The sequence below is a fragment of the Anopheles bellator genome, chromosome 2, assembly GCF_943735745.2.
Source record: "Anopheles bellator chromosome 2, idAnoBellAS_SP24_06.2, whole genome shotgun sequence".
Taxonomy (NCBI): Eukaryota; Metazoa; Arthropoda; class Insecta; order Diptera; family Culicidae; genus Anopheles; species Anopheles bellator.
Genome location: NC_071286.1, coordinates 57,014,702 through 57,084,663, shown reverse-complemented (window position 1 = coordinate 57,084,663; position 69,962 = coordinate 57,014,702). Strand labels below are relative to the sequence as shown.

Genomic DNA, 69,962 nt, shown 5'->3' with positions numbered 1-69,962 from the left:
TCGATTGTAGCTTTTACAACATAGTTTGCTGATGGCATCGAAAAAATCACAAAAGTTTAGAACCTACAATGGATCTCTTCCTGATCCATTTCTTTTCCATACATATTTGTTTTGCTATACACTTGTAAAGCATCTGCATTGCACAAATGTCACTTGTTGCACAAATTTTCTGGACAGCAGTTTCGCTTGTTTCTTCATTTTTAATCGAAACGGTTTGTAAAGAATGGCTGCAATGATTATTTGAGGAACTATTGAGTTGAATTAGTCAACAAGTAAACTCCTTTTGTACAGATATCAATGCTCACTGCCAAGGACGCAGCAGTTCATAAACGGACAAACAACAATTTAAAACAATAGGTTGAGAAGACGTATCCTCTGTGTTACTTAAAATGGCCCAGATTGTTCGCTAGATCCGTGCTGCCAATAGTTTGTTGTAACCCGGGTTGTTGTAAATTAGTTCGGTTATAAAACTACGGCAACTAAGGAAGAACAACTCAATTCACCCTAATGCTAATCCTTGTAGACAAATATACTCGTACACCTAGTATCAGTAGCTTATCAATATTTAAAAAAAAGTTTGATACGTAATCAACCGCTGTTTATCGCGCAGTATGGTTCCTATGGTGCGAAGGGACACAGGGTGGAAAAAGACTTTATGCTGGGAAGCATTTACACATGTTCGCTTAGCTCCCATCTGCTCCTTACGCATTCTCCTTATATTTGCCAGCGACCGCCCTGAACACTATTAGCGGAGGATCATTTTCAATTGAAATCTGTAAGAATGATAATATCCGATTCGGTTTCAATCAGCTTTCTATGGATAATCACACTTCACGTCCCTCTCCCAAGTACGAGCGATACAGCGTGAAGCTCGGCCTGACCGTCCGTGCAAGAGAGTAGTCTTCTTAGAAACCTCTTAACATATCTAACGAAAAGAAGTTCAATCGTCCCTTTCATCCTTTCTTTTACGACACTGAGCTGATCGCATTGTGAGGCGATCCCATCTGCATCAGAACCTTATCCAGCCACTGAAGGGGTCCGTGAAGGTGAATCTCGATCCAGCACGGTGTCGAGGTGACGTCCTGTCGGTGATACTCCGCTCCCCAACCCTTCACGAAACTCAACCGTATCGTGCACATTTTGGTCAGCTCGTATACCGCCTCGAACCCATGGTTGACCGACTGAGATAGTAGCTGAGCAAATTCTTGATTATTGAAGACCTTCAGCGAACATCCAGGCGGTATCTTGCACACCGTGCTCGGATGAAACCCATGGTGATGGTTGCAGTTGCGGCTCTGCACGAAAATAGCCGAATCGGATAGACACTCCGCGTACACCACGCCTCCAACGTAGTATAGGTGCACACCCTTTCCGATATGGCGTCGCGTGTTCTCGATCGTACTGTTTCGATTCACGTTGCTCAGCTGTCCGAGGCAGAAACGGTCCGAGTTGTTGGACGGATTGGTAAATCCGTCAACGACGATGGATGTGTTGGTGCAGTGAAACACTTCGCCGACGCGACAGTTCAGCTCGTAGTACGCTATACTCGCCCAGTAGGGTTGTTCCTGATAGCTTATAGGAGCCACCTCGCCATGTATCTGATTCGAGGTGTCCATCTGGTTTCCGTCCTGGTTGCCCGTGTTCCCTTCTTCCGGCGGACTGTACGCTGGCGGTGGAGTTTCAGGCAACGCTCCGTACGGGCTCTGAGGATTGGAATTGATAGGCCCCGGGCTCGAAACCGACGACATCGGACTGTTTGGTCCCATGTGCGAAGAGATGGGTGAATTCGGCCCGGCACCACCGCCGCCACCGTTGCCGCCGGTTCCATTACCACCTCCTCCTCCGCCACCGACGCTGCCGCCACTACCGGCACCCCCAGCACCGCCTCCTCCCATGTGCGAATTGTTGAAGCCTGTGCTCGAGTAGTTGACGTTATGCGGCATATTCGGTTCGTTCATTTGATGGAATGGTAGCAGAGAGTGTCCTGGCGCAAACTCGGAATGACGTGGTACCAACACCGGCGGTAGTACCGGACTTTCGACACGCTTGTAGTGGTATGGATTAATACATACTTCCTTTTGTTTCGCACTAAACGGATACTGGCACGATTCGAGTGGTTTCAGCTCGTGATGGCTTTGCAGATCGGGCCAGCGCCACACACGACAATAGATGACATGCGGCAAGCCTTTCCGGTGTGATACCTACGGAAAAGAAGGGCGAACAAAATTTAGAGGTGCCCAAAAAGCCACTGTGCCGAAGCAAACAACTCACCTGTAGTCGACCGTCGAGTGACCGCGGGATAGTGACGCACTTCGAGGGCTGACCGGGACAGGAAAGGGCCCGTTCCAGTTCCTCGATGGCACCCTTGCGTTTCTTGAGCTTTTTAACCAAACTGTCGACCGCCTTCTCAGCCCATTTTTCCTCTTCGTCGCCCTGCTTCCAGCCGAGCAGCTTCTTCACCGCTGGGCTGGTGAACGAAAATAAACTGTTCAAGCTCGACATCGTGCTACTGCTCGAGGATTCCACATCGTCGGTGTCCATCGTGTAGTAGTAATCTGCAAAAACGAGAGAATAGAACTTCAACGGTTAGTTCTCTGTAGATCAAGGACAATAGAAAAAGAATCAATTGTAATATTGAAATAATGATAGAACCACCAACGAGTAGATCCCAAGTATTGTTTATAAAATAAAGTTTCTCGCGACTTAGCGACGTCAGAGTTGTTTTAACCGTTGACTGACACTAAATCGTTGTATGTCACTTTGTTTTGGTGTGACACGGTTTTGCAGTTGGTCGGAGGTAATACCTAAACAAGGGCACGGCGATTTAAGAGACACAACGTTTTAAGTTCACCGCTGACTAACAACTGAACGAGCTCAATAACGGACAATCTTCCAATGGTTCAGGTCAAACCCAAAACGAAACGGACCATACACGATCTGGCCCCTACCTGTCTGGACCGAAAAACTTCACCATCGGAACAACAAGTTAATACGATGTGCAGAATAACAAAGCTACCTGTACTCAAACGTGGAACCGTTTGTTGGAGGAAGCACAGCACTTGCACGCGACAGTACCTGTAATCATTGATATATCTCACGGACGGTATGTATCCAGGATCGTTATATAGAAACATTTTCTACCATCTGTACCCGTCGGCTACGTGTCAAAAGGTTCCATCATGTGCATAGCAATTTACACATCTTCAAAGTAGAAGGTAACATCAAGTCATCGACAGACGGCTCTCATATGTTAGTCAAACCGACTGGCGATCTGGCACGTCCTTCGTGATCTTTTCCATCGTTTCAACGATCCAAACAAAGTTTGGCTATTGCCTACTGACTTTTGTGAGGGTACCTGTTTGCATACCTAGAGAGTTTCTAGAGACTTCGCGCATAAGGAAGCACTACGCCTTACGGACGGGATAAAAAAATATGGGGACGTTCGTTTTCTTTGGTCATTTACTTTGAAGATGCATATAACAATTAACTTGTTTTCGGGATAATAATGCGCGCGCGACTTTAGCCAAGTTCCATACGCCAGTGCTTTTGCCTTCTTGACAAGCTGCATCGAAGTTGTTGTGTCCCATGTTACGCATACCCGGATCATTTTATGACATGGTAAGTGTGGCTACGTATCGAACTGATGTAACCGAAACATGACCACTCGGCTATTCCATTTCCGATCACTAGCATCTATGCAGCGGTTATACTTTGTAGTAACTAATTGGGGGCGTTTGGAATGCAAACACGAAAACCGTTGACAAATGCAACGTTTGAGATATGAGCAACCAGCTTCTGGTATTGGCCACAGACGCCCTGGATGAGTTTATGCATAGAAGAGACAAGGAGCAAAACCACGAAGCGGAGTGAAATCGCTTAAATAAATGAAACTCAGAAAAGGCAAATGATAATCGCCAAACAGCATCTCGTGCATTCATTTTGCATCGCTACAGATCCAATAGCCAATCAATATGCACATTATCCTTCATGCATGCATGACAAGCATGATGATGATGATGGCGATGATACGGCATATGGAGGGAACTCTGTTGATTCGCTTGCAACCACAACAACCGATAGTGCCCGCAGCGCGTGCCTTCCGAGAGCAGGAGCGAATATGATGATCAGGCGGATGTCGTGGGCTCGTTTGTTTGCTAGAGGAATTACGGGCGGTTATTTCCAAACAAACAAATCACGGCTTTCCCACTAACTTTCTGCAACTGTTGCTTCGCATCGAGATAAGTTCAAAATCATGCCTTTTTCAGTTGACGCCAAAAGTGAGGTAGTGCGAAAGTTAGTGAACCAATGCTCCTTTTTTGTGTTGATATAGTCTCTAACTTAAGATGAATAACTAATTTCATTTTCGTGTATTATTCGGACTAGAGTTTAAGGCTTGAATGTCTATCATTTGTTCTCAAATCAAGAGCAAAAAGTTACACGCCCGGTGTGCCGTGTAACACTTCCAAATGTTCAGCCCAAACATCGCCACAGAAACATGTACCAGTGGGAAACATTCATCAACAACGAACAAACACACAAATTGTACTGGGTTGAACCGATACTAGGCTGGCGCAGCGGTGCTATCGATCGGCAAGATCGTCTGCTAAGCGACGAACCAATCGAACTTCCTTTTTCGCGAACAAACAGCAACCTCATTGGTGTGTGGTGCGTTGTGGTCGTGGTTGCCCAAAATAGCTGCGATTTATTGCCCCCCGCAGCAAGACATTCGTTAACTAGCGTCAGCATCAATCAAGCGACCCTCCATTCTTTTTCGCTTTATCGCGCGCAGCTTTACAATTTTCTACTTGGGTTGGCTTGGATCTCTGTCTGCTTCTTTATCTTTCTCTCTCTCTCTCCCTGTCTTGCTATTTAAAAAAAAACGGCAGAAAACTCAAGAATTAGGTCGCAGGAGGTGTTCCACTCACGGGGTTACATAATACACGGGGTCATAAAACTGCAGAAGAAAGCGACCCGTTTATCTTATCGCGAAACGTGCCTTCCATCAGGTGTGTGCCGTTTTTATTCATTCCTTCTTCAGTTCTTTGTATGGATGAACCACTGATGGAATATAGAGTTTTAACACGGCAGGAGTTTTTTAACAGCCGATCAAATTCTTCCTATCACCTATCAGTTCGATTTACGTCATACTGTTGACTAAGCCAACAAATGGGCGGCTAAGGTATTGGGGTTACAGTGCTCGACTCCAATGCGCCATCTCGCTGAGGGCCACGGACAATGTTCCTGCCCCCCCCCCGTAACAAAACATTGCGTGCACAACAGATGCCTAAACCTTCCTTCTCTTCGGCACACAGTTATGATTAACTAATTACGAATAGAATGTAATTAGTGTTATTGCTACCGCTTCAAATCGTGCAATCGCTCTTCGCCAACCTGGACAACCTTCATCAAGGGACCGCCGCGATCGCGGAGTGGACCGGTAGGTGACAAAAATTACTCTCAACCAGCGGTTTACGGTTGCTCTCCGTAGTTTACCGGATCATAAAGTGATCCCGCAGCCCCCAGCATCTGGCGGGGGTCGATAACGGAGTTTCATTAATTGGTGAACTTTGAGTAGTGGTCCCCGCCGCCACTCGTAGCTCTTTCTGCTGCTGATAAATTGCATTACATGTTGTCACGTTATGGGCGGTGATTAAACAATTTATTACTCCCATAACCACCGGTCACCGGGTGCTGAAGTTCTAATGTGCGTGCATATTAGGCTTTTGAGGTCACCAATCGAATCACGCCAACGGCCACATTAGAACAGCAACATGCAGCTGTGTTTTTTTTTTCTCAAAGCAGGAAAACAAGTTGCACTCAGTTTGATGAATGAAGGTGATGATTTGAGCCCCAGAGAAATGTATATTTTAATTGTCAAAAGTATCATTCGGTCGTTATTTGGAAAAAAATAATTTATTACAAAACACATAGACATATAAAATAAGAAACTTTTAATAATCTTAAATATTACCACGTGACACTTTACAAGCGAAGTTGTCAAAAGAGCTTGAAGGATAACTCGAGAGTGCTCGCTCATTACCGACCATTGCATGTTTAATGAAACATTCGATCGTTTTTTAACAATGTCACTTATGGCAAGTGTCGCGTTACAAGTTGAAGCTCGAATAAAAATCACTAAAGACGTCGTTCGTACCTTCATTCTCCTATTCATTCAAATCGTTTTTCCCCCCACATTCACGAGAGGTGGTAATCAGAGTGGACTGCAGTGTGGTGTGCGGCGGACCCGGACCGGTTTTTGTGGGGGTAGCCCCGTTAAAGGTTTTTAGCGCAACTTAGCGGACACCCGAACCGCAATCTGTGCGCGTGTGAACAATTGTAAAGTATCGAGTAATAAACTGTGAGGTGCCAGAAAGAGCGGGCCTGACCCTAGGCAGCAGAGCAGCAGTAGGTCCGAAAACAGGTGTGCGGAACTTGGCAACTTGGCCCTGCACAGCCGGCGAGAGAGTGCACAACCATTAATTCATGTTTATTGCTCCCGGGGCGGACAGATTAAATCCTCAACCCTGTACTACCGTAACAGCAAGCAGCAACAGCGGCAATAATAAACCTGCTGAACGCTAATCTGCGATCGGCCATTAAAAAAATCGCAGAAATGCATCAGTAGGGAAGAATTGAAGCGTTGACCAGAGGAGCGCACACAGCCGCCAGTCACAACCCAACCAGACTGGGGCGGTTAGAGGTGTGTTAGATGCAGCACAGATAACCACCGACGACTTATCGAATTTATAGGCATTACCCGGGGCGGGAGGGGATCTCTCTGCTCCTCGCCCAAGGTGGCCAATAAACTCCCGGATGGCGAGGGAAAAATTACTGGCAATTTGTCACGCGGGCCAAGATGATCGACGTCGAGTGAAATTCCCCATTTGTTGTTTTCTTATCAGATTCGAATGTGGGTCTCCTTGGAGTCGCGGAGTCGCGAAACGTGAACTAGATAAATACGCAACATAATTGCGTTCCACAGCAAAATTAAAACGTTTTGATGAGCTTCGGGATGCCTATCAGTTATTCCATTAAATGAGGTAGGAAATACATAATCGTTGGACTCCTGAATACTCATACACATTTTATACATTTCATTTTTTAATCATATAAAAGTCCTGCGCTCATCGCCGTTTCTTGGACCATTGATCTGGCCTACGTAAACCTTTCATTAAAGAGCAAGAGCAATTCCTGATAGTGCCACTTCCTAACTACATTTGACGAAATTTATGCATTGTGACTGCAGCATAAACAACATATGGTGCTTTGGTACATCTCCTCCCGGGAACTCATACGAATTTTGGGTCGACTTGAATGCCGACGACAACAACGCTGCACTATTTTTGGTTCCATTTTCGTTGTTTTCAATCCCTGCACCTATCTGATACACGGATACCATAAATATTAACGTGCAGAGGATATGCAGTGGCAAAGAGGTTCGCCCGAGCCAAACCTGGCACTATCGAGTCACACTGCAGATATTGAATAACAGGCTAGTCGGAGGCTCATGCAACTGAACTGTGCACACCATCTTATGCTCTATTTGCTGCCAAAAATGAACATAATCTTTGATCTTCAGTCACGAGCATAGATATGTCCACCCCAGGATCAATATTAATATGTATCAACTTCGAACGGGTATTGACTAACATGACGGCTCCTTTCAGGGCATATGAATGGGGAAGTTCTGTTGGGGATAAAAACGATTTTTTAATTTAAAAAAATACTAACACCCAGAGCAACACTAACTGATCGACTAAGAACAACCATTTAAAATCGTATTTTGATCAATAAATTATTCGGTGAACTTGTCGCGTTCCCCACCAAACTAACCGTTTCCGTAACCGCTCGCCATCTCTGCCCCAGACGGTGCGTTGTAGTCGAGTGAGTGCAGCATTAGTTCTAAGTTTCGGCTCTCGGGTGCGGGGATTGAACGGTGAGTTGAACTACGAAACTGCACTGCAAATCAAGTCACGATCGGAACGGTGGTTGCCTTGTGCCGTGCCGTACATAAACTCATTAAACTCACAGGAAACTAATTTCAATCGATCACTTTCGTTCACGCTTTATGCTAATTCACTCTTTTCGGTACAATTGTCTTATGGCCGGGGCGCTCCTGATCTAATGGTTGGCCGCTTCACTCAGAATGCTCCACTTCAATATTATCGTGTTTCGAATGAAGCAAACAACTGAAGAAAAAAACACACAGACACATAAAAACACCCCGTTTGGGAGAAGGTTGGAGAGCACGGCTCTGTCGGCATCAAAGGAATGAAAATGTATTAAAGCGGCTTTGATTTTCCATCTTCATAGCTATTATCACTTTAGTTCGCCCAGACCGGCTTCTAGCCCGTTCGCTGGTGGTGATCGTCGGTTGCTACCGAAGCATACACCCATCGGTCCCGAGCGCTTCGCGGTCTTTTCTCCAGTCGCTAGCAGAAAATGCTACGAAGACGAAAAATAATAATTGGATTTCACTCACTTCCATTCGCGCTTCCACACGCTCTTCACGAATTTGTTTATGATGAAGATGATGATGATGATGTTCTAGAATCTAGAAGATCATATCAAACGCCGGTTAATGATGGACTCTACTTAAGCCGGGTAGCTGTTAAAAGTTTGGGAAGCGCTGCTATTAACAAATTTACTTCCCGATCTTTCTCAAGCAATCGAGTGTTGAACAGTGGCGTGCTCATCCGTAGAGTGCTAGCGTACAAAATACGGTACACAATCGCTAAGTAGTTCATTATTTCCTAACCATCATCAACTAGAACCGGGGATATATTTACATCCGGTCAATCCACTTCGTCGAGAGAGAGAGGTTGAGGAGGTAAAGGTTGACACATTTTTCTAGAAACCTGTTGGACGTATAATAAATCCAACATAGCTCTCGGCCGAGCACAGAACGCCGGTCGCGTGTTGTTGACGGAGCCGAACGATAGAACTGTGTCGATTAGGAATATTTATTAGTTGTCTAAATCTGCCTCCATTAGTTGAAAACCGACTGTTGCGACGAAAAGTTTGAGCTCCGTCGTCGTCGGCCAACATCCTCCCAGTGAGGCTTCCCGGTTCTGTTTTTAGATATACCCTTGTTTATACCCTAACCTATCTTATATTCCCCACCCGTTGTCAGCCTCGCTTTCTCTTGCGCTATTGGTTTGCTTCATAATGCTAAAGGTGAAATCGTTTGAGCCCGTTCATAAAAATGATATAAAATCGAAACCAGCACATCATGACGGGACACCAAAAAAAATCAGCTGGAGCTGGAAAAAACCATTTGCAAAGATTTGAGAAATCCCCAAAAAACAGCATCGACAAAATACTCCGCGCGAATGAAGCAAATCCAATTGATCGTGAGTGAAAAAGCCAAGAAATTGATAAAAACGCCTCGAACACAGTGGTTTGAAGGGGGAGAAAAACAACCCTGTAACGGACGAAGATAAAGTTATAAAATGACATGTTGGGAAGATTTGACCAAAAAGTTTCACCTGAACGCCGCCGAGGCGGCAGATGGTGAACTTTCGTCGTCGACAGCGACTGCGCGACCAGTTCGGGACATAAAAATCGTCAATAAATTTCGTCCAACATCGCGCGCGAAGCACCAACGAACTGAGAGATGGTCAGTTCGTTCAAGTAACCGTAGACACACCGAAAAAAAATGTCAGCTTTATCTCGTCGAAACTCTTCGCTAAACGGTGTTTTGGGGAGTCGTTTCGAGGTCACCCTCCAAAGCGAAAATTGTTTCCATCTCTAATCAGTCGCGGCTGGCATAATTATTGGCAAAGCCAAACACGACCCAAACGCACAATCTTTTCGCTGTTTGCAATTTGTTTTTAATTGTATTCATCATTAACCTAGGCCGCGCTAGGCCCATCGTTAGCAGCTCGCTACTCAGATGTAACACAAAACTAATCACAGAGTGTAGAAGCAACGCGTGGACCCAACGCGTGGATGGTCTAAGGAAGACTCCTCTTCGCTAGATAAGCTGACGAGAAACATGAACTCAAATCCTGGTGGCTTTGAAGGTTATCGTCAAAAAAGCGTAATGGCTTGATTGTTGTGGGGGGAAAAGCCATCGAATAAAACATTTAGGTCAACAGCAACAAGTGAAATGCTGTATGCTGTTCAAATTATCGCAATTTCTAATCAGCATCCGCGTTGTAATTAGCTTAATGATGTTCGGGATCCCGCGGCCAGGCCCGGGGTTCGATTACAAAAGTATTCAGTTACACACCCGCGGCGTCTTTTCGCTCTCCATCTATCTAAAACTTTAATCGACAGTCTGGTGGCGGTTATTCGAATTCTGGCTATTTCCAAATGTAACGCCCAGCCAATGTATAGTCGAGAACGTGCAACCCTATCTTCTCCGCGCGCGATAAAACAGTCATAGGTTTCCTCCCCTTTTGCGGCACATAGAAACGGATGCTTTTATGGCATTCTAAACGTCCTACACTTGTTGGATGGGTGAGCCTAATATTTCATCCCTATCAACACCTTGGCGATTATTCGCGAACATTTTGAAAATCGACAAAACAAACAATGGAGCACTCCAAACCGAAGTCCGGACTCGTGGGGCGGTTCGTGAATCATGCTCGATTACCGCACGATAAACATATGATCAATCGTCTCGTGAGTGAGCAAGCAAAAAACGAAAAGGAAGGCTCAGCAAATTTGTCACGAAATAAGTCCAAATAAGGAGCTGCTTCGATGATCGATCGAAGAGGTGCTTAAGAATGATTTCGCGGGTCATCGACATATAAGACGAATGGCAAAGGCGTTTGGGGGCCTAGAAAAGGCAAAAAAAGCACTCGATAGTCGAAGATGCCGGGGCAAATAGGTTCCACGCCAGTATCCAGTTTGGGGTGGATGTATTTTTTTTGGTTCTTCCACCAAGACCAACACACGCCCTGCTGGCTCACATTTTTATGCACTTTCCACAGCACCGCCGCCGGCCCGTCGTGACTCCTTTTTTTTGGTTTCGATATCTAATGTCAATATTAGAAACTCAATCAAAATAAACATTCCCCCACTAGGCGCGCGCTGTTGCGTGCTCTCTCGTTCCGGCACACATTCGCCGAAAGGAAGCCGTTATCCCTTTCGTTCACCAGCACCACACTGTGGGTCGATGCTGCGGTTTACGGTTGAAAATAAACAAATATCACGCAATGGCCGGGTGGTGGTGATGGCCGAACGATGGCCGTGCTCCGTGTCCGATCGAACAGAACACACTGGCTACTAGTGTTCTCTCGGCGCAACACAGCGACGCCGAAGAGCAATCGAATATCTGTTCTAAATCACGCGCTTCGCTTTTGGGGGCCCGCTCCGGTGGGAGGACAGAGGATCGCCAAACATCGATGATCGATACAACATGACGCCGTTCCGTTGTAGGGTGGTGGCGCCAGCCGATCACACCGTCCCCACACACAGCGCGCCGAGCCTCTGAGATATGGCGCAAGGCATCCAGCACTGACGCCACCGAGAGAATCTCTACTTTTTGTGCGACTCATGCTTTTCTACTTTTCCACCGATCGACACCCATCACCAATCACCAGCAGCAGCAGGCCGGCCACAGAGTGGCATATCTTCTTTTCCGAGCCGAGCAACCCGAGAAGGGGGCGTCAATAAGCCGCAAAACAGCGCCACAACAACAACAACGCCGTCGACGTAATCGAAGATCGTACTTTATCGATTGGAGCGCGCAGCACCAGAGCACAAATCACATGTGGCGGGTTTTTCTTGATTGATTCGTGCGCACTGCGAGCATCGCAGGAATTTGTGAGCGGCCGGTGATCGATTGCGGCCGTTTCGCGAAAGATAATCCTCATCCCCACGGTCACACAGCACAGGCATTCCAGCATTCCAGTTCCAGCTTACGACATGTGTGCTCTAATTGCGATAATGTTCGCGAACGACGGACCCTAACGCGGTTGTCGATTGTTACAGTTTCTGCCTCGTCATTCGCTTCGCACAATAACCATTAGACACATCCCCTATCGGCCCCTTGCGTACACTGAGGGCGTAACTTCGAATCCGGAGACCAACTCTCAACTCTGTTCCGGAAACCAAAAAAGAACTGATGAAACAGTGTATACAGTCAGAACGACTGACTGTGTCCGTTGTTTATAAATCCGGAAAAGCAAAACGGCGGCCGAACCCAAACTGTACTATCCGAAACGCGGACGACGACGAACGAGTTTCCGCCTCGAGCTTGAATCGAGAACTGATTGGCGTGGTTAAAAGGCGCGCGCACGCAACATACTCCGGGCGCGCGTTCGCGCACTCCGCGAACGAACGAGAATCGATTTCGAATGGCTTTCGTGGCCACCCCATCACCACCACTACACCCCCCCGATCGTGTGTATGTGTGTGCAGCAACATCGTCCTCCGGAGCGCGCTGAGTTGATCGTCGTCGCCAGCGAGACGCAATCCTTCCTCATCTCACCCGATCCGGTCCCCGGGTTCTCGCGCGCCTTTCTCGGTGCCCACTTTGTCGTCGTCGTCGTCGTCGTCGTCGTCACGACGAACTGGCTTTCTTTGCGTTCGTTGCGCCGCTTCCTCCGCGTCCCGATCGAAGTCGCCGACTCGGTAGGCTAAACACACGACCACGGGGCGGCGTGCGGAGAGCACAACACACGCAGCCACGCCACACGATCGCGATCGATCACTACACACCCACCCCGAGTTCTCTTTTCGAGTGTGGCTGAATTTTCACCCAAAACATGCGCGGTTCTCTCGATCGCCTAGGGATTAGTCTGATGGACCGCGGGCCCTTCCGTGGGTCCTGGTGCGTATGGCGGTTGGCGACAACATCGAGCGCGTCAATCAACGTGTGCTAGGTAGTGTCCGAGAGCCGCACATTTAATGGTTTTGCTCTGCCTCCGTACGGAACGGATCGGGCGGAATTACCGTTAGATCAGATCAGAACCCTCTCTCTCTCACAGACAGCAGCCTCGAGCCCCAGCACCAGCACCATTCTCGTGCTGGGCGATCGATTGATTAAGAGAAATCACAGAGAACAAATGGCAAAGGTACTGTGTCAGCAGAAAAAGAAACTGCACCACAACCGGGGGCCGAGCATTATCGCTCTGGCGAAAGGGATCACGGCGCAAACATAATCAGCTAAGTTTGTGTTATATGTAATATGTTTATACTGGGCACGGATTAACACGTTAGGTAGTATTTATTGGGTCATGTACAGTGGGCTAGCGAAACAAAGTTAATCATCTGAACATTTGAAGCTGTGTGCATAGAGCATGTTTGAAAAAAATTTATATCTTGTTTTGGAATCATTCTTTTAAGATGTTGGATGTTAGTTAATGATTTTTAGTTATTAGAACGGACAAAACCATATTTTAGGCACCTACTTAAAATTTTGAACTCAAGTTTTGATGCACTGTCAGGGGGTTCAGGGGGTCAGCATAGAAACCGATTAATCGGTACAACGCACGCAGGTTGATGATCTACGAACAAGCCACTTTTACTTTGTTTAAAGTTCTAAGAGTAAAATTATTGTCAAAATTATTACATCACTTTTTGATTTAATTTCGTGTGCTATTTACAGCTATTTGGACTGTTTTGGGAAGTGCGAAACAAAATTTTCTTAACTTTTGAAGCTTACATTTTTTTTCTAATTACTTCTTTTTGCTCGGTATAAAGTAGATAAGTAGCAGTAGTGAACGAATTTGGTTGTTTACGGCAAATAATAGCGTGATATTTTTTATATCTCTGTGTCGAAAAAAGAATTAAGGATAAGAAACGCGCATCGCGTTTCCACAAGATCTTATTTTGTTTCTCAGTTTGTAATATGTAAAAAAAAACTCGAAATACTGTAAACTATCCAAGGAGCGTTACATGGTAATAAATATGAGTAGTAATGATAAAAGTAACACGGGGTTTTGCTAAAATATTCGACAACAGCGGTCAGCAATAGGAAAAAATATTGAATGGTTATGAAAATGGCAGGCGTGTTCATCGTAAAGCTGGGTACAGTGCGAAATTGATACAACAATGAATTGATAAACGTGTAGTCAAATATCTTGAAACAAGGCTAGATTTATTAAAACAAACAAATCTGGACAGAAATAAGTCAATTTGTAAGAAAAGGTATTTGACCATCATAATTTTTTGAAATGTTCTTCATTTTCGGCGATCACTGCAGATCGTTAGGAAAAATGATCTATTCCGATGAATTGTTTCCAACTATTTGATCAGTATTTAATGCGCTCATACACATTTTAACACTACATGGATTTTTTTAGTAAACGAAAAATGATCGTTGGACGACCTGACCTCCCGTGAATCCTATGTGACAGAATTTATTGACATTACATTTCATTGTTTTAGCTTCCAGTACGAAAAACAAAGTTTAACGTAATATTTCTCAGAGACACTGAGATCAGTGACTTTTTACTTTAGACGTACGGCTAATGTAAGGCGTATTGAAAACCAGTCCACCAAAAGTACAATGCAATGGGAGCGACCAAACACGGCACTGGCCCGAGAGGGAAGTGCATTTATGCATGTGGCGAGTGCGCCTGCCATTGCAACATCGCCGACCGTTCACACCCAGGCACAAAACATGGCAGGTTTCGCATGTTATTGGCGCCATTTGTAGTCGCGAGCGAGCGAGCACGAGAGCTACAGAAGGCCGAAAGGAAAATATTGTTCAGCTTTTGGCGGGAGCACGCCGAACGCAACCAAAACAAACAGCGTCTTGTCGGCCCAGCATCGGTAGTCGGGCGCAAACATGAAGCATATCGCTCCTCTCTTTCCCTCTACCGCTTCCTGCACATGTGGGCTTTTCGGGCGACTTCAGCTGGCCGGAGGCGGAGGGAATGGTGCTCTGATGTCGCGGTGCGTGGGAAGAAGGTTCGTTTGAGGTTCTGTGCACAGCAATAACACTCGAGGCGCGACCACTCAATGAACGAAGGAGTCGAATCCTGTCCACCGCACGTTGGTCAGGCATATTCTGGCGAATGCTGTGTGTTAGCGAAACAAAGTGCCTCCCACAGCCATCAGAAAGCTTTCGTGATCGTTTCGCGCTGGCTCCGGGTTTCGCAAGAAGCCACGCAAAAACGCCAAGGTCCAGAGCGCCGGAGAATAGTGCAGAGCCTCCCTTCTCCTCTCGTATGTGCCGATCATGATCGATTGGGGTCGCTTTGATTGCGCGAACGCGGCATATCTAGGAAGCGTGATCAAAACATGCAAACACAAAAAAAGCTGCCCCACGACCGCAGACCGCACGAAGAGGCGATTATTACTTATCTGGAAGCGAAAACGGTACACTACTCTGCGCGCCGTTGTAAGCCTCCGGAGACCAATATGACTTCCGAGCATAGCATAGATCACATGCGTGCCAGCAGCAGCAACCAGCGAGGTATTATTTACGTCGATCAGAACGTGCCTGAAATACAGATGTTCGCCATGATGATGATGATGTGCCCTCCACCAGTCCATCAAACTAGTCTCGCGAAAATGGGCCGTCAATCAAGCTAAGATACTAGTGCGGCCAACAAATTTCGGGAATTCGCTCATAACTCGAAATATACTTTTTTACTTCCATTTATACATTTTTTTCAATTTTCGAAACAGTCCGAAAAATTCTTTTCAGGTCAGGGGATTATCAGGTCTAAACCTATGAAAGGATACTTTTCAACAGATGGCTCCAGCTGTCAATTTTGTCCTCCTAATCATGCTTTATTGGGAACATTACCTTGTTTAATGTATAGCTTGCAGTGTATAGCTTTGAAGAGATTAGACCAGGTCACCATGTTGAAGAGGGAATCACATAAAATGCTTATCGCAGCTTGGTTCTGGAAGGTCGCAGTGCTTTAAGCCATAGTACAAAATTAAAAATCGCGATTTTGACTCAACAAGCAAAGACTCCAAAGGAACTCCAAAAAAGAACTTTCTGATAGGACCAAAAAGGTGTGGAAAAAAAAACATCACGAGGAAGTTGAACTCAAGAATTGTCTCTCCACAAATCCACCGTCGTTTTTGACGCACAACCCATAAATAATATTTTTTGTTTACAGAGTGGTCAATTGGAAAAATTTCGTAATTTATCAAACCACAGTAAACGAAGACAAATCGGGCTTCCGTTATTTTTGACCACGGTAGTACTTTCTTTAACGTTATTCCCCCAGCGATGTGATTTGCTACTCTGTGCATCATACTGTTCTCTTATTTTATAATATTTAAGACTGAACAAAGCACCGGAAAGAAGTGTAAGTAAAACCTGCTACTACTGAATGAGCAACGTAGTTCGTAAAACGTTATGAGCATTAAGCAAAAACCAACACTGAAGTCTACACATGCCAACTGAATCAGTGTTCCTGTTCTACCGCCAGCAGCTCTTGCTTCACTTATCTTGGGGCCGTGATTTGATTTGCTGTCGATGTAAACAAATTGTTGCGCATTCAATGTAAACAGAAAGTCCCCCTCTAGATCAAGATCGAAACGGGGTAAGGAACGGGAGAACACACAGCGAACCGTACCCGCCGCTTCTAGCACATAAAAACGCACAGCACACAGTGACACAGCATTAACATTACCCACGCGCGCGACGCATTAAACATTAAATGGCCATTGGCCACAGGATTGCGTGCGTCGCTACACGCCTAGAGGAGTGCTCCCCGACCGACTGTTGCATCCGTGGTGCACGCATGCTTGTGTTAGTACGTGCTGCATCATCATGCACCAGTCCACACCATGCACCCATGAGGCGGCGGTTCGAGACAAAAATCGCATAAATCACCAACGCGCGCGCCACAGACGACAGCAACGACGACGACCCGGGCCCGTGTCTGGGACGAGTGCTCGAGGTGCGCGCGTCGTAATGTCATTATGATGCACTCTGCTACGGAGCCGTGTCCGTCGTAGCACCATCACGGTCAGGGCAACATTATGCGGACACCCGTCCCACAACAACTCCTCACACACATGACGAACGGTGCCGGGCCAAAAAGTGGACACACGGGACGAATAATGAGCCGACCGAGCGGCCGCGGGTTTCGGGCGTTGCGAAAACGGGAAGCATGGAGCACGGGAAGCCGCTGGACGGGGAAACATGCTGTCGATGAACGCTACACACCGAGAGAGACATCGAGGCATAATCTGCCCCGGCCGCTCCGGGCGACCGATCACACATGTGGCGCTTGCGGGAAACGAGAAAAGATGAGGTCTTGACGATATCGATGGTAAAATCTGCTGCGCCAGCAACGGCACGGGGCACGAAAATGGACCCTCGGGACTCGGGACTCAACACCAGGAGGTGAAGTGCATGAATGTAGCTTTAATAAATCTTCAGCAAATCAACCGCGCAAGCAGCTTCCAACGGAACATGAAAAGTAACACAACCTTTTGTGGTGAAGACGGGAACGACATGTTGACAGGGGGCCTAGATTGTCGCTGAACCGAACGCGGACAATTAATTCGATTGTCAGTATCGGCCACAAAAACGGAGCCACTGGTAACGCTTAATGTTCCGGAAAAATGGGGAAAAATTGGTCCAGTATGATCCATGTTCAGAAACAAGCATACAATGCTATTCACTAGTGACAGATTTCGGTGCATCCATCCAGGTACTCGTTCTGGAAATGATTGTGCAAATACACAAGACGACAACACTATGGGGAATATAAATGGAAAAGGCGGACATATTTTATTTTGGAGAGAATCTCCGGTATTTTTTAACGTTTTTGTTTTCTTTGCATGTGTTTTGATTGAATTGAACATTTTATGTGTAACCCATGAGTTCAAGTATAATAAATAACCTTTTTTCGACATTTTAGAGTATTAAAGATATGTAAACGCCTTATCTATGCCCTTATGCCTTATGAGTGTAAAAAAAGATATAACATGATCGAGGAGCTTTAACCATTGCGTTTGTGGGCATTTTTCAACAAATTATTATTACCATCCGAAGTATCTTACCCATGAACTATTATTTCAACGTTTGATGGAATATAATATTAGTCTATTTCTTCATCCAAACTTAAATTCATATTATCAATTTCTTTAAATAAGTCATTAATGTTTTCATCCATGGTAAAAAAAATATTCTGAATCAAGTAAAGTCCAAAATAAAATCTTGCGGACTCGGACGGATCCAGACGGATGTAAAACTTACTGGAAATAATTTAAAATTACATAAATTTTTATTGTAATACCTGGTTTAGTTGCGCAAGGCCCCGTAATAGTTTTGCTGCATTACAAAACTTGATAAACTGTATTTTTTCGTGTCATGCATTTCCAATTTCCAATAAAAGTGTACAAACGATGCCAAACGTGAATATTTAATTATTTTATATCAAAAAAGAATCCATTACCGTTGCCTAACGTTGCTAACGATCGCGTTAAAGTAGCTGATAAAAGAGGGTTTTAAAGCGCAATTTTTATCACTCTTCCGACTTTGACAGAAGAATTCTCCGAATCTACGCAACGCAGATGGCTCAAAATTCGGATTGGTCGTAGATAACTTATCTATTTTAGGAAAATATAACTAAAAACTTCACCGTTAAAAGTTGCTTTATGACCACCTTTTCCCCATAGTGCGACGATCTGACAGTTACACAGTTCTGATTGGTGAATGTATACGACAAAACGGCGCCTGTGGAAGCCGGGCCGCCGTATCGGGTAGCTCTCGGTTCAGTGCGGAGTGCGGCGCAATCAACTCCTATCGGTGATCGTGGACTCCCAACGGGGGCATTTCTCCATGCCCCACCACAGCAACAACATTTCCGAGCTCCGGTGCAACAAATTGACCACCTGATAAACACTACCCGCTGGCGCCCGTTAACCGGGGCACATTAATTCACGCACGCACAACTTCGACGAGCACGATCCGAGACGTCGCGGGGTGGAAACATATTTGCACGTGTGCAGGAAGAGCAAAAAAGGGCCGCGACCATCAAATGATCGATCGTTCGGAGCGACGCCTCCTATTATGAGCATTTAAAGCCCACCTTCAGCAAAACCTGTCCCAGCCAGACGTGAAGATGTGAAGATTTGTAGAGTGAATGTTCCTCTCCGGGTGAGACGAACCGCTACACGAGAGGATCATCTTCGTATAGCTCTAATTGAGGACGGCAGGCGGGCTGTGCTTTCAATTGAACATACTTTTCTATAGAAACTAAAGTATCCTGTTTATAGGCAAATAATATTTATCGTTTAAAATAAAATAAAAAGTTGATTTGACCATCATTTAGACGTGCGGCGGAACATGTGCCCGGAGCCGTCAAAATATCGTCAACAAATCGGCAATGGCCGAACACAGTTGGGCTTTTGAGTTATTTGATTTTTTCCCACCTTTGAAACATAAAAGCCAAATAAAAACTATCATAAAACTTAGCATCGCTCTAAAAACTATTTTCGCGCCCATCTTAGACTTTAATGATTGGTAAACGAGACCAGCACAATATCGATGTCACCATCCCCAGTGATCGGGGGGAGGCATCGAGAAGAGGACTCCCCTTCACTAATCACAGCATGTGGAGGCAATCACGTGGCACATCATGACGCGTGTGTAGCAGCAGCAGAAGATCCCAATCTAATCTGGCGGCCACATACATAAATGCGCTGCCACCTTGTGTTGCCGCGCGGCGAACTCTGCTCTGCTGGGCAGAAAACGTCGTCTGGCAGCAGGAATCAGCGCACCTCCCGCCGCCATCACAGCATGGTCCGGCGGCGAGGCGAGCATAACGGCGATCATCATAACACAGTTATGCGCGCCGATAAACAGGTGCTCCCCGGGGCGAGGATCGTTTGGAAAGAAGCGGGCGGACTGGCGGGCGAACGAAGCGTAACGCAAGTAATGATGACTTCAAGGAAGCGCGCAGAAGAGGCCACGCGACGCGGATCGCCGCCACGCCGGCGACACTCCCCGATTTCGCTTCGCATTCTCACCTACCACCCCGTATCACAGCGCCTGAAAGCTAGGATCGCTTCAAAGATCGGCACAAACAGACGCAAGAGGCGAGAAGTGCGAGCGCTTGATCACAGAGATCTCCTTGCGACGTTTGCTATAATTTTATTTATTTTACCAAACATGGCCAGCGCAAAGGGACAGACCAAAGGAGAAGAAGGGCTCCCCGGAAAGGTCTACACAATATATGGTTAGAAAGTAACGTAAACAGAACACTCGCGCACCATCGCGCGCGCGCGCGGCTATATTTTAATTCCAAATTACCTACATACCATTTCGAATAAATCGAGCAATCTTTAAGGGGGCGCGCCCAATGACGCCCACGAGAGCACCGGGGACGAGGGCAAGGCAAAATAGGGCGATCTTGATAAAATTCAGACTTCCCCACGATCTGCCGGGCGCCACACCTCGCGCTCGCGGTTCGCGTCACGATTGCTACTAAAATCGAGCTGGAAAAATCTTTTTCTGAGCCATAGAGATCACGACGACGAAACGAAACTCTACTTCCAAATATACTGGGGCATGGGTTTTCCATACAGTTCTCACAGGATTAAGGTTTCCGTTTTATCCCCAACGGCAAATCAGTCCCTTTTTGGGGGCGATGGGAGGCGAAAAAGGAACGCTTCCCGTGCTCCATTGGGGTTCATAAATTGCATGATGCTGCTGCTAGCTTGACGGTTGACGATGACGAAACAGGACGCACATGGCGAAGGTAAGCGGCGGCGAGCCAGATATAAATGGCAAATCCGACGATGTACTAACCACATGAACCCACCACTCGAAGGAACTGTGGCAGGGCGGGTTAATATGTATTTATAAAGCACTTAAAGGAAACGGCTCCATCATCGTCGTCGTTCGCATACGCTCTCTATCGTGTGCGGCATGCCTCTTACAACTGTCGGGGGCAAGCCACATCAACCGGCGTGCATCGCCCACAGTTTTCGTACAGAGCGGGAAAAATTGCAGACACGCCGCTTCCTTGCTGATTTGGAAGAAAGTTTTAGGAAACTCCACTCGTTAAAATTTACACCAACAATAGGGAGGTTTTGTAGGAACCTACCTCCACTGAAGGATAAGTCCCAATGCTTCCTGTTTCCCACTCAAGAACCTAATCCATACTACATCCAGTAGTAAATGTAAATAAGAACGAAACACTACATCGCGCATCGTGCGCCCGTCCAATCGAATATTGGTTCCGCATTGCGAGAAGCGATATCTGCTCGATGCTAAACATGCTTGACATTCAATTAAACAGCGACCGACAAAACAGGCCGGAACCCGAGCTCCATCCTTGGCGATAATCAGCGTATTAATATAAATATTCCATTACACTCGCTCTCTGCTCGGTAATGTCCGCGGCTCACGGCGGCCTGTGTGACGCGCGTGAGTCCATCCATTTGCAAACGGTTTGTTGTCCGTCCTGCTGGCTGCATCAGCACCGATTGATGACGACAGTGTGCGGCGGTCTCGGGTCTGCCTGCCTGCCTGTCCGTCAACAGGAGACTGGTGGCGGAGTTGAGGCAAAAAGTCGACTACGACCACTTACGGCGGGGATTAGACGCTTCCGACGGCACACGTCAGAGTAGGGCGCGTGGCTCGGCTGGCGTTGCAATGACGCGGCTTAACGACGGACGAACCGGTGGAGGGACTCGAGCAGCGGCTGCACTCGAGATGCATCGCGATGCACCGCCCCCCATTTGCACTGGAGACACTGGCTGAGGTAGGGAGCTGCTGAGCCCGGTACGATAATTGGATGACGATTGATGGATGCGATTTGTTGTACATGGGGCTGTAGCCCGGATTTGATTAGCGTAACGAGGATTGGTCTAACTGGCTGGACGATTAATGTAGAGCGTGCGGAGCGCTATCGTAGCAAAACTTTTGCATAAACATATATTAAAAACAAATACTTTAAACACACTTTATAGTAACGTTCGACACAAACCATAGTGGCTATTTCAAATATTTAGCACACATTTTAACTCCTAATTCTTATCACTTATCAACTCGGTGCTGGATCAGTTTCAATGCTTCTATCTGATTTGTATCGCATCTTCCGGCACTTTCAGAAAGTCCCTTCCGGAGCAACGTCATACCATGTGAGCTACACACCAAAACATACTTAATCAGCTGTGAAATGCAGCTCCACAACTCACTGCTGCCAAGCATCATTGTTCTGTAATCATCATCAGCAAAATCAGCAAAGTCATGAAAATAATCAATCGGAATACCTCAATGAAAATCGCTTATCGTTTCATCGGAACAGGAAAGTGTCGGCAGCATTGCGGAAAGTTCACGTTACTTGTGCAATGTGTTTATATAACCATTAAGCAATCAGCTTGGGGTTATAACAATGGATTACCTACAAAAACAACCTAGTTTATACTTTTGATAAAACCCTGGTTGATACTTTTGTTCAAAAGTATCATTATGTTGAAACGCATTAAGCGCAACACGGGCGCATAAGTTCAACAACAGAGTTCTAATAAATTTGCTCTTGGACTAACACACTCCTTTCGCCGTTTGGTCAACAGGGTCGCGGGACAAATTTACGCCACACTACCGATGTTCCAAACCAGCCCGAGACATATTGTATCAGGACATGCGATCGACAGCACCGTAACCGTAACCCCATTCCTTGACGAGCACCCTTCGCAACCGTGGATCGCATTTTTCATCGCAAACCCCTTTGTTTCGAACTCGGAAACCGCTAACAAGTTTCGACCCACAAGGATGCACGCCCCGCGCGGTAGCAAAAGTTTCCACAGGCCCCAGTGAATTACAAACGGTGAACATTATCCTTGATGCATTCGGGCAAGCTAACGGCAATCGCATCCTTTCGATCGGACCACCACGCTCTGCTGCTGGTGCATCGGGCGTGTGTGCGCTGCAATTAGAAACTCTTGATTGCCGCGTCCACACAACAGTCCCCATCATGCTTTCTATTTATGATTATGCTTTTTTGTGTTCTGCTCACTCGCAACCCCTGATATTTACTGTCGATATTAATTATAGTGCCCGTCGTCGTTCGCCCGTCCAGCAGCAGCAGCTGGAAGGTCATTAGTAGCGCTTGATGGTGAAATATCCTTCTTGAATACCAGGGGTGGTGACCACCGTCGTCGCGGTTGCAAAAATGGTTGACACAACATTCATCTGCTCCCGTTCGCAAACGGGATTGGGTAAATAAATTAAATTGAAAATGGTAGCGAATAGAACAGTTTATGAGACGTTAAGTTAAAGAAAAATCGTTGAGTTATTATTCTCAATCGTTTGTTTTGCTCTTAGAAAGGTCGACCGAAAATTCTACACTTAATTCGTATTTCGCTGAAAATTGTTTTCGCAATCTCGGTCGACAAAGGAGAAGAGTCCCAATTTCAGTACGCGGTGTCACTCAGTTATTCAGGTTAAACGTTTCATTGAAAACCATAAAACCCAGCTCAGAGAACCGACCTGCGATCGAATTCCACCGCTATTAGACAAACCAAAAGGTCGCCAAGAAGTGTGTCCTCGCGGTACGCGGCAGCGCACACAATTGCAGGTGTGTTCACAAAAATTCTCGGAAGCGATTCAAATCTGTTTCTTTGCAAAAATATGCAAGCTGCCGCCTGGCCTGAGTGTGACCACGAGATTGCCACGCCAGCCAGCCAGACGACAGACACGGTGATGGCGAAAGCATGCGCGCGGCGCGTTCGCGCTCCGACGAAACGCCGAATATTTAAGACGTTTGCTCACCACCGTGTAAGACGCGCGAGACGGCGGCCACTAGCCGGCCAGAAGAAGTCGGGAGGGAGAGCACACCCGTCGGTGTGGCCTGTCGCGATTCACGTGCGATAAAATTAGCTACGCGAACTCCCGGCATACTTTTGTTGTTTCGCGTTTCCCCAAAGCCCGCGCGAATAACGCACCAGAAGAAGATTTTTTAAACTCCCCTTGGGACGCAACCCCATCGGCAGCAGCTATACTTCTGGGGTCGATTTTATGTAGCAATTTTACTTCGACGAATATCAAGAAACATCGACGATACATTTGATCAAAAGTTCAACGATCGCCGTAAAAGACGTGCAGGGGAAATCGATCGATCGATTCTGCGCCATCTAGTGATCGAATCATGAGCTGAAAATTGTGTATCCATACTTCGGAGGATATCCGAGCAATGCCATTAGAAATCTGAGATCGATATTTATGACCACAGATAGCCGTTCTTTGATTAAAATTACACAGATTAAAAAAATCCTGATCGGATCGCATTGGTAATATGTGTGAGATCGCTCATCGAAGGGACGTTGATGGTCAACAGCCACACAACAATGGAATCCTTCTCAACGTGTCCCTTTGACGGAAAATCATCACATCACGATCGCGCTCTTTCTCACGCGGCCCCCAATGATTACATCTACAGCATATAACAGCATACAACAACGGTATCGCTAGAGACGATGGATTCACACACATGCAAATGTGTGCTATTTTCGCGATCGATCCGCGAGAGTGCGACGACAAAACGCAAAATTCACAGCAACAATCAACCGTACGGCAGTACGGCGGCTACCGCCAATTGCACCTTAACATTGACTATACTTACAGCATGCCAAACCATTGAGAGGCCATTTTGATGATCATTTCTGTTCAGTGGCGAATAATGGTTTCGTGGTTGATTTGGCTATCACTCTATTAATTCATTCTATTCATTGAAGAAGTCACATTCGAATATGGTTGGTAGAAGCTTTCGTAATCCCGTTTCTTTGTCCCATTGACTCATACTCACTGCACACTGCACAAAACCTCGGCTGAAAGCTTCACGCACACCGAACATTGATAAAAACGGCCATTACATAATGAACAACACCACACAGAGGGTGTCATATCAGCTACTTTGAACGTCAAATCAAACGAATCACCTCGACTCATCGACTCCGAAGCAAGTGCCTGTCGCCGGGCCTGGTCCTGGCCTCAAAAAACACGTACCCTCTTTCTAGATGTCAACATTTTACTACCACAAAACATGCGACAATCAACGCGAGACCAAAATCGAACCACAAACGGGGCCAAAATCAACCGTCCACAGCCTGTGCGCTCGGTGACCGCGAAGGAAAGTGACGAACTACTAAACGAACCAAACGAACTGCAGCCGCCGCCAACAGCTGAAGAACCTCACACAACACGGATTCGACGGATGCACCTATCGTGTCCTATCGCCGACCGTTCGTGGGTAATGTAATTAAAGATCGGAAATAGGAGATCACCTCCCGAAGTACCCCGAGAACCCGTTGTTCCCTTCCCGTGTCGGGGCGAAAAATGTCTCCGACTTATTGACAAGTGCAGTAGTCGAGACCGCCGCGAACACAGAGAGTCGGGGATGATGCTCGCTCGCCACGAAACGTTCGCCAACATTTTTGTGCTTCTATTAATCTATTAAACTATTGTTGGTTTTTGCGCCCCAACACAGAAACACGCAGCAAAGCGGTTTCTCTCTCTCTCACCCTACGACGTTTGCCTGGTTTAAATTCGATTCTTTCTGTCTCGTTATGTCTGAGATCGCCAACCCAAAAAAAAAACAAGACTTCTGAGTGTTTACAGTGGCTTGCCGATAGAAGGTATGCCGTCGTTTAGAGGACTCTGTGCGTCGCCGCGATCGTTGATCCCCCTTCTTAGGCACGACGAACCAAGAGACCGCGATTGAGATGCAGATCTTCTATGCGAATTGCGCACACACTTGACGAGATGAAATGCGAGGAGATGCGCCAGCGGCTCTCGAGGGAGAGACAACTCGCCACGGTGCGAGTGAGCGAGAGCGAGAGAGGAAAGGGACAAAGTCCATCAGCCAACATGATGCACACCAGTCCATCAGCGCACTGGTTCCGTCGAGAGGCCATCCCGAAGGGTTATGACGATTAGATGCACTTTCATTGCGGTGCAGTGTCTGGTCGTATTTGAACCGCATTCAAAACAGAACACTCGCCATCCTCCGTCAACAATTGCTTGTTATTAAACAAAAAAGCACGACCGGGTTCTAATCCTGGCTCTCGGTGCTCGATGGTCCGAAGGGCAGAGCGTGTGCCGCATTTACTCGAAGCCGCGCGCATTATCAAAGAAATTGCATTCCGCGTGACCAACGATGGTCGAGTGCCAGGACCGCCCTCGACCACAAACCAATCGCTTGCTAGTTTCAGCTCAAGTGCCACGCACTCGACTGGAAACCAAGCCGTGGATTAGAAGGTTTTTTAAGGCAACCTGCCCCGCCGCACAACAAGGAAACAAATCAACGCTCGGCATCGCGGCCGAAAAATTCACGCAGCAGCGTTCGATCGTCAGCATCAGGAGGGAAGCTATGGAAGATCGCACCCCGATGTTTTATGTGACAAAAAATGCAGAAGACCTGCGCGAAGGCCGCGGAGTCGTGTCGCACGCCAGCAAACACACCTCCTCTCCCCTTCAGACTGGTTGTCTGATAATAATAGATTTTCGCTACAAAAGTAAATCGCATCGTCGTCGTTGTCGTTGTCGCCGTCATCGGAAAATTGTCTGTCGCTGTCGTAACAACTCTGATGGACAACGACGAGTAGTGTGGTAGGAACCCTCTCGTCGACCTCGGTCCACTCGAGACCTTCTGGTGGAAATTTTGAGCCAACCACCAGACCCAGACACAACTTAGTAAATTGTTTATGTTACTCCTGCGGCTCTTGTGACTCCTCCTGCTGCCAATACAGCGGAGAGCGTAGTGAACCAAAACCGTGGTCGGCGGCCGTCAACAGCGCCAAGGAAGCAACGCAATAAGCCAAATCAACGTCATAGGCGAAAGAGTATCTCCTGACGATGCATCATGCAGATATTATGCACTGGGTTTTCTACGGTACCCCGCGACCCGGTCACAAAAAGTATGCTACTCTATTTCGGCAATTCGACCAAACTTGGCTTTTGACGTTCACAATCTTCTCGGACCTCTGAAAACATTTCGAACCACCGATAATTGCTGCTTTTGGTTGTAATAGCTTCAACATGAGCCACATTCATCATTTAGAATGCGTCCGCGCTCTTAATTTCGTTTCTCACACAAAATTTGATAAAGATTCTTTGCCATCCTTTTTTTTTTTGAAGAGGCAAAAATCGAAGATGAACCAAATCTTGTCCAAGCGAAACAGCTGTCAAAAATTGACCGATTACTCAAAATGGGCAAAGTTTTCACCATGAGTCATTGACATGTGTAGTAACCACCACAAAAAGTCGGACATACTTAGCCCGCGGAAACTCAAATGTCGTGAAACTTTTTGATCAACCGTCGTATACTTTTAAAACATTCTTTATTGAATCAAAAAAGATTAATAAATCGAAATGATTACACAGAATTGCTTTGTTCCACTAGCGCAGACAGCTCAATTCTTGCTTCTAAATGTGCTACGAACCCCAGGGAGTTATTCAGTTTCTAAATTATTATTTTTGCCAACCATGCCAACCTTGGTTTGCGTTTTCCTGTCCTGCGGCCATTTAGAGCTGCCAGAGTAAAATGGCCGCAAATTGACCGCTAATGTCGGCGAATGGCATTGGTTTTTGCAGCAAGCTGGACCATTGGGAACGGGGTACAACAAGCGAAGTAACGGTAGCCCTGCCATTGGAACCGTAAGACAAAACTACAAACTACAAACAATAACATCACGGTGCACATGGTGCGCTATGCAATTTTGCACAATTATCATACCCCTCGCTCCCTGACCCGTGGCCTGGACTTAGTTCGGTGGGTGTAGAAAATTTGATCAAAAAATGTACCCACCAAACCGTCACCCTCAATCACAACCCCTGAAGGAACAGCGCCGGGAACGACCCGTAGTCACGATATGCGCAGCCTGCACGTAACAGCAGACCACAGGTAGTCGCGTAATAGCTCTTTCGGCAAGGTCTTTGCTTTTGCAACCCAGCGGTGTCTTCGCTTCACTTTGTCCTTGTGCTAACGTCTGCAAGTTAAATAATGTTTGGCAAAGAATGTTATCGCCCGCCCTGGAGCGTCTAGAGCCCCGGAGCTGGAAAGCACCAGACGGCAGTGAGAAGGTGGCGAACCTGTTTGAGGCGTCCCTGTCTATGCGCACCGGAGGGTACAGGGTGGTTTGCAGATCAAGTTCATCGATCGCAAACCGAACGACTGATCGAACGCGGAGAGCGATAGTGGGGGAGGTGATACCCTGTGACCGTGACCCATTTAAATATGAGCCACGCCGCGAATGACAACAAGCTCAGAGCACTCTCGGTGTTCCTTCTGGTAACACACGCCCCTACAGCCACAGAGAAGTAGTGTTCATAAACCAATATTTCATAATCCAACATGAAGGTGAGAACAGTTCGGATCCACGGACTCGGTATCCCTAAGCAAGGATCGTTTTGAGGACTAATATTGTTTCTTCTTCCGTAGCTTGCCCTCGTCCTGGCGATCACACTGGCAACAGTGGCAACCTTAGCACCAGTAAGTTCCATGCACATCGCGAAGCTCGTCGTAAGGAAGCTAGTCAGCAGCGCGCACCAGCCAAAATCATCGGTGACCGCCGTCGTTTACACACCCGTCGTGGCTCCTCCACCGGTAGTGTACTCGCCCCCACCGTTCGTCGTTCCACAGCCGCATCATGCCGCACCGGCTTCGTCGTTCCACACCAAGCTGCGTTCGGCTGTGGGCAAGTTCGGTTTGACCAACTTCAACTTTGCCAAGCTCGGTCTCGGGCAAGTCCTGAAGCATCCTTGGCTGAAAAACACCGTGCTGGCGGGTTCACCGCTTTTCGGGGGCTCATCAGTCACCGGCGGAGTGTCCGAGGTGTACCACGAGACCGACGAGCATGTCACTCCCGTGTCGGCGGCGGTAGTCCCTGAGGTCCATCCGGCCGTTGTCGAACAACATGAGGTCGTCGAAGTGGTCAACCCTCCTCCTACAGAGGTGGTGGAGGTGGTCCCCGAAACGCCAGTCAATCAGTATCCTCTTCCGGCACCAACTCCAGCCCTTGAGTACGGACCTCCGGCGGGATCAGCCTTCGGAAGCTCTTCTGCGTCTTCGGCGAGCTCCAGCACCAGCCACCAGAACACTGGTGAGCCCCAGTACGTGGCGGTCAATCTAGGAGCCCGCCATGTAGCACCCCTACCGGCCGGTTACGAGGACTCGGTGTTGATCGAAAACCTACAGCCGGCTCCCGGTGTCAGCAACACCGACACCTATCTGGTTCCTCCGGTCGAATCGAATCAGCTGGAAAACAACTGGAACCCGGTGGTGCTGTCCGACATCCCGCAGGAGCTGCTCCGATCCGGAGGAATGGAAGAACTCGTCGACAACGGAGTGAAGTACATCGCCATCAACGATGGCGTGCGCCACGAAGCTCCCCTGCCCGGTTACGATCGTTCGATCGTCATCGAGAACCTGGCCAATGCGTAAGTGCGCGTACTAGTGAACGCGCCAGAGGCCTACACACTCCCACCAAAGAAGGGCATCCCAAAACTCCTCAAAAAATCAACCACGAAGGGGGGGTCCAGCGAGCGAATATTTTTGATGAATGCAATAAAGATTTCTCCAGATACAACTTACGCGCGCGTTTGATCATCGATTTTCACGAAGGGCGGCGGCGGAAGCGTCGTTCCGCTACATTCCGAACGCACACACACCACCTCGCTGGCGTGTTCTCAACATGCTAATTGGATATGTTGGCGTGGCGCGACACAGCTGGTTTTTCGATACACCGAAAAGAAGAAAAAAGTCCTTGAAACAAAAACATTAAGAAACATCCCAGGTACAGTGTGTGTCTTGGGGAATTCCAGCGAGAAACCCTCGGCGGCTACAACGCCAGCGAATTAAATGTATGCTGTGTCTTGGGGCTAATAGCCCAGGAGGTGACCGATGGCAGTGCCAAATCAACCAAATTCTGCTGAGAGTGAATCAGCCACCATTAGTTATTAGCACGCGAACGCTAAGGTGTGACCACGAGCGGGACGAGGCGTGATGTGTCCTGAACACCGAACGGTCGTTTTATAAACAACAGAAGATCGATTGGTTGTTTCTCGCTTCTACTTACTGTAATCAGGTACCTTCTATCTACCACATGAGGAACAAACCTTTGTGAATTTCCTATTCTGAAATTAGCCAAACTATCTCTCTATTTAATTTAAAATTTTTACTGTACTCTGATTCCAATTTCTGATTTTAAAGACAGTGTAGAACATGTGCATGGTTATTATTTTGAAGCACTTTTATTCTTCGTCCATTAGAATGCGACAGAAAGAGATGAAAATTGGCTTCGACGCTATAGCTACTATCGGAAACTTTCGGATGCACGTCTTTCCTAACTCTACAACCGAAAAGAGGCAATTATTTGCTCAAATTTGCGTTTTATTTTAGACCTAAATTTTCAAAACCTTCGATAAGCCTTTGCTGTTATTTGCTAATCAGAAATAGAACGGACCGGTTCCGAGGATAAACATTCAGACGTCTCGGGCCAAATATGTACGACGCACCGCGGTCGTACTTGGCTCCCAACCCTTGGCAGAACCCTAAATAATAAACCGATTCAGTGGAAGTGTGTAGGTAAATAGAAACCGATAATCAGCCCTCGGCACCATTTCTCCGAATCGAACCGGAAATGGTCACCTCCTTCTGCGTAACCTTTCAGCGAACCGAAGATAGTCGCCTCCTTGCGCTGTCTCGTTGGTCTTCTTGCAAGAAAAAAAGGAAATAAAACAAATCGCGCAACCGCTCGACGGGGCCGTGGCGCGGAAAGCGAAGCCATAGTGATAGTGAAAACTGATGGGCCAAGTAAATTGCGAGAGTGCCGTGTGAGCGAGAGCGGGCCAACCGAGCGTGTAACTGTAATGTGCTCCGGGTGCACCGTTCACACACAGCGAGGACACAACACGAAACGTGATTCACCCTCTCTCCCTACGATTGCGGCCGATGAGCAGTAACGAGAATTAATAAAAAGTCACCACCGGCCGGCCGGACGGCCGTCTGATCGCGCTTTTTGGGCAGATGCCGCATTATTAAGCGTTTCCTCGAATTTCAAGAGCACATCATTCCAGCTGGGACGACGCGCTACCGATTTCCCCCGAAACCCCCATCATTATATGACGACAGGCGCGAACGGACGTCACGCTCCCAGCCCGTCAGAATGTGTATGTGTGCCCATTACTCACCTGATTTTTCTCGCTTCTGCGAACGCCGTTTCCGGTGCACGGCCGTGGGAGGGTGGTGTTATCCGTTGGTTGCTTTCGATTGGGCTCGCTTTAGCCTCGGTTGGTCAAACAGACGACTTCTTGTTTCAAACCTTTTTCACAATAATTCCCAATATGAGACGCGATTTCACACTACGGAACGGCCACTTCGGGAAACACTTGCCATTGAGCACTAGGACCTCCCGTCGTTCCTTCGGACGCTTCTCACATTCACGGTCACCTCTCACGCGCGTTTCATTCGCCGCGCTTCCGGATTCGTGTGTTTCGTCTTCCTGCAAGACCCGCGGTTATTGTTGGTCGGGCACTTCCGAGTGACACCCACACGCGAAATTCCCGGACGTCGACCGACCTCGACACACAACGGCAGCAGAAAGGGTGGTGTCCGCAGTGCAGAAACCCCGCCGCGAAGCACACACTCCGGAGCCTTTAATGTGTCGGAGCTGACGGGCGCGATTGATGCTGGAGGATTCGGAACGCACCGCGAATGGCCCCTGGTGGTCAAGAAGGCCGGCCCGACAAGAAGGTATTTTGGCGTCGTCTCCTAGAATGACAGCGACACCAAGGTTTGCAGCGAGAGGTTTAGTTTCGGTTTACGCTTTCCTTACGCTCGTGTCACGCTTCTTCTTCGGGGCTTGCTTTGCTGTTTTTCGAACTGAACTGTCAAGGCACTTTCGCTCTTTCTCGCCAAAAGCCACTCACGATCCGACAGTGAGTGCCAGAAGCGCGCGGCGAGATGACAGCAAAGAGGGACAGAGAACGCGGAGAACCGATTCAAATCACGGCGAAAGAAGAGCGATGGCGATTATCAGCAAACGCCGGTAGCTGCGGCACAATGACGAATCGAAATCGAATTTCGGTTACCGGTTCTGCGAACGGGCGAACAATGCCAACTTTCGGCAGTACCCCGATGAAACATCTAAGCGCCCGCGAAACCCGATTCCGTCAAACGCCACTTGTTTGGACGACGAGACCAAAATGCCCGGAAATTTTGTAGCCGCAACGCCACTCACGTTCGCTTCAATCGAACGGCTCATTCGTCGGCTTTCTCGCTCTTTCTCGCACACAGTGAGTGTCCCATGCGACGCGCACGGCTCCCGTTCCGAAACGCACTGTCCGGCGACGGGATGTCTGCGCTCTATTTTCACGCACTGTCACGCACGAACGGCACCGCACGATGATGGTGAGCAGTGCGCCAACTACTGCGCAGTCGATCGCAAACACGCCCGAATCGATGCGCGACCACTAGGAAACCCTTTTCTTCGAGCGAAACTACCGATATCGAGATACCGCCGTGCGGTTGTTTATCGCAACCTACTGCGTGCACACGCACACACATTGGGAGTAACGCCTAAGCGGTGAGTGCCATTTTCGAAATCAGCTGTCACGCGTCGGATTGCAACGTTTTCGAAAACAACATACGCGTTTGAATTCGTAACGGCTGCACGGGCGTAACGGCTATGATCACGCGCTACAGTTTTTGTGGATGATAAACATTCAGTCAAACACGTTGATTTACCAGAATATATTTGATGATGATGTTCCACCAATCGAGGTTTCCCTAACCTTACTCCTAACACGTCCTAGTTCTTTGTGAGCGAGATCGACATAATTAGCAAGCTCGAAGAATTCAATCGGGCATACGTGCGCTTTCAGGGTATTCCCACGAATAGAGAAACGCATGCTCTTGCGAAGTGTCCGTCATTAACTAAACGAAATTCATTTACGAATGCATTACACAGTCCTTTTGTCTCTACTCTCACGATCTCTCCTATTGTTAAAACATGAAAACTGTCCCACACCTCGCTCTAGCTATTGATCTTGTCCCATCGCCAGACGGTGCCATCGTCACACACGTTGATCAAAATGTCACCTGCCCGTGAGAACGACGTCTGCCGGATGGCGGTGGTGCACTTCGGGTGATACAGGGTGCTGCACCGCGGGTGCACTGGGTCGTCTGTGTCCAGCTCCCAGATGTACGTCCTGCCGGTCTGATTGCCAAGCGCCAAGTACTTCTGCCAGTAGTCGAGCGAAAAGCGGATGAACCAAATTTCACATTCCTTGTACGAGAGGGTGTTGATGACGGTCGTCTCATTGTTTTTCATCTCCGTATCGTCCAGCTTGCCCGGTTTCCAGCAGACGATCGAATTTTCGCACGACTTGGACAGTACAAAATCGCCCATCCACCGAACACAATCCACGTAGTTCCGGTGTATGTCTCGCGTTGAGAACACTGGAAAATGCTCGTTCACGGACGGAAAGCGCGACACGCTTTTACTTTCGTTGAACGTGTAACTGATGCGGATTGCATTGCGCATCGTTTCTGTGTCCAGGCGCCACATCTTCAGCGAGTGATCCATACCGCACGACATGATGCGCATCCCGAGTATATCAAAGTCGGCACTTAGCACCTCGTCCCGATGACCCTCGACGCCACCGAATACGGCAATGCACACGTCCGTCTTAGTGTTCCACAGCCGCAACGAATGGTCCTTGCTTGCTGACAGCAACAGATACGGTTCCTTCGGGTGAAACTTCACCTCGTTGATGGCGTGCCCGTGCCCAATATAGTGTTTATAACCGTCCAGCAGAGCGGGGCTAAATATTCGAATCACACCACGGAGTCCGGCAGCAGCCAATATGGGCCGCCCAGTCTCCGCCTCGTGCGACCAGGCACAGGTGTAGAAGACTTCTTCGACCTGTAAGCATGCAATTGGATCATTTCGCTATCGGAAGCTGAATCGACCAACCGTTTGGCCGGTTACTTACATCCGGATCGGAGAAGCACTGCTTCAGCGTTATCCCTCCATCGCGCTGGCACTGATAGATGGTCACACGGTTGCTACCAACGGCCGCGAATGTTGGTAGCTCTCCGTTCTTAAGGTTCTGATTGAACTGACACCCGAACAGTGGCAGACCGTGGTCTTCCTTCACGAAGCCGGCGAATTTAAAGATCGGTTTCACCACCTTCGGTAGCTTTTTCTTGTGACGGCGCCGTTTTCGCCGGTTTATGTGAGTTTCACTCCCATTCGACGTGTTATCGGTACAGGTGCTGGACGTTTCGTGCTACAGTGGGCGGAAAGTGCATTATAACCGAGAATGGGAAGGTCGATGGCGGTCGATTTATCATAGACCAACTTACAATATCCTCATCGTCCTCTTCTTCGGAATTTTCTCCATGATGACTTGCCGGCTCCTCTTTCACCGTGCCACCGGGTTTCATTGTACCGCGCGAGTGTAACCGCGTATTCCGCTCGTTCACATCCAAACAAAGGAGAGCGCCAAATTTGACAAACGCGCTCCTGATATGTGCGGTGACAATCGGAGGAGACGAGCGAGTGGGTTTGGTGGCCAAATTCAAGTGATGCCGTAATGTATTCTCACAATTCCATCGATGTTACGGGCCACAATGGAGCTGATTGCCGTTTACGATCGCTCGGTGCAACAATGGTTCACTTTTTCACAGAACAATGAACTCGGAAAAGTGCCGCCACACAAGCAAACCATCAGAGCCAAAAGCGAAACAGCGAAACTGACAGAAAACTTCATTCGATTGTGGTTGGATTCGAAAACCGAACCGATTCGAATCGGTTCAAATAGCACAACCGGTTCAAAACACAACTATGTTCACGAACTATAGTAAATGATCGAATGGTGGATGGTTCAAAGCCAAGAGATAATTCAAAAATACAAAATTATTAAGAAGCTAGGAAGTAAAAAGTTTGCATTCCTCACAAATTCATTATTTGGGGGAATTTTTCTAGGAGGCGTAGCTTACCGTTTCCGAAGGGATCGGTCCCTTTTGACAGCAGCACAAGCGAAAAACAAAATGAAGTGTGTTGTGCAGTGAAATTAAACGTGAAAATATCGGGTCCTGCAATCAAAACAATAGAAATTGTGGAAGAACCGTAGGGTGTGTGCGCGCACGTTCGACACAGGTAACAACAACCATGGGATCATCATCTAAAAAGCATAAACGAGATTCTAAAAAACATAAACGTCGTTCGCGTAGTCGCTCGCGGAGTCGTTCGCCGCGCTACGAGCGCGAGCGCGACCGCGTAGAAAGATCCCGTTCCCACTCGGAGGACGAAGCCTACGAAGCGGACCGTCGCCGGCAGCACAAGAAGGGGCGCCGAGAGCGCTCGGATAATCGGCAGAATCGGTCGCACGGTGGCCACCGGAACCGGTCGGCCACTGAGGTCGTTCACACCGAAGTAAACCAGGTTGATGAATCGGACAGTTCGGATTGCGTGGAAGTTCCACTCGACGAGGATGTTGCTCCACCGCCACCATCGATCAGTCGCCGTTCACCTAGTCCCCGGGTTCCGTCGCCTCCGCCGCCACCGCAGGTTCAGAAACGACGCCGCTCCCCTTCCCCACCACCTCCGCCGAAAACTTCATCGTCGGGAAAAAAGAAAGCCGTTTCCCCCATCCCGGATGCCGGCGCCGGTGATGTGCTGTCGATCGCGGACACGAACAAACTGCGTGCCAAGTTAGGGTTGCGCCCATTGGATGTGCCTTCCGGTAGCAAGGGACATTCGGATGCACCGAGAAAGCGTCATCGATCGCCAGCATCACCGCCGCAACCACCACCTCCACCGCCGCCACCCACAACATCATCCTCGAGCCGGAAGCGATCGATGTCTCCGATCCCGGAGGCCGGTGCGGGAGACGTTCTTTCGATCGAGGCAACGAACAAGCTGCGGGCGAAGCTCGGATTGCGTCCACTGGATGTAACACCCGCTAAACCGTCACAAGACGCCTCTAAGGATGACGCCGCAGCGGACGATGGTAAACTGAAGGACGATTGGGGCGAGTTTTACCATAAACCGGCCCGCAATCTGGCGGAAAAGACGCAGGAAGAGAAGATACGGGAGAAACTGAAGGAACGCCGGGAGAAGCGAGCGATCGAAGAGAAACTGAAACGTCTGAAGACGCTCGGAGATGACGAGGAAGTGGACGACGTGCGCCAGTGGGTGACAAAGACACGCGACAAAGACAAATTGCGCCGGGAGGCGGATGAGCGTGCCCGTTTGTTGGACGCATTAGATGAGGAACACGTAACCGGTTTGGAGCGGGAAGATCGTGAACCAAAGCGGCGGGTAACAGAGAGACGGGGCGCGTATCGTGATCGCGATCTCGAGGGATTGCGAGTCGAGCACGATGTGGAGGCGTTTACCGAAGGGCGGCAGGTCATTCTTACGCTCAAGGATGCGGACGTGCTGGATGAGAGCGCCGGCGACACTCTCGTCAACGTGAACATGGTGGACGACGAGAGACACAAGCGCAATGTGAAGAATCGCAAAGCAAACCCGCTCCATTACGGCTACGACGTGTACAGCCAGGAAGACGATGAAGTGGACGAGTTCGGGTTGCCGAAGGAGCGCGAAGTTCTGGGGAAATATCGCGAGGAGATCGAGGGAGCTCCTCGCACGAGCAGCTTCGTGATCGGTTCGAACGCCGAGGAAGAGGCCCGCGAAAAGCGCCGCTTGTTGGAGATCAAAACGAAGCTTGACCGGAAAAAGCTCGACTCCCTTGCAATGGCCCCGGCAGCACTCGTGTCCGATTACTACACCGAAACGGAGCTGGCATCGTTTAAGAAGCCGAAGAAAAAGGTTCGCAAAATACGACAAAAGCTCCGGGCGGACGATATCCTTGCATCGCTGCCGGCTGCCGAGGAGTCCGGAGGTGCACCCGACCATGGCTCACGGCACTCGAAACGCCACGGTGCATCTGCGCAGAGCGATCTGAGGCAAACGCTTCGTCAAAGAAGCGCTGCAGCGGCTGTGGCCGATGTGCTGCTAACGGATGACACGCCTGCCCTCGAGGAGGATCTCAGCTCGGTCAAGTTGGAAAGTACGGTCGAAGATGATGAAGATTTGCAGGCCGTGCTGGAGAAAGCGCGACGCCTGCGCCAGAAGGAAGCACTCATCTCGAAGGCGCTTCCGATCGATCCGGAGCGTATCAAGAGCGAGGTGAAGGAAGAACCGGAGGACGGTGTCGGCGGACTGGAGAGTGATCGGGTGCGCGACGGAACGATGCTACTGAATTCGACGGCCGAATTCTGCCGAACTCTCGGTGACATCCCGACTTACGGTACGGCCGGCAACCGCGAAGAAGATCCGAACGAAATGATGGACTTCGAACGGGACAGTGATGGTCACGGGGGCGACTCGGAAGCAGAGGATGTAGCGGGCAGTAGCCGACGGCACGGCACGTGGAACTCGGTGAACACCGAACAGGAGCAGGAGGAGGGCCTCGAAGGGGGCGTTAAGGTCGAAGAGGTAGCGATTCTGGACGAGGAACCAGACGTCGCGTCCAGTGTGGCCGGTGCCCTGAAGCTTGCGCAATCGAAAGGATACCTTGAGCGTGAGGAAAGCAATCGACCGAGCAATGCCCGGTTTGCGCATCTTCAGGCGCAAAACTATTCGATCGAGGACAAGAGTCACGCCGAAGAGAACGACAAGTATTCGCGTCGCGATCGCTACGCGGGCCCCATCATGGACTTTAAGGAGAAGGACTCGTTCAAACCGAACGTGAAGCTCGAATACATCGACGACAATGGACACCTACTGACACCGAAGGAAGCGTTCCGGTATCTTTCGCACAAGTTCCACGGCAAGGGCCCGGGCAAGAATAAGGTTGAGAAGCGGTTGAAAAAGAGTGAACAGGAGGGGGTAGGTTGAGTTCTGGATGTTAAAACCACTTTATACTAGTCTTTTAACATGATCCCGTATTCTTTTTTGCAGTTGATGAAAAAGATGAGTTCTACCGACACGCCACTCGGTACCCTAAATATGCTGCAAGCGAAGCAGAAGGAGACACAATCACCATACATTGTGCTGAGCGGGACGAAGCAAAACACCAGCATCATCAAGCAGAAACGCTAGTGTCCTACCGAAGGTGATCGTGCCGTTTGTGTGTTTGTGTGCTTGCGTTCAACTATATTCCAATAAATCATTGTAGAATTATGGGTGGCACCAAGTTCTGTGCATTTCAGTTGAGTTGTCCGGCGACTACAACAGGCGTGCAACGGTTCCTCCATTGTTCTTCCGCGACAGACAAAAGTCAATCTGAGTATCATCCTCTCGCATGCAGGAGCTGGGTCGACTTATGGTTTTACATGGTCCACTTCACTCCAGAATCCCGGATGGTCCACTCCATCGCGATGTTGAAAAGGAGACAAATTGGAGCAGTCCCTTTGTGGTATCAAAAGGATGGACAAGTCCTGGACCCACTTGATTGGTTAAATTCTTTCGACGGGTTTAATGGCCCGTCACGCCAACCCACGGGTTTATTTTGCCGATTTACTTTTCGGTTTTCTTCGAACGGGCTTCGATAGTGCACCTTTCCGCTTTTCGGTTGGTTTACGCTTCCCTCGAAGCGCAACCCGGATACTGTAGAGAATGCCAGCCAACCCTACAGTTACACCGATCGCTATAAGTTGCACCATGCTGAACAGATGTCCATCCTGGTCGGCCAATCGCATGCCGAGGACAGTTTCGTGCAGCTTGCAGGTTGCTGGCTGATCGCCAGCCGGTTCATCGCCTTGTCGGAGCAACAACGTGGCATCACTGGTGCCGGAATCTGTAATGCAAGACAAGAATGTGTTTGATTAGTCGGAGACGCTTGGTTCGTCTAGTGCAGTCTTACATTCACAGCCATCGAAGAGATTGCGCTCGACGCCATCGACGAGCAGTGTAAGTTTGTCGAACGCATCGCCACCGGTACCGAACACCATCCTGAATCCGTGCTGACCAATATCGAGTGAAAACGCAATTCCAGCGTAGTTCAGTTGCGGAATGAAAAATTGCCTAGCGCCAGGAGGAAGTCGAGGGTTTGTGATCACTAGTTGCCGATGGCGCAATCGCACTCCGGCGTAACCGTTGATCAGTGACTGCAGGAAGCCACCGGCACCAGTAATGAAGTTTCCTGCTCCGTCCGCTCCGTCCCCGTTTTCACTCCACACATGGAACGGAGCGCGAAGGTATTGCTGATAGCTTTTGCGGAACATCACGGCCGCCTGGTCCAACTCGTTCAGATCGAGGTGGCCAATTGTGTGGATGGCCCAAGTCATGGCCGGACCGTCCGGGCGCGTTACCATTGAGTAGAGCTTTAGATTGTTCGCTTTGGTTGATCTGTGGACAGTAAAAAAGAAAGCAATCAATCAGCCGCAGACAGTTCTTGGGTCCTTTTCCGATCTACTCACCGTTTCATGGGGAACTCGAGGGGATAACCGAGCAGCACGACGTCGGCTTGCTTTATCTGCGTCCCGAACGTATACTCCTTGTACTCGGGATGCACATCGTACTGCGCGTTGTAAGGCAAAGTAAGACTCTTAGCCACTCGCATCAACTGCTGCAGATCACCTTCGCTCACTTCCGGCAATCGGCCACCGGGTCCCCGGCAATTGCAACCCACAAACGCTCCGAAGAACAAATTATGTGCCGCGATCACGTTCGTGTAGATGCTGTTAGTCACGTTGTGATGATCCTCGTCCGGTCCCATAATTCTCCCGATGTCGAACGTATCCGTCTCCGGGTTGTAATCGACGCGGCTCTTCCAAAACCGTGCCGTTTCGTACGCTAAGCGGCAGGCTTCCGTACTCAGCCACTCAAGATCGCCAGTGGCGTAGTAGTAGAGCCGCGCCGCGTAGGCAACGTCGGCCGTTATATGATGCTGGTACTCGGGAACTTGTGGGCAATGGTCGGGTGTCGTTTCACGACCCGTAAAAGCCGACTCCCATGCGTACTGCCAGCCTTCGTACCCGTTGCTCCGTGCGTAGTCGGCAGCCGCTTCCGTTACGAGTGTTCGATAGTGCAGTAACCGCCGTGCATTTGCCGGATCGAGCAGCAGAATAGGTGGAAACATCCACATCTCCGTGTCCCAGAAGCTGTGGCCCTGGTATTCTGCCTGTTCCTTCCCGCCACGGCCCAACCCCGACGGTGAGAGCCCGTAAAAAGGATAGCTGCTCGGTTGGAAGGTGCTCGGCGAAGGCAGTGAGCTCGACAGGTAGAAAGCACTGGCTTTGATAACACGATCCAAACGATCGCTACCTTCCACACGCAGGCCATACTTTTCCCACATCTGATCCATTTCACGCCGATGTAGTCGTTCGAAGTCGTGCTTTCGCAAGCCCTCCAGCTCTCGTTCCGCTTCCTGGCGTGAGCGTGAGAAAACGGTGAAAAACACGTACTCCCGCTCGGTTTCTTCCGGCGTAAGGAACAGCTTCCGAGCAATCTGCTTGTACGCCACGCACACCGAATGGCCTTCCGCTTGATAACGAGGATCCTCAACCTGATTCGTTCGACCGCACATCACGAAATATACTTCCCCGCCGACGTCCATGGTGTCGAGTGGTGCGAGCTCCAGATCAACACTTTTGGTGCCGCTCAGCTGCCGCGTATCGATCTCGATCGTTTGCTTTGATTGCAACCGTCGAAGCAACACCCTGTTGACGATCGTTTGATCGAAATGCCGATTGGGGTAAACTTCGTGCACAACACGAAATCCCCCTGAGGGATCTTCAAGGGTCGTCCGAAATTTGCCACTCCGCATATCTAGCTGGTAGCGACAGTTTTTGGGTTGTGCTACGAGCGAAGAACAATTTGCCAGCTGAACGTTGGCAAAGTTGGGAATGCGTGCCCGATGGCTGACACCTTTCAACCCATTGTACACACCGTTCAGGTGTACGGAATCACCGTAGACAACGAATCCGAGGTGGCCATTGGCGAGAGTTGGCGTTACGGCCTTGTTCGGTAGCCTGGAAGCGGGAATGAAATGATCACCGATCAATTGGTAAAATTCACAGGGACTCGGTCGATGGCCAACTCACTTTGTAGCATTGAACAGGAAATTATAGTCACTCCCAGCGACGGTCATAGAAGACAGCCCGAAGGCACACAGTGTTAGCAGCCACATCTTCCACCGATAATTGTTATCATTTTCTAAAGACTCTCAAAGCGGGGGGAGAGGAATCGATACGAAGAAAAACGCCGGCCGATTCGCGATTTGTTGACACACTTCACTTTTTTTCGCCGGTGACGTGTTTTGTTTTGCTTATGCTGTCAGTATACTGACAGCATACTCATTCATAATGACAGCATATCCTGCGCAACTTGCATACAAAAGAGATCCAATTCGACAGTTGCACTTTTTTATGCTGCATTTCCTTAATTTCCTTAATTTCCTTAATTTTAATAATAATAATAATCATAATAATAATAATATAATAATAATAATAATATAATAATAATATAATTAATAATAATAATAATAATAATAATATAATAATTATAATAATTATAACGTGAGTACAATATTCCAATTCTAGAAGAGCTGAGACGGTGATCGTTTTCTTTTTTGATGACCATTCTGTCGGCCACGGGCCTTAGCGGAAGCGGAAGGCGAGTTAGCGACGGCAGCAGTTTCCGCCTGGCAGCCCGCAAAGTCGCTGCGTCAGCAATGCGACAATCGAAATTCAATAAAATCAGTTATTATCTCGAGCAGAGTTAAAGAGCAGAACCCGAAACGTAACTGGCGTAAAGCTGGATCAGTGAACTCCATTGATCGCGGATGATCCAGGTCCAGATCGACATCTGTTGCGGTAGAAGGCGCCGATGAGGAGGCCTAAAATGACAAAAATGAAAGCATAAAGGTAAAGATTCTCTCGACGCTGCCAGATCGCTTACGTTTGTCCTTAAAATTGAACTGGAAAGTGTGTTCGTAATCTACTCCATGATCCTGTTTGTCGTGGATGTCGTGATGCCTACGGACGGTGTTGGCATTTAATACAGTCACCGTATCGTAAACATAAATAAAACTTTATTCATTTAATCAATTGAACACGTTCGAAAACGACACCTAGAACAGTTTGCTTAGAAGGTAACTTAGAATAAGCGAAGCGAAAGCCACCGATGTGCTTTGTAGTGCTGCCGCTCCGTCAGTTTGGTCGGCCACCTTAATGCCAAGTGTGGTCGGGCGAAGACTACACCCATTAAATTCCTGTTTCGCGGTCTGTTCAATGATTAACTCCATTGCCGTATCTGCCAAAGGGGGGGAAGATAAAAGTTTTGTCAGCATCAAAGCAGTCGTTGTGTCGTCGTATTACACTTACATTCACAGTTTAAGCATATGTCCGCTTCTGCATTATTGATAACCAATCGCACTCCGGTATGGCCGGCCGTTTTGAACTTGATAACGATGCTGTTTGATCGGATCGTCAGAGAGAAGAGCACCTTTCGATACTCCATTGTCGGTAGGTACAGGGAGTTCGATTCCGGTGGCGGACGTACATTTCGAATATGTAACCGATCCTGGTGAAGTCGAACACCCGCGTAGCCGTTGATGAGGGTCTGCAGGAATCCTCCGGCACCGGTTATGAAATTACCGGCACCCACTTCGTTGTTACCATTTTCGCTCCAAACGTTGAACGGAGCACGCAGATATTGTTTGTAGCTCTTCTCGAACATATCCCTCGCTTCCTGTTCTTCGTCCAGCTCCAGATGACCGATCGTGTGGATGGCCCAGGTCATGGCTGGGCCATTTTCCCGCGTAACTTGTGAGTATTTGCGCAGATTGTTCGCCTTCGTCGCCCTGGTCAAATGAGAGAGATTTATCGTAAGTAGAGATGACAAAGATTTTAAGGACTTCTCGCTGTAACTTACTCATTCATGGGGTACTGTAGGGGATAGATCAACAGCACCGTGTCGGCCTGTTTGATCAGCGTACCGTCGACGTAGCCATCGTACTGTGGATGGAAATCTCCCTGGGCGTCGTACAACAGTGTCATACCTCGGCCGATTGTCAAGAAATCTTTGCCCTCCTCTTTGGACTGGGGGTGTTGCGAACAGAAGCAACTGGCGAACTCGCCCAGAAACAGATTGTGAGCTGCCATCACATTCGTGAACGCATTGTTAGTAACATTTTCATGATCCTCATCCGGGCCCATCGCATTGCGAATATCGTACAGATCGGTAGCGTTGTTGTAATGTGCACGGCTACGCCAAAACCGTGCCGTTTCGAGCACCATCTCGCAAGCATCCGCACCGAACCAGCTGGTGTCACCAGTCGCGTAGAAGTATTGCCGAATGGCGAACGCAATGTCCGCCGTGATGTGGTGCTGATATTCTACGACCTCGGGACAGCACTCTGGCGTTACCTCTGTGCCGGTAAATGCCGACTCCCAGGGAAACTGAACACCTTCGAACCCGTTCTTCTCGGCGTTGAGGCGCGCTCCATCAGCCACTACCGATCGGTACTGTAACACCTTCAGAGCGTTGATCGGATCCATCAGCAGGATCGATGGGTACATCCAGATCTCGGTATCCCAGAAGCTGTGTCCTTGGTATTCACGCTCTACTTCACCGCCCCGGCCCAAACCGGCCGGAGCAAGACCATAGAAGGGCATTCGGGCAACGGTGTTATCGACGTTGTGCGCCGGAAGCGAACTGAACAGGTAGAAAGCGCTCGCCTTAATAGCTCGGTCAAGGTCTTCGTTCACATCCACGGTGATACCATAGCGATCCCACAGAAGATCCATTTCTTTCACGTGCAGCGCATGTTCTTCACCAGCAACTAGTCCGTCCAATATCTCTATCTGCCGGACACCGTGCTGAGCTACCATGCTGAACACGGTGTAAAAGACAAACTCCTTCGCCATAGTGTCCGGCGTAATTTCCAAGTAATCCGGGACCGACTGGAACGTCACGCACACGGTGTGACCATACGTTTGCACGGTCGGTTGTTCCAGCTTCACTGTACGGCTGCACTCCTGCCTATAGACCACGTTCGACATGACGAACTCGTTCGTGGACTCCAGCGCAAAGTCGCCACTGTCCATGCCCGGGATCTGCTGAATCCGCACCTGTATCGTGCTCTGCGAATTCAATCGCTGCAGTCGGAAACGATTCACTAGCACCGAGTCATAGAATCGATGTGGATACACCTCGTGGTCCACCCGATAGCCGAGAATGGAACTTTCACCCACGGTCACAAACTTTCCTTCCCGCATGTCCAGCTGGTAGTTGCAGAAACCGGGCTGCGGGGTACCATTCTCGGGCGAGCAATCGAACAGCCGGATGTTTCCATAGTTCCGCACCCGGGCACGGTGCGATTGGCCTCCCTCGCCATTGTACACACCGTTCAGGTGCACATGTCCATCGTAGACCACGAGCCCGATCTGACCGTTGGCCAACGTTGGCCTCACCGACACATCTGGAAGCTGCGAGGTAACGAATTTATAGTGGCCATCATTGCTCTGCGCTAAGCTAACGCCAAGCAGCAACGACCCTAGGGCCACCATCGTCCGTATAACTACACCTGCTGGCATCTCGCGACCACTAATCGAACGCATTCCACTGGACACTGCGCTAGTGGCACACGCCGGCTAGGCTTATAAGTTTGAGCCAAACGGACGATTTCTTAACCGACGATAAGATAGGAAATGCCACTGATAAAAATACTCCATGGTGAGACTTATAATTAATTCATACCTCCATTGTTTGTTCAACGATGTGTTATCGGTGATTAGATTCAGTATTGCCGAATCTTTTGACACCCCAGTTACAGTGGCCCGTTGATCTATTTCCTATGCCTCGCTTCCAAATCACTTCGTGGCTGGGTGATTCGGACAGCATGGAACGTGTTTGCGAAGCGATATCTTATCTGGGGTAGATAGCTGAACAAACCCTTACGGCTGTTGGAGGACGGATTACCAAAAAAAACATGTCACAAAAAATAATACAGGAGATGTTTGTGTAACGAATTTTTAATGATGCTTCGGCTGGCGCAGCTTGTTTGTGGAATGCTAGGCTCCGATTAGATCTTCCGGTAGACGGCACCGCCCGAAAGGTATGCTCTTTGATCGTACAATGGCAGTTCGATTACGCAGGGCGTCTGTTAGAAAGAAACCCGTTAATAATGGATTACAATTGTAGGTTGCTTAATACTCACAAGTTGCGTTGACCGTGACATCATCGACGGCATTCCCATCGCCGAACTCGATCGTGAGAGGTTTTTCGATGTGAGTCACGGTTAGTGTCGATTGGTCTACCGTCCTCACAACGGTGATAAGCGCTCCGAGGTACTGTATCCCCTTGATAACAAGCCCACTGCTGCCCGGTGGTGGCTCCAAGTTTCCGCGCACCTCCATCCGGTCCAGATATATCCGAGCACCACCGTAGCCGAAAAGCATCGCCTGTAGGAACCCTCCGGCTCCGGTTACAAAGTTTTTCGCGCCACCCGAGTCAGAAGGTTGTTGAAGCTCATACCACACCAAAAATGACCCCTTCATGTACGGCTGGTAGCTGCGGTTGAGGTAGGTGGCCGCCTGGTCGAGCTCGCCCAGGTCCAAGTGATTGATACTGTGCATTGCCCAGGTCATGGCAGGACCCGTGCGGCGAGTTACTGCTTCGTAGGTTTTCAGATCGTTGCTCCTGGTAGTTGCGGTCTGTCCGGCGTACTGTAGCGGGTAACCCAGGAGAACCGTGTCAGCCTGTTTGATGACCGTCCCAGGTTGGTAACCATCGTACTGCGGATGGTAATCGAGGCCGGAGTCGTACGGTAGTTTTAGGCGCTTGGCGATTTCGCTCCAGTTCGCTCCAGATCCAGAGTTGTTGCAGAGGCAGCCAGCAAAGCTTTGCAAAAAGTGTAAGAAAATGGAACATATGACCACAAGACCCAAGGTCTGTCTGTTGTTGATAAAAGAAAAGGCCAATCAATTAGCAAAACTCGAGCATGAGGTGGCGGCTCCCGGTTAATGATCAGGTTTATCCGCACCCATCAGCCTTCCAACCAGCAGCAGCAGCAGCCACGAGATTGGCATTAAAAACTCATAAAGTAAATTTACTGCCACACGTCCAGATAAAAAGGGCGGAAGAGGGCGGACAGCGGACAGTTCACAGCAGCACAGCTATATTCGCAATCCGAAGTCGAACGGCTTTTCGGCTTTCTTCGGCGAACGGCCCACATACGGAACGGTGGTGGAACCCTTTACATCTTAGCGTCGCATCTGGGAGTTAATGAAATTCCACAGCCAAACGAGCAAACGGGACGGGTCGGTGCCGCGCCGGAAGTCCCAACACGATCCGGAAGCAATAGATAGCTGTCATTTGGTGGTTGGAGTTGTAATTTTAATCAAATTATCCACCCATCTGGCCGGCCGCCGGAGATAGATGTCGCTTCACAGTATTGGCCGACAACGACCTGGTCTGGCCAGCCGCGGGCCGGGTGAAAGGTGCCGTTAAAAGTGAACCCATTATCACCGAGATGTCGCTCACGGCTTGACGTCACGGGCGCTGTGGCCGCGCTCGTTCCCATCGTCGTCGTCGCGGGGCAACAGGATGATGCGTCGCTTTTTCTTCGCTGACCCATTCATCATGGACACGGAAGCCCTAAGGGAACCGAAAAACCAGCGAGCAGCGAGAAACCAAAAAACGGACGGAACGGACTTTCAAAAGGTCCCGCGACGCCAACCGACTTCTGGTAGGTTGGTCCGGTTTTATGACTTGTCCATTTTCAATCTAATTAATCGGGGGAGTACCGGCCCCTAGTGAGTTGGAACTCCGGACAGCGATGTTCGCTGGGGTTCCATTCTATGGAGTCCGCCCTCGGCGTGCTGCGTGTGGGAATCTTGATGGGCCGAGAAAAGAGTTTCCCTGTTCCGAGTTCCGAGGCCAACTTACTCGCCAAAATACAAAGCGTAGCCCGCGATCACGTTCGTGTACGCATTGTTAGTAACATTTTCATGATCCTCATCCGGTCCCATTATCGCTGGTAGTTGAAGAAACCAAAAAACAAAAACAGGATCGTTAACAACAACAACCACACGCCAATCGCCGCCTGCTTGATTAGCAGTCTCACGGCCGCGGACCTGCGATGTCGTACTGGCCGGTTCCGGAGTAGTTGAAGGTCAGACGGGCGGCCCAAAACGCAGCGATCTCTTGCGCCATCCGGCAGGCTCCCGATTCCTGCAGCCAGCCAAGGTCTTGCGTTACGGCGAGATGTTGCCGCACGGCGAAGCTGATGTCGCCGGTGATGTGGTGCTGATACTGGGCCACTTCCGGACAGCAAGGTTGCGTCACTTCCACGCCCGTGAATCCACTCTCCCAGGGGAACCTGTCACCAGGGCCAGGCAAGGGTTCAATCGCGGCACGAACTCAAATCCGGACTCAATTCTTACCTGGCACCAGGGAATCCCGTGCCAGCCGCTAGTGCTTTGGCCTCTGCCAACCGCGCTGTTCGATACTCGATCAACCACCGTGCGTACGAACGATCGATCAGGTTCAACACCGGGAACATCCAGATCTCCGTGTCCCAAAACGAGTGACCCTCGTAGTCGGCCAAATCCGCACCACCACGGCCCAGCCCGGTAGGGCTGAGCCCGGCGAACGGCCCCCGTGCCCGAGCGACGCTTTCGCCGAACGGTAGGTTGCTGACCAGATAAAATATGCTCGCCCGTACCGCGCGCTGTAGCTGGTCGTTTCCGGTGGTGAGGACGTCGAAGCGGTTCCAGAGGGAGCCCCACAGTGATGTATGCGCTCGCAGTAACTCTTCGTCCGGCTGCAGGAGGGCTGTGAATTATGGGATTCTTCGATAGTGATCGCACGGTAGACCGGCGGAACAGGCCCCCCTAAGGGCACCGTGCGCGGAATGATTCGGTTTTTATCTCCACGAGCTTTTAACGACTCCTCCACAGGACTCGCACTGCATCTTGCCGTCTGCGTACCTGTTCTTAGTTCGTTGCGCGCGACACCAACCTCGCCATCAACGGTCATTATAAATTTAAACGACACCGTCGACTCGGCCGGCCCCAGTGTGAGCCGTTCTGGAACGTGATTCCATAGCACACACACCGCGCTGCCCTCCGGCTGGTGGGCCCGATCCTCCACCTCGATCGTTTCGCCGCAGCTCTGATAAATTAGAATCCCGGCTGGCGATTCGTCCGGTAGCCTGAGATTTCTGAAGTGCACGGTCCGGACGGGCTCGAAGTGGATGTCCTCGCTGGCGAACGGTACCGGTGGCATCAACGGTACACTGATTTCTTCTGAAACGATCAACGAGGGGCCAGCCCCTAATGAGTGTCGGTGGTCGGTGTTCGGTGGGGAGAACTAATGTTGGGTTGCTGTTTTTATAAAATTGGGAATGCTGCATACATTAAAAGGGGTAGGTGCAACAGTTACACGCCCCAGTCCTCCAGAGGAACAAGAAATCATACGTCTTAATGGAGTCACCCGTGACACGGTACCTTACGCTACGATTATTATCATTAAAAAGCTTCCTTTGACGTGGTTTATGAGTGCTACGGGCCAGCCACCACGGCACGGCCGAGTTCCCAAAGCCGGGATGGGGATGAAAGCGTAAAGGGCCTGTAATATGTCTGCTCCCTTTGTATGTTCTGATCGACCTACTTCTTCTGTGCCTGGGCAGGTGTGACAGGTGCCGTAACCTGCACATAATGTTTGACCGTTGAACGATCCTGGGAAACGATCTTTAACCCCTGTGCCCGCTGCAATTGAATAATTATGATGGCATGTTTAACCCTACATAACACATAGCTGCCCTTCTCACAATGTAACTCGGAACTGGAGGAATTAATTTACATGCATTACTTTGCGACCTCGAATAAAAACGGACCCCGCTGCCATTGCTTACCGGTGTCCGGTGGGTGCCGGAGCCTCTCGATCGTAACCTGATTAACGATCAAGCGCCGGTACAGTGCGTGTGGGTAGAGCAGTTGGACGACCCGGTAGAGCCCGGACGGTGGTCGGTGTTCCACCCGGAACAATCCTTGCGCCATATCCAACGCCAGGATGCAACCGCTGGCGTTCACCCGAATGTTGGCCACATTGGGAATCCTTGCGCGATGGCTAAGACCACCGGCCCCATTGTAGAGACCGGCCATGTAGACTGCCGTTTCGAACACGGTAAACCCCAGATGACCGTTGGCCAGCGTCGGTAGCGGACTAGTTCCATCGGTGGGGCATCTGAAACGGTAGAACAGTGCGCGTGAACATGGCGGCGACGCTTTTCACTTTCCCGAACCGACTTCGGGTGCACTTCCGGCGATCCCATGATTAACATGTACATGCCTGATGAGTTCCGACGGTTCCCCTCGGCGCGACGGTTGATCCTGCGCAGCGCAGCGCGGTTGCGTTTTTTAATTCGTTTCCCAATAATTACCGCGCAACGACCAACCGTCGGACTCGTCCGGGTCGGAACTCCGGGAAAATGTGGGAAAAAGTTCTGCTCCCTCCCCCGGTATGAGAGCCAAAGTTATGCTAATGAAATAATCGTAACCGTGGTGATTAAGTAAGAGGAACGGTTCCGACGGGGACAGAGAAAGCACGTAACCGAACAATAGTGACTAACCTCGATTCGGTGAGTTCGTGGAGCAGCAGAAGTTTGTCAACGTCCGGCCCGGGCGCCTCGTTCGTGACCGTTTCCGATAGACGGACCGCCGCACGGGACACCACGAGTTGGCTGAGAGTTGGCAACAGCAGCAGCAGCACCACGAACAGATACGCTGACCCCGACATTGCTTCGGCGTCCGTTCCGCCCGACGGTCGGATGGTTGACGTGGTCCGATCACACAAATTAGATCACAAACCCCGGGGCTTTCGCTGGAAATTGCAAAACACGAAACTGGACCACCGGTAGATCATGGGAACTCGACGCGCGACGTCCACTTCCCTGTTTACATTCTCCCGTAATTTGAGCTGCACGCCGACAACTGCACACTGCGGTTCTTTCGCTCGTTCCCCGCTCGATCCCGGGAATCGTGACGTATTCCGGGCGTTGTCTAATTGCGACCGATCGCACAAATCACCGAGCGCAGTTATTGGGCAATGAGCGAAAACCGTGACGGGCGCCCCGATCGATCGTTAGAATGATGGCGAAAGCCGTCCTCCGGCCCTTGGCCAACTCCGGCGAAGCGGAAGCTAATCAGCTGAGCGTTGCGATAAGCCTCGTTAGTTTGACAGACCACTGGCCGGCTCTGGCCGAGAGGTAAACAACTTTGTTTACGTTCGCGCGGGATCATGCCCGTGGGACGATCGGCATAGATCGCACGGGAAACGGACGAGAATTGGAGCACCGGAGTTTGCGTCTTGGAAGCGCCGGAGGTGACTGTGTTTCGGTGCGGACTTCGATGTTGTAGTGGCTCGTGAGCTACGTTTAAGGCGCGCGTCCAAAATTGATGGCTACGGTTCCCACTAATCGGTCCCCTAGGATCGCTTGTACCTCGATATCGATTACATTTTCGCGATAACGTCCCCGATGTGACTGAAGGTGATGTGTTACTTTGTGTGTACGCTAGACTGGCGCTCCACGATAATCGATTAGCTGGCAGGCACCCGAACTCGGAATTATCTCGGATTAGCCCCGATGTGGCCGCTCACCGAAAGTGTCGTAATGATAGCTTTTTCACGTCAACGCTATCGCTTTTGATACATTATCGCCTGTCACACCACAGCAGACCTAGGAGAGGTAGATTCCGGCCGGCCATCGCAGCACCGGTGAACCGGTTGCGGCTCGCATCACCTACGATGCGAGCGCCACGTTTTGACAGGTCTACGCTCGGTCGTTCCCTTCGGAGAGGGCTCTTGAGTCCGGTAAAATGGTTAATCTTCTCGCAGCGGACATGGCCCAGGTAAGGTATGTACGAGCCCGTTACGAGCTCCCGGGAGCCGGGAAGTTCCCGGGAGCCCCCGGGAACTCTCGGGAACAAAATTATTCAATTATCTGTGATTGATTTTAGGATGCTTATTGGACACTTTACTCATCGATGGGGCGCTAATAATTCATACACGTCCGAACCTTCCACGGCTCTCATCGCCGGCCGGCTTATGAATGGCGGTCGCGCCGCATCGGTAGCCAGCGACACTGGTCGGCCGGTGAAGAAGCGAATGATTGAAAAGCCCAGCCACGGCCACTGGAGCAAAAGGTGGTTAAAAGGCGCTCGAAGGAAAGTGCTTCTGAATGCTGCCAACTCACGGCACGATGGCTGCGCTCGGGCCGTGGTCGCGGTCGCCACGCCAGCAAAATGGCGAGAGCCTTGAAAATGACAAGGGAAATCACAATAATTTATATTAATTATTTCACGCTCCCTACACACACGCGAAGCGGCCCTGGGGGATGGGAAGCTCTCGGGTGCTCGGGATGTCGGTCATGGCGGCGCTAACCCGAAGCCAAACCATTAATCTTGTGCAGGAGCTTTTGCGCAGAAGCCGTTTCGTGCCCTTTGGCGGCTATCTCGTCTTCCGAGGCGCGGTTTGCGTACCGCGCCGATAACGCATCGCTTCGCCCGCGCGCATTCGTGTCGCAGACCGTGTGGCCAGGTGTCCCTCTGGGCGGACGATTGCCGCGGGAGCAATGGCCAATTTTTGTGTGGACTGTGAATTGTCGGACGTCGGGGCGATCGGTTCGGAGCGTCTAGGCTTGGAGGATTGATAAAAATCGCTAATCATAGTGCGGCGCCAATGATTGATCCTCTTGTTGCTGCCGGCCGAGGGTGTTTTAATCCATGTTTCAATGTCCTCTCTGAAGCCCCGCTCGAATCATGAACCGGATTCCGGGGTAAACTTTCGTCTATGTTCGCTGACTTCATGAAGCTGCTTGCGGTGCTCTATTTGCCATTGAAGTCAGTGGTAATTGACAAACCCTTTGGCGATATTCAATTAGTCAGAATTGGTGCGGCGAAGAACCTCATTCAGAACTCGTCGGTCTGGTGTAGAAACCGCACAACCGAAACGCCAACCGCCAGCAAGAAGACCTCCGGTAACTAAATTGCGTTTCATAAAAATAATAAACTCGCCCCTAAGAGCACCCAAGCCGAGCGGGGAACCGTTCATAAGCATAACGACTCCTGAGGGTTCCAGTCGTCGACGTCCGGTCGGCAGGGAATTGTTTACAGAGATTTACGCACACAAACGGGCGCGCACAGACCGAGCACCGAGACTTCGAAACCCCACTCCCGGGTCCCAACTCGGCAGCGACAGGTTGCGATGCCAATCTGGGAGCCTCCTCCAGTGCCTCCTCGCTACTCCCCCCGCGGGGGCTCCATCCCACTTCCTTCCACAGTGGCCGCAGGAAAAACCTTGAACCGGCTTGAACGCTGCCGGCGACGGATGTGTATTTTTTGGTGCCGCGTCGTTGCTTCCGTTCCGGTTGGCAGATTTCCTCGCGCGCACACAGCCCGCCAGCGGGGCGTTCTACTGGCCCTCGCCGAGAGCCCTCCTCGTCGGTCTGGCCTGTTGCCTGCCTGGCGTTCCCGTGTCTGTCTGCGCCCGGGAGCCCGGGGAATGGTTCCGAGTGGACTGTTCGGGCCTTTTTTTCAACAACCTCAAAACCTTTCAAAACTGTCGAAAAAAGTCAAAAACCGAGACAACTTTCGTTGAATATGGAACACCACGTGCCCCTAATCGGGTGCCCGTTTATAGTCAGCGACCCCCCTCTTGGTAACTGTACTGGCAGGTCAGAATGGTACCCGGAACGAACGAGAAATGAGTTTTTATTCATACACTATTTAAAGCTCCGAAAAGAAAGTCCAGACTTGCTGCATACATGGAAGAGTCAGAAATGGTTGAAGTGCTCTAATGGTAATCAAACTGCCGGTTTAGGTATATTTGATCTAATTTTCATTAATTAAGATAATTTGTAATTAACAACTTTTTGAACTAATAAATACGGCCCGGTCCGTTCTTCTAAGGTTAAAACCCTTTTGAACTACCTGTTCAGATTCAGGGTATCGAAAAAAGAATGCAATAAGAGCTTTACTGATTTAAAGGCTGAAATGGTATTTATTCAGTGTTTAAGTTTACGCAGTATACGAGTAAAGTAGCGACCTGTTGGACATTTGCTTTCTTTTCCAAATCTAACAACGGTAATGATATTTGTAATTTGATGGATGTACTTAAATACAAACCTAATGAATATCCATCAAAAGAATATCAAAATCTGACACTCATGTATGATTGAATTGAAGCAAATAAGGCAAGGCTTCTAATAGGTCTTTCCTGGCTGATCAGAATACAGCCCGATCCCGGCCAAGGTTCATCACTTTCGGAGACTTGATATTGCATGCCATGATTGATTACCATGACTCTGAAGCGGAGTTCGACATAGTTCCCTCGGTTTGGTTTGATCGCTCTTTGAGCATTCCCTAACCTTGTCAAAAATTGAGTTGATTAGGCATTGTGCCCTTGAACTTAAATAAATTAAAAAAATTTACGGTTTACGTAAAAAAATACTATATTTAAAGAAAATCGGTTATGCTTAGGCCCACGAGCATGGCCCATTCTGAACTTATTGTTAAACCATGGTTTTAACCCTTACGATCGGCACCCTAAGGCAACCGAAAAAGCGACCGACCCCGGCTGTGACTGGTTCCCATAGGTGGCAACGGCCGATCGGTCTGATGTATTTACCGGAAGGCGTCCAGGTCGGGCCAACCCCATCAAGGGCGCGCGGTGGGCGCTTTTATGAATGAAGTTTCGATTTCATTCCACGAGACGGCTTCGGCGACACCTTTGCTCCGGGTTCTCAGAGGTTCCACCCCAGTAGAGTCGAAAATTGACGCAAACCAAAATAGATTCCGCCCGCCATTGCCGCCATTGATCGAAATCGGGGCCCCAGCGTACTACGCAATTCATCCGCTCTGCTCCGTTTTCCCCGGAGCCGGAACGGGTTGTGTGGTTTCATAATTCTCTCCCTGTTTCCTGCTGCTGTTTCGTAGGATTTTCACAGCATAACCCGACGGTCGAGCGGTCAACTGAGGCTAATGATTTTTCAATTAAACAAAAAATCATTTCACCGACCGGCGTGGTAAGATGGAGGGCCCATGTCTGTGGGCGTTCGGCTTACTCCTCCAGGGGCCTCTCGGCTGGTGGCGGAAAGATCAAAGTGGCAGCGTCCCGGTGGCCACCGGAATGGGCCGTTCTGGGTTAGTAGGTGGACGATGGTGCGGAATTGATGGCTCGTAACGGAAGGTATCCAAACATCCGATCCCTGGTCGATCCTAGGGCAAGATCACTCTCGGATCGGTCGGTTGAGGCGCAGAAGTTAATTACAGATCCAGCGTGTGTTGGAAGGCACCAAAAACGAGATAGACCAAATGAAACAAAGGGGGGGTAATCTGGGGTCAGATTAACAGCCACTTTAACGGCTTCCAGTCTGAGATGATACCAAATTCTTTCCACTCCGTTTCGAACTCAGGCCCTGAGAAGCGCTATCAGCCAGTGGTGATCGTAAAACAGTCAGAGCCCTTTCGATGGCAACACTTCCTGCACTGCAACCATAATGTCATTATCGAACGAAGGGTCCGGAACGCAGCCGGATGTTGCGGTAAGGTTAACCCGCAGCTTACAGGGGAATTAACCTTCGGGGGCCGGAGCCAGACTGTGCGGTGCGAAACCCCCGGCACGAAAGGGCACGTAAAAGAGTGTCCCACCGGCGTCCCACCGGACGTGGTGCCGGGGCGAAGGTTGTAAAGTGTGTGAACCGTGCGCTTGTGGACCTCATTGTCTTTCCTTTGCCTCGCACGCACACACGCAAAGAGCAGAGACCACACGGAGTGCGAATGTGTCCACGGGAAAAACGCATCGATCCGTGACTGGTGTGGCCATTTTTATGGTGAATTTTTGTGTGAGATTTTCCTTGCCCTCCCTCGATAAATGTGATATTTATCTCTCGGCGCCACCGTAGCACACACACACTGGCACAAAGATACGGGTTAAGGGACGAGTTTCTTGCACCTTCAAATATTTTGCAGCATTCCATTCCGCGGTGCGGCGTGTGAATTAGTATTCCGATACCAACCAGGGGGCGAGCCCCGGTTCTCAGGGGTAACTTTTGCTGGCTCACCTTTTGCGGTCGGTAAGATGATAAGTTTTACGCAATTCTGAATGGTTTTAATTGGCTATTTTGTTTCGAAAATTCCACCGAACGGCCGTTGGGCAGTGCGTTGAGCACGGATCTGAGAGTTGAGAAGTTGAGCACGGAACCAGCACATTGTGGTAGGAAATTATTGATGAGTTTAAAACGGAAGTAAAATTTAATGAGTTAGAGCACGTACCGGTTCGCTATCGATTCTTGGATGAGAGTATATGCGCCTAATTTTTTAAGATACAAATAAAGGTTGCTTGGGAGGTCTTTTTATGTACCCTAATGACGTAGTCTGAGTTCCATGAAACTATCTAATCTAAGATGGTAAGACTAGTAGACAAGGAAGTTTTCCAACCACATAACTCACAGATAAAGACGGTCAAAGGTCCGTCGGAAATGGGTTTTGAATTATTGAATTTTTTTCGAGAGTTTTTTGTAAAATGTGTGTTTACTATAAATTTTTGTGGTCGTGAGTATGGTTTTCGTGATCATGAGTAATCGATCGTGATCGTCTATCTATTGAAAGGCTTTAATTTTTCTAGAGTTTTTGGCCAAAACCCCAACTATAAAAATCGATTAGTAGCGTATCCCACAGACATGGATTTCAGATTTCCGCTTCGGACAGATGGATGGATTTTCAATGGATTTGTCAAATAACTTTAATTTGATGTTTCGTTTAAAAAAATCGGTTTTGGAATTTTGACATAATTACATCAGTTTTCAATGTATAGCAAAAAAGAAAAGAAACAAGTGAAATCTGAAATTTCTTTAAACTTATTTCAAACCTACTTTTTCTTCCTTCTCTTTCTTGTCTGGGTCAACATGTCAGCATCAGATAACAGCAATAAATGTTCACATTGAAAAACATTTTAAATTAGGTTCCCGCTGAACCTGTGGAATCAAATCTGGCCATTCATAGTTTCGGGAGCTTGGTGGAACAGTTTCCGTTTCGTAGAGTCCGGAATTGGCCTCAGGTGGATCAATATTTAGATTTACCAATCCTTCTCCCGGCAATACGCATTCATCATTCACCCCGAAAATCCATTTTTTCTTTGCCCTTGATCGTGGCCGTAGCCTATACTTCCCACATCCTGCCCAACGCACGACCCGAAGCTCAAAAGCCGTGAACCATTAGACCGTGCTCATTCGATGGCTCCAACCAAACGAAGCCACGCAGCCTAGCGACTCGATGCCGAGGAAAATAATCTGTAAGGTCTATAAGGAAAAAAGAACGAGCAACGAAAAAAAAAATCTCCAATCATCATGCTTAACAGCAGAAGCACCATACCGAATGAGCTTACGAGTCGTCTACATATGTTTTCTTTTATCTCCTCGTTCACCGTGAACTCTGGCACAAGATGGGAAGAAAACTCGATTGCGATTGATTCCGGGGTGATGCCTATATCGCTACATCGCCGGCCCCAAACAAGAATCGAACGGACCGATCGAAAGAGGAAACGAACCGAAATGGAAAGCCACGGTCCCTGCCAACGGGCAGGTTAGACTGACTGACCGCAGCGCATCGGTCGGACAGGAAAATAAATGTTATTATAAACGAAACGAACGATGGTTCAGATCGCTACTGAATTGAATGTTGTTTTAATTGATATTGATATAATTAAGGTTACCATGACGTCCGACGTTAGATTGAGATCGATCCTTCGGGCGAGACCCAAAGTGGACGGATCGAGGCGTTTGAAATGAAAAACTGTACCGGTTTTTAACGTTTTTTTCCAAGAACATATCCAGGAGCGGTGGCACGCTATAAAAAAGATTTCGCAAACAGGAGATATAATCGATCCGTTCGTGGCTCGTTGATTGGGAAAATATTGGAAGCTGCAAACACGAAAAAAACCCAAACACCGATCCCATTTTTGGTGTTTGGCTAGCCCAAGGGATAACCACAACCTCATTTGCCCCGATTGTTTTGCACGAACACTGTTTGGCTATTTTTGGAAGCGGAAGGTTCCGTTGCCGAGAGATTGGGCGCATGCCACTTTCTAAGCCAGAGCGGCCGGAGCGCACCCAAATTAATTTGCTCTCTCTCTCCCTACAGGCCAACCACCTGGCAATCACCTGGTGGTTATCGAAATTGTCCGATAACAATGAATTGATTAGCCCACGTTCTGCGGCCCATTTCGGGGACGAACGTCCTGGTTTTCGCTACGCCGTGAAAGCCGAAACCGTTTTCCGCGGGGGTTCGTCGCTCGCCCCGTGAAATCTTTCGTTTGTTTGTTGCACGGCCCGGGGCTGATTAAAAGCCGAAATATGCGCGCTCGGAATCGGGAACGATCGAGCAAATTAACACGTTCCGCTGGCCGATGGCCGAATGCATGGGCGGTCTAAATGCGCGTAAAATGCTGCAAATGAGCCGCCGTGGCTTGCAATTACGCATCGATGGATTAATGATATTCAATCGAGCCCAGCCCGGGCTCGTCCGGGAAACGGTAAATTATTCAGCGCTGGGGCTTGTCGGTGTGTGTTTAGTTGATCGGGTTGAAATTATTACGAGCCTTCGGGAGCCGAGTGAAACAAAACCGAACGAAAAGCTTCCGTAAAAAGCGTCATACTGAAATGCGAAACGGTCCCGGCATGCTCGTTGGTCATCCCATCCTCTAAAACTTGGCGTTGAGCTTGCGACATGTTTAGCGTAAAAGCACCATCGAGACGGATTCGAAGCTGATTAACAGTTAGCGATTCGGAAGCCACCGAAGCCATTGCCAATGCCTTATGCCCCGACTGGAGGGCCCATTTTTTTCTTCGAAAGCCTTCCAAACACCAAACTTTCCGGCCCAAAGAGAACGAATCAATTTCATCTGCTTCCACCGCGCGGATCGCCGTGTTTACGGATGCGGCCATTTTCTGCGGCCTTCAGTGTGGCTGAGATTACTCTCGACATCCGGCATGCATGGTCCGGCACTCCGGTCTGTCCATCCATCCGTCAGGTTATTGCGCCTGCTGTCTTGCGTATCACTGTTCAAGCGCAAACGATAACCGCAACACCGGCCCCGGCCGCTGGTAAATGAGGTTCCGAGCGTCGGGAAATCCTATCTACCATTAATGCGTTAAATTCGTAGATTTTTTCTTCCTCGCTCCGCTTCGGTTCGAGAGGGTGTCTTGTTTTTGTTGTTGCTCACTCTTCTTGTGCGCCGAGAATGGGAGACTCATTAAAACCGAACATCTTGCCGGGGGAGGCCATCGGCTGAGTACTTTCTCATTAGCCACCCCACGGGCGGCGGGCGGGCGGCTCAGGATGATAAGAAGCAGATAAATGCATGAATCAGTCATGAGGCTAGCGCTCCGGGGCTCGGCTCGTTTTGAGGGACAAACATTCCGAGACTCGATACCTTCCGGCGAGCGGGCTTCCAACACGGATTCTAACGCGCGACGCACATTTTCTGGACGCCCGGTTTGAAGCGATGGATTGAAGCGCTTGTTGATAATGATGTTGTTGGCGGCGGAGTCCCCGGAGACACGCGGCCGTCAATCGCGGCCCAGGACTGGCTGTCGGGTCGGGATAACGATTCCATTAACTACGCATTTCCATGTGCCGCCAAGTGTCGTCGAGTGTTCAATTCGTGTGTTGATGAAGCATTAGTGACGAAACCGGGTGGTTCCGTTTTTTTTGTTGTTGTTTGGAAACCCTCGGCCATTCTGGTTTTTACGGAGCATTAGTTCGGAGCTCCCTCTCCGGAGCAACGGTCAAACCACCATTCGTACCGGTGGGTAATAATTTTACACGCTTTTACCCCGACGGCGTGGACATTGCTGAGGAAGAAACAGAACCCGGCGAACGGTTTAGTCGCTCGCCGTTTTCCTTATACTTTTCCTACGACTGCTCCGAGACGGTGGTTTTTTCGGCGGTTGCCCTCCGGTGGCGGGGAGAGTGGGACTCACGGGCGCAACAACCAATTCAAATTCAATTTCCTGTTAATCTTACCCGCCGTGGCCCGCCGTCGTGGTACTTGCGGGCCCGGTCCCGGGTTTTTATATTGCGGTCTTAGGAATGCGTTAAACGATGTCCAGACCGTGGAGTTTGACTTCGGTAGCGGTTTCGGTCGGCGGGCGGTCATCAACAACCGCCTCGGTATGTTGCTGATGGCATCTTCAGCCAGGACGGTGCTTCATTATGCTCCCAGCTGCATGCTAGCTTTTTGTTTCGCGTTCAGTGCAGCAGTAATTGTTGCAGCTGCGAAGGTGGTGGTCCCGCTTAAGAAAATTGAGTTATTAATTTGCAACAAAGCTGCGCGGTTACAATGTCCAGTGGTTGACTCGGGATGCGGGTTGCTTTATTTGCCGGGAGTATAAGTTGAAGAAAAAACATTAGTTTTCGAGAGAACCTCAATATATTTTTAGTCGAAGTAGTCCCCGTTAGATTCGCTACTATTTACCCGTAAGTGCACTCAGGATTCTCGAAATAGGTCAACTTTTTATCAGCAGTGACAGTCCGACTTGATGTGGTATCGACGAAGAAGATCACCAAGCTCCCACAAGCAAATGATGTGCTTCGATCGTTTATTCTTCAAATGAACAAGTAAAAGCAGCGAGTTCCGTGAATGCCCTTCATTCGGAACGAAACTCGACATTTTAATTGGGCTGAAAAACTACTTACTACTGATCCTTTTTTATTTGTAGAATGACATTAAAATATTTTTAAAGTCAAATAAAAAACAGAAGGTATATAAGAAACCTGAGGAATGGATAAAACGCTGTTAGGCTCATCTAAGACAACGTGCGGACCATTTCAAATACACACCCAAATTTGCTCCCATAACGCCAGATCTGCGTGAGGCTAAATGTTAGTACTTTGGATTAATTAGAAATTCATGCATGCGGTTTTACAATAGATTGGCACAGCCTGGTGCACCGAGCTCCTTAGAACTCCTATTGCTATTGCTCCTTAGAACTACTACTTGTTCCGTTGCATGTGTAACGATTTTCCAGCACAGCGGTTTACTTCTAATGAAAGTTTCGAAAAATGGTTCTCTGATTGGATCGCTTCTAAAGATGAGAAGCTCTGCCGACACGGAATTCGAGAATTATTTGATAAATGAGAGAAAGAAATTAATTTAAAGTCCTACTACATTAGCCTTTCGGCAATTTACTTAAACTACTTAAGCTACTTAGCTTAAACTAATATGCTAGTTGCATAATAAATTGACTGAATCATTGACTGCCTTTGTCTCCCGATTCGTACACCTTTACCACGTTACGGACGTTATTATCGTGCACATCTTCATTTGCCTACCGTTTGTGCACCTTTTTCACTTCGAACCGAATGCAAGAAGCCATTTTTGGTGGCTCACGTGGCTTCCAGGATGTGGCCGGCAGGTAATGGGCCAACATTTCACCTTCATTTAGCGTGCAATTGAGCACGTCTGGCAGTGCAGTGCTCTCGGGCGGATCTCGCTCCACCACTGGCCGTAACGGAGCCCTGGCCAGAACGCAGGCATGCATGGAAATTGCTTGCCACAACCCAGTGAACAGATGAGTGCTGCGGCGGGGAGTTTGTTTGGCATCGACACGGTGCGCAATGGGAAAGCGCCGGTGGCCAGTTGCTGCACTACCGCCGGCGTGTGGCGTACGCGGAAGGATGGAATGAAAGTGCGAGTCATAACTTCGGAGGGGCGCGAAAGTAGAAGAAAAACGCCCAAGATATCTGTCGTAAGCAGAGGAGTAAAACGGAGAAAAGGAAGAAAAGCGAAACCCTTTTTTGCCATCGACCGGGGCAGGTTGTTGTTGTTAGTTGGTCGTCGCCATCGGCGCGGTCGCCGTGACTTGATGGCGCAACCACCGCCGGCAACAGCCGGTGGCATCACCGCCGACAAGTCCGTCGGTGGTCGGTCGGTTGGCTCATTCCGGTCGACCACGGGTGAGTCGCGTCTTCCCGCCCGTTTTCATTAATTTATTATTTTTGTAACAGCCCGGGAATTCTTGCTACCTCTTCCACTGGGTTCTCGCGCCGAAACGAAACGCAGTCGTTGTAAGTGAGGCAAAAAACCCGCCACGCCACGCCACGCAACATATTCCACGCTCATTTGCACACCGGTAAAAATATGCACCCTCTGGCGTCTAATGGACGCCTTAGCCCATTGCCTTGGGATGCCTTGGGTGTCGCTACCCTCCGAACGGGGGCCTAGTAAATGCCTCTCGCTGAAAACTATTTCTCTGTTTCTTTTCAACCACGCTGTGAAGCACAGCATAAACTGTCCGGTAATGCGCCGGCCGGTACTGGCACCGGCCAAGTACCGGGTAGTAAATGTTTTAAAGTGTTGAATTTCTCATGCGGAAGCCCATTCGGTTGGCGCAACAGAGAACTTGGTCCTGTTTGGGGGGGGACTAGTTGCACTTTTCTCAACCATTTTACAACCCTCGAGTGTTAATGAAACCACTTTAATGTAACGAAAATGTATGAGGTGAATACAAAATTCATTTCAACTTTATTTCGTAGCGTTCCCTAACAAAGTGTAGAGTATTTTTTGATGCAAAGAATTTAAAATCGGAATAAAATGTGGCCATTTTTCAGTGATTGTATTCGAATGGTAATTTCCAGGCATTGTATATTAAATATAATAAAGCTTCCGGTTGTTTGGTGTTTTTTTAAATTTTTTGAAAAGCACCAGTTTGGAGTTTAATCGAACAAGCCCGGGATAAGGCGTTTGCGCGTTGGAGGAAATGTCACGCCACCTACATCTTCTATGATGTTTAAGAATTTACTTAGTTGATAGAATTAAGCATAGATTTAATAATAATTTAATAATTTAATAATAATTTTATAATTATCGTTATTATTATTTTTTTATTTTTTTTTTACAAAAACATCGCAAAGAAATCATTACGGTACCGTATACGGTTGCATATATTTAGCTCTTTTTCGTAGTAAAATATGGTGTGTATTAAATTGTTAAAATTGAACATCATCTATTTATTCTGCATACAAAAAATTTAAATTTAAGTTGATGAACACAACGCATTAATTCATATGCAAAACCTTTAATCTTCTATCTTTCAAAAATTGGACTGGTCTTTCAGGTATGGACTGAATATTCGAATAGTTTTTTCATAATACACGGGTATTTGATTTTTTTTAATTAAATTTAGTTTATTTTAACAAACTTGGAACAAATGCAACTCAAGACACCAAACCTTACAAAAAATTCACCGTTGAATAGTAAACAAAACGTGTCTCGAGGAACCCGATAAAGAAAACTTACGACGGCCAGTAGGGAATGTGTAGTACCAATTAATATATCATCAAATATTCTCAATCTAATAATGCCACTGATTGACCATCTTCGTTTGTTGGCACACGGAAAAGCTGCCCTGCCAGGCAGATACTTTCCGCCACCGCCATCATTTGGACACACGAAGCTACTTTTACTCGATCAGCATTCATCAACCTTTTGCTTTTCCACTTTCTTCTCGTTTGTTGTGCATTCGAAGCAAATTTGCTGGCCAGTGCTGCATCGATAGCCACGATGCTGCTGGACAGTTTCAGTTTTGTGCAGCATAAGAAATGCGCGCTTCGTGTGGCTTCATTATAAACCACCCACCCGAGCTTGGCACTAGGAAACGCAAATGCAACGGGCAGAATCGTTCGAACCGAGTGGACAAAAAGAAACGCCCTTCGCTCGGTTCGCTAATGAGAAAACGAAGAAACTCACCGTCACCGACACAATGTAGCCACGGCCCGATCCATCAACGTGACCGCGGTTCCGGGTCGCTGGGCTCCTGGGTGAATATGTGCCAAACCCAACCCCATTTTGCAGTAGCAACCAACAAAAAAAGGCCCACCACAACCATTAGTTAGTGACCAGGACCTGAATCTGAAAAGAAATTCCTGACGTATCCTAGCGCAGCGTCGGCCGAAGGAATTCGCAGCGGCAGCGGCAGATATGTCGGATGAATATCAATAATTTGACATGATTTTTATTGACTCGCCTCGGAAGCTGGTCGGCCGGCCCTGCTGGGCTCCCGAGAGGGGGCTCGCGGTCCAGAGGGTCCGGGGGCACCACTTTGACACCCGTCCTCCAACCGATGGCGGCTGCTGGCTTGCTGGGTAAATTAATGATACACCATGACGGGGGAGAAAACGAGTGACAAACGACAAGTGCATGTGCATAGAATGTGCATCACATGCGAGTCCTACCGACGATCTCCTCGGAAGCGCTGTGTGGAGCTCGCGTGGTGGGCATGTCGTTAGAGCATGGAACTAGCACCACAACCACATACACTCCATTTATGAGTAGCGGCGGGTCTGCTTTCGATTTCGATTTTTTTGCTGCCGTACGCCACGCCACGCTGTGTGCCCTTATAGAGCCGGGGCCCGAGGCCAGGAAGCCTGCGGCCATCGGTTGGCCACCAACTAAAATGCCAATTGCGCCAACTGCTACGTGGTCGCACTAACAACTTACTTTTCCCCGTGCCCGGGAAGGAAAGTGTACCACGGGACGGTGAAGGGGCTTGTTATCGACAGCAAAAGGCAAAAAGGTGAGACCGAAAGGAGCTTCGGCGACCGAGCGACCGACCGCAATAAAGTCCGGGCTCGTCTTCGTGATGGTTTATCGATCGATTTTTAATATTGCAATCGGCCGCTCATCAGCTGTGGCGCCTTCGGTGGTGACTGGTGGTGGGGAATTGATTATTTATCATATTTTAAACACCACCGACGAGCCGTCCGCCGTTGCCCAGCCGATCCATTTACGGTGTGTTACACTGTCTCTGTTGGGTAGCTGTATCTGATACCTTCCGGCGTCGAATGAGGTGATGCTGAAAATTGTTTTACTCACCGTTTGGCACGCAACGCTTTGACAAATGGTTATTGATTTACGATTGCCTTCCGGCGCCAGCACCGTTCGGCATACGCCAATGTTGAGGTGCAATGTGAACCCAAACCCTGACACATGCTGTACGATTGTTGGAACAATGTTTTTTTATTTTCTTTGGCAAACATATGGTAAATAACAAAAAGTTATGTTCTATCTACTGGTTATAGCTGTATTATCAATTGAATTTTCAATTATTTATTTGTTAAAATTAGAATTGTTCTCCAAATTGGTAAATGGACTATGACATGAACATAATTTGTAATATATTATTAAAATAAATTATAATCGGTGAATTGCTTTCGACGTCTTACGCTAAGAAACTTCGTACTATAAGAATAATGTGTCTAACTAAATAAAATGATTGTACAAGGCAAACTCTACAATATTTATCAGTGACGTCCTTATCTATTTAAAACTTATCATTTCATATTAGGTCTGCAAATTAATTCGTGCCGTTTTTATTCAACATTTGTGACTTAACAACAACAGCAAAAAGTATGACTACCTTAATGAAAGTATTGTCCGTCGTTAGCTGCTACTTTCTGCCATCTTTCCACTCAGAGCCACTTTTTTAAATACTTTCATAAGAAGTAAACCGCTGTGCTGCCCAATCGTTACTCATGCAACGGAACAAATACTATTTCGATAGAGCAACATTTGGTGAATACATCGGGGGAATTAACAGTTCCCATCTGACATTTTCGAGATAAGTTACGACCGATTTTGCGATGTTGTTATTTTCAAAAATCAGCTTATCATGTCTTTTATCTCATTCTCGACGTTTAATGGCTAAAGCTTTGGTACAAATGCATTAATTGATGCCGATAGCGTTGCCCTTAAATAATTTCATTAGGTTTTAAAAGCTCATAGTAACCAATACCTTTCACATCCCACCATATGTACAGCATAACCGTTGCAAAGCGAATATTTCGCTTTGGTTGCTCTGCGGAATATAGGGCCTCCGCTTGGTTGGTTGCGATCCTGGTTAACCAAGCTGTATCCAGGACTTTTTGCGTTTAGGATTCTTGTAATAACTCCCCTTTTCATCACCAGTAACGATTCGGTACAAGAACCCACTTTTTCTTCACCCCGCTATCAAACACATATTTCATGACAAAAATATTTGTTATATTTAGTGAGAAACGCCATCTGCAAGTATTAAGTTTTACGCCTAATATAGTTCGCAAGCCAATTCTGATTTGCGTTGATGATACTTTATTGATCCAATTCTGTTCCCAATGATGATCCTTTATTGTTTGAGATGTCTGTTCCGATTTTGTAACATACCGTAACGAATAACGTGTTTCGTCTTAATTAAAGACGACTTAAATGAAACCAGCAATTTAGTCGCGTGCCTAATACTTCAAATGCTCTTCGTTGCCAGATGTCCGAAAACGGAGCGATCAGACTGCCGCGGGTCTCCAGAGATTTCCAGAAACTATCGGTGCTCGTTTGCGACGAGATGCGACGTACCAAGTGGTTCGTACATCGACACAACTCACTCACCGCGCTGCTATGCGGGATAGCCTCACGATCCTGCTTCGATACCGTTTTATAAAACACGTTTCCCAGCCTTACTACTGTCGCTGGCGGTGGTCGTCGTCGTCGTCGGACTCGTCTTTGCTCTTTGGTGGTGGTCGATTACATTCGCACACGTCTCACGTCGTGTGCGAAGAACTCACAGAACTCACAGAGAAAGCGATTTCTTAGCACGGTGCCCCGGCGGACTTGTTGATTTGTTTAGCGAGATTGAAGATTTAAGTAAATATTTGTTACTTGCCATTCCATTTTGATCACCGAGCCGATCGGCGGAGTATAAAAATCGATCAATCTTCGCCGAACTACTCTGTTGGCAATGGGGGCGATATTAATGCACAGCAGCACGTTGAGATTGATCGCGTTGATCAGGCATCAGGCGAACCGGTCATGCGTAAAAGATTGTCTTTTATTCGACCAAAAGGAAACAGTTTATTTCTTTCCATCCGCCAGCCAGCGCACGCGAATCAATCGAGAACCGATTTAACGCCTGTTGCTGGCCGTTTAAATAGGTGGCAAACGTGCATACATTCCTCCACCTAGTTTCACACCTCATCATCATCACCGATGGGGCAATGGGATTGGTCTTTTCTGCTGCATGATGGATGTTTGGAGTCGTTCCGCCCGTTTACGCGTCGGTCTGGATACGGACCCACATTTCCGATCCGGTGTGGGAAATTGTGGGTGCTACAAGCGAACCCATGACGGATTTGGCACTCCCGGCAGGTTGTACGCATTCCGGAACATTAGGCCGTCGAAATCGAACGAAAGCCACTTAGTATCGAAAGAGAATCTTTTAACGATTACGTGGGAGTCTGCTGCATTCGTGATCAAGAAGTCCTGTATTGATCTGATTTTCAACATGCATCAATTGCACTTTGGTTCCCTATTAGTTATTTCATGTTCATTGTTAGTATCACATTGCACCACAATCGTTGCTTTGTTCTCTAAACATGCATATTGTAGTGATAATATTAATAAAGGTAGTTAGTTGAGCCGATCACACGTTCCTCGGTCCTGAATCGGTATTAGTTTGGCCTCCTGTTAACGGCGTAACTCGTTGAAAATAACAAAAAACCTCTGCCCAAAAGTGTACATTAAATCGTCCGACAAAGCGTCGAAAGAATGGACGTGTATCATCATCGTCATCGACATGTGCCAGAAATCCTGCCGCGACGTGTCCGAAACGGCTATTCTCTGCCCGCGGGCCATGTATCGCTCGGAGCCGGTTGAGCGTCGGCTCCGTTCTGGCTTCTCTGAAGAGGAAGATGCTGCTGCCAGCCACGAGGGAGAAAGCAATTCTTGCTCGACTGGTTTTACGAAGACGGTGCCACGGAACTGACGGATTGGAAACGGACACGACGAGGTCTTTGATGACGATGCTGACGACCGGGATGAACCGTTGACCGTGGTGATGTTACTTATGATCCGCCGTTGCCCATCGGCCAACATTCCTTTGTCCCACGGTGGTTGTAATGCTTCCTCCTTTTTTTTGTTTCGCTTGACCCACGATCTGGATGGATATCCAAATGAAGATGCCGTACTTTCCATTTTACCTTGCTGAACCAATAATACGAAAGGTTCGTCGCTTGCCGCGCGAGAACAGTCTTTCGATTGGCATCACGATTGCCCGGAATCCGTAACAGGATGTCTTTATAGATGCTGCGATTCTTGAATTCCGAACCTTATTTAAGCAACAACGCCTTTCTTTTGGTATATACGACAAATGGACACTACTTTGGTGAACCGAAGTCGAAACGAATCGAATCAAAATACAGATATTTTTGTACATCTAATGGTGGAAATCATATAAATCGCCTAGCTTCCACTTATATCGGATAATTCTGTGCAAAATGTCTGTTTAGGTCCAACTGATAAACAATCAGAGTAAAACCATATCTAATCAAATCAATATCACCATTGCAGTAATCGCCCAACAAACTAGTGTTAAAGTTGTGGCGGCTCCTTTCTCACTGCATTTAGTCCAATGCCGAGCGACTCGCGCACCCTGGTGGCAGTTTGAATCCCACATCAATTCCGTTGAAGATTTACAGTCGAAGGTGAACCAACGAATTAATGCCGCTGCGTTTCTATGGCCTCATGATTATTCATCGCCGATGCCATTCAGCGCCGTAGGCGCCATCTAATCGGACTCATCTGTCGGCGCGCCGGCCAGTCAAACGCACCTCTATTTTCACCTGGAAGACCTGGCTGGCTGGCTCAAGTTCTACGCGAGCAGCCACGCGACCCGCGTGCCCCGTGATCGAAATTGGAAATTGATTGGTCGTGTTGAAACGGACCTTTCCAACGGGGCGGTTTGCCCTATCAAACAAGATGCTGCTCGGCGATAGGGCGTCAAATATTGCGTTCGGGATGGACGGCATTATGGCGGTGGGACATAAAGCTCCAAATCTGAGCCATTCAAAACGCAGCGGATACGACACGTTACTCGGGCCTGCTCGGGACTCGGGAAAGTCATAAAACCGGAGAGAAGAAAATCAATTTCAACCGGTTCCTGCAGTGGAGACAACGGAACGGCCGTTGCCCGCGTGAGCCGCTTTTCGGGGCGTTTTTCGATCCGAGCTCGGCGATAAACTAATTTTTATTCGATATTGATTGTCGCCGTGATGCGCTCGGTCGGTTCTAAACCGGGAAGCTAACGATCATTTCGGAAGGCGAGGGAAAGTGATGTTAATTGAATCGATAGCTTAATTAATACATCTTCTACCGAAGTGGTGCAGCTCGAAACGAGGCTCGTTAAACTGGTTGGCCGACAGACCGATTGCTTCGAAATACCAGGTGCCATACCCATGTTGATGGCTGGTGCTGTCATGTTGATGAAAAGGACGTGTGCATCGGCCGAACCGTGTTAAACGCTATAATCTGTAGCCGCCGTATCTTTCGATCGACGATGATCGGTGGCGCATAAATTATGGGCGCCGTTCCCTCGCCGAACTGATTCGTGTTAATGAGCATCGCATTATGGGTTGTCCAATAATCGTACGACCGACCGGTCTCCGTTGCAATCGCTGCACAAGTTTGTAGAATGCAAATGAGAATGACTCTCGGCGGGAGAATCTGTGCTCGAAGGCTCCTGAAAACCGGGGCCGTCTCCCGAACCGGTGCGTCGCTCCCACGGGACATGGGAGTCAATGCTCCCACACCCTCCCACTCTAACACTGGACTGCACTGCTCTCCAATCACCGACCGACACCACCGTTGCGCGTTTTCGAAGATAATAATAATTTCACCTGTACGCTTCCCATCTGGCGGTCTGGTACGGCTCCTCGGAACGGTGCTGCTATCCCGCGGGCTCCGCGGCCCAGTCTCGGTGGATTATCACCCTGTGCTCACCCCGTGTCCGGACGGTGGGCTGGACGGTGGATTAGGAAGCGAAGAAGTTTGCCCACTTCAGCTCGGCCCGGGCATCGTCGTCGCCGTCGGGTTCCTTTATTTATTGGCAATCGTTGGTAGCAGGTGATGCGATGGCTGCTGGCCCCGCAGAGTAACTGTACGTGGCCCAGCTTCGACCGATCCACTGACTGCTGGGGAACGGAGCATTATGGCTCCACCGACGAGCTCGTGGTGCCAGTAAAACGGTGTTCAAGTTCATGAAGTCTTATGGACATCGTGTTTTTTTTAATCAGCTCCAAATACTATTGTTAAACGATGCTCAAGAATGAAATCTGCATTAGCATGCTCTCGGTATTTTCCTGTTGTCTGCTACTCGTTTCCCGAAAAGTTAGCTAAGGCCAGACCGAGGCCAAAAGTTCAATGTTTTCAACATAAACCTGTAGCCTCAAGTCCGTGAAATTCGGTTGGAATTTTGTAACAAAAATACTCCACTGCACTGCAGAAGAAGAAACCGCACGAGTGGCTTGTGGCCGTCTGGAGTGCGGAATAATAGCGCGTGAAGGGTTGTTCTTAGCCTGTTGACTGCTGGAGGGCCATTCCCGGACCCGAGGTCCCGAGGTGCCGAGCTTACCAACGCGTGATGCGTAAGCCATTGATTAGCACTTGGGTTTTTTGGGTTAGACATTTTTAGAAGCAATCGAACATTCCATCACACCGAAGGATCGTTCGTCTGGGGGTCTCTCCAGGAATCAACCGCGCGGTGGGAATTCGGTGGAAAGCACTTGCCCCGCGGCCGACAGATGGTTCCAACAGCTTGTGCGTGGAGCCCGGGCTCGGGCAGCCAGCTGGAGCCGCGAGGAATTTTATGTACCGCAACCACCGCGGGTCAGAGGGGCGTTGATTAACTTTATAGCACCTCGCCTGGGAGCGGGTCTTAGCCGAGCTTCGGTTTGGGTATTTTGTCACTCTCTTCAAATGACACGCTTGTTCCGCGCGCCCGATAGATGGCTATCGTTTTAATTAGATAACGATCCCGGAACGGATTCCGGAACGTAATTTTTACGCCTCGAGTTAGCGCGCCGCGATCAAGCTTTGGCAGGGATTCGGAGTCACAGTGGACACGCTAAGCGACACGGATGTTCCCACGGTTAATGAAATAATCAAAAGTTGGGCCGAGGCCGGCTGGTGCCCATAAAAATTCCAATCAATTATCGGTGATGATCGTAAAAGGGCGACCAATTTTCGGGGTGATTTCT

At 48.8% G+C, this 69,962-nt stretch overlaps 7 protein-coding genes across 8 annotated transcripts in view; 2 read left to right on the top strand and 5 right to left on the bottom strand.

The window, feature by feature from the left end:
- The window catches only part of LOC131211446 (protein mothers against dpp), an 8,411-nt gene extending 476 nt beyond the window's left edge, over positions 1-7,935 (bottom strand). Inside the window, exons 1-3 of one of the 2 annotated variants that reach the window (XM_058204911.1) lie at positions 7,834-7,935; positions 2,272-2,555; positions 1-2,201 (exon numbers count right to left, since the gene is read on the bottom strand). The exon at positions 1-2,201 is cut by the window's left edge and continues 476 nt beyond it. In XM_058204911.1, coding sequence (XP_058060894.1) covers positions 966-2,201; positions 2,272-2,555; positions 7,834-7,897 — 1,584 coding nt within the window. In that variant the 5' untranslated portion in view covers positions 7,898-7,935 and the 3' untranslated portion in view covers positions 1-965. Of the gene's footprint in view, positions 2,202-2,271; positions 2,556-3,016; positions 3,071-7,833 lie in introns of those variants that run through there. The other variant, XM_058204912.1, reaches the window with a different exon arrangement.
- A 20,300-nt stretch (positions 7,936-28,235) lies between these two features.
- LOC131207761 (uncharacterized) lies at positions 28,236-29,324 on the top strand. The gene is made up of 2 exons (XM_058200389.1): positions 28,236-28,241; positions 28,323-29,324. The coding sequence occupies exons 1-2, from the start codon at positions 28,236-28,238 to the stop codon at positions 29,322-29,324; spliced, it is 1,008 nt and encodes a 335-aa protein (XP_058056372.1).
- A 3,362-nt stretch (positions 29,325-32,686) lies between these two features.
- LOC131208677 (polycomb protein EED) lies at positions 32,687-34,608 on the bottom strand. Its single transcript, XM_058201493.1, has 3 exons — positions 34,251-34,608; positions 33,878-34,174; positions 32,687-33,807 (listed from the first exon to the last, which is right to left on the bottom strand). Exons 1-3 carry the CDS (start codon positions 34,329-34,331, stop codon positions 32,917-32,919), a joined length of 1,269 nt encoding a protein of 422 aa, XP_058057476.1. The 5' UTR covers positions 34,332-34,608; the 3' UTR covers positions 32,687-32,916.
- A 418-nt stretch (positions 34,609-35,026) lies between these two features.
- On the top strand, positions 35,027-38,083 carry LOC131208853 (U4/U6.U5 tri-snRNP-associated protein 1). The gene is made up of 2 exons (XM_058201764.1): positions 35,027-37,785; positions 37,858-38,083. The coding sequence occupies exons 1-2, from the start codon at positions 35,059-35,061 to the stop codon at positions 37,996-37,998; spliced, it is 2,868 nt and encodes a 955-aa protein (XP_058057747.1). The 5' UTR covers positions 35,027-35,058; the 3' UTR covers positions 37,999-38,083.
- Positions 38,084-38,317: 234 nt separating this feature from the next.
- On the bottom strand, positions 38,318-41,104 carry LOC131209574 (protein-glucosylgalactosylhydroxylysine glucosidase-like). Its single transcript, XM_058202670.1, has 4 exons — positions 40,944-41,104; positions 39,318-40,871; positions 38,762-39,246; positions 38,318-38,695 (listed from the first exon to the last, which is right to left on the bottom strand). The coding sequence occupies exons 1-4, from the start codon at positions 41,027-41,029 to the stop codon at positions 38,403-38,405; spliced, it is 2,418 nt and encodes an 805-aa protein (XP_058058653.1). The 5' UTR covers positions 41,030-41,104; the 3' UTR covers positions 38,318-38,402.
- An 864-nt stretch (positions 41,105-41,968) lies between these two features.
- LOC131209786 (protein-glucosylgalactosylhydroxylysine glucosidase-like) lies at positions 41,969-44,692 on the bottom strand. Its single transcript, XM_058202925.1, has 4 exons — positions 44,602-44,692; positions 42,775-44,529; positions 42,225-42,703; positions 41,969-42,153 (listed from the first exon to the last, which is right to left on the bottom strand). The coding sequence occupies exons 2-4, from the start codon at positions 44,460-44,462 to the stop codon at positions 41,972-41,974; spliced, it is 2,349 nt and encodes a 782-aa protein (XP_058058908.1). The 5' UTR covers positions 44,463-44,529; positions 44,602-44,692; the 3' UTR covers positions 41,969-41,971.
- Positions 44,693-44,858: 166 nt separating this feature from the next.
- Positions 44,859-49,644, bottom strand: LOC131207760 (protein-glucosylgalactosylhydroxylysine glucosidase-like). Its single transcript, XM_058200388.1, has 8 exons — positions 49,478-49,644; positions 48,761-49,092; positions 47,835-48,179; positions 47,289-47,679; positions 46,980-47,224; positions 46,792-46,879; positions 45,062-45,744; positions 44,859-45,004 (listed from the first exon to the last, which is right to left on the bottom strand). The coding sequence occupies exons 1-8, from the start codon at positions 49,642-49,644 to the stop codon at positions 44,916-44,918; spliced, it is 2,340 nt and encodes a 779-aa protein (XP_058056371.1). The 3' UTR covers positions 44,859-44,915.
- Positions 49,645-69,962: the final 20,318 nt, after the last annotated feature.

Coding starts and splice junctions, on each gene's coding strand:
- LOC131208677 (XM_058201493.1), bottom strand. CDS start 34,331: ATGAAACCCGGTGGCACGGTGAAAGAGGAGCCGGCAAGTCATCATGGA. Junction 34,175..34,250: donor AAGAGGACGATGAGGATATT/GTAAGTTGGTCT, acceptor CGCCCACTGTAG/CACGAAACGTCCAGCACCTG. Junction 33,808..33,877: donor AGTGCTTCTCCGATCCGGAT/GTAAGTAACCGG, acceptor GCATGCTTACAG/GTCGAAGAAGTCTTCTACAC.
- LOC131208853 (XM_058201764.1), top strand. CDS start 35,059: ATGGGATCATCATCTAAAAAGCATAAACGAGATTCTAAAAAACATAAA. Junction 37,786..37,857: donor AAAAGAGTGAACAGGAGGGG/GTAGGTTGAGTT, acceptor TCTTTTTTGCAG/TTGATGAAAAAGATGAGTTC.
- LOC131209574 (XM_058202670.1), bottom strand. CDS start 41,029: ATGTGGCTGCTAACACTGTGTGCCTTCGGGCTGTCTTCTATGACCGTC. Junction 40,872..40,943: donor TTCCTGTTCAATGCTACAAA/GTGAGTTGGCCA, acceptor TCCCGCTTCCAG/GCTACCGAACAAGGCCGTAA. Junction 39,247..39,317: donor CTCGAGTTCCCCATGAAACG/GTGAGTAGATCG, acceptor TACTGTCCACAG/ATCAACCAAAGCGAACAATC.
- LOC131209786 (XM_058202925.1), bottom strand. CDS start 44,462: ATGCGTTCGATTAGTGGTCGCGAGATGCCAGCAGGTGTAGTTATACGG. Junction 42,704..42,774: donor CTACAGTACCCCATGAATGA/GTAAGTTACAGC, acceptor TCATTTGACCAG/GGCGACGAAGGCGAACAATC. Junction 42,154..42,224: donor CATATGCTTAAACTGTGAAT/GTAAGTGTAATA, acceptor CCCCTTTGGCAG/ATACGGCAATGGAGTTAATC.
- LOC131207760 (XM_058200388.1), bottom strand. CDS start 49,644: ATGTCGGGGTCAGCGTATCTGTTCGTGGTGCTGCTGCTGCTGTTGCCA. Junction 49,093..49,477: donor CACGAACTCACCGAATCGAG/GTTAGTCACTAT, acceptor CTACCGTTTCAG/ATGCCCCACCGATGGAACTA. Junction 45,745..46,791: donor TACGCTTTGTATTTTGGCGA/GTAAGTTGGCCT, acceptor CTTTTTGCAAAG/CTTTGCTGGCTGCCTCTGCA.